The 72,089-nt window shown below is 41.5% G+C and overlaps 2 protein-coding genes across 6 annotated transcripts in view; one reads left to right on the forward strand and one right to left on the reverse strand.

The window, feature by feature from the left end:
* Nucleotides 1-19,302: 19,302 nt before the first annotated feature.
* DCBLD1 (discoidin, CUB and LCCL domain containing 1) lies at nucleotides 19,303-49,106 on the forward strand. Of its 4 annotated transcripts, none has more exons than XM_033143672.1 (15): nucleotides 19,303-19,412; nucleotides 29,949-30,161; nucleotides 32,641-32,775; nucleotides 33,845-33,896; nucleotides 34,672-34,744; nucleotides 36,009-36,142; nucleotides 37,260-37,300; nucleotides 37,769-37,984; nucleotides 40,210-40,334; nucleotides 42,891-43,038; nucleotides 43,148-43,264; nucleotides 44,151-44,241; nucleotides 45,314-45,363; nucleotides 46,291-46,425; nucleotides 48,374-49,106. In XM_033143672.1, exons 1-15 carry the CDS (start codon nucleotides 19,307-19,309, stop codon nucleotides 48,886-48,888), a joined length of 2,151 nt encoding a protein of 716 aa, XP_032999563.1. In that variant the 5' UTR covers nucleotides 19,303-19,306; the 3' UTR covers nucleotides 48,889-49,106. The 4 variants fall into 4 exon arrangements, with proteins under 4 accessions (XP_032999563.1, XP_032999565.1, XP_032999564.1 ...); XM_033143674.1 differs by having other exon boundaries at nucleotides 46,306-46,425; XM_033143673.1 differs by having other exon boundaries at nucleotides 34,675-34,744.
* Nucleotides 49,107-59,073: 9,967 nt separating this feature from the next.
* The window catches only part of GOPC (golgi associated PDZ and coiled-coil motif containing), an 18,987-nt gene continuing 5,971 nt past the window's right edge, over nucleotides 59,074-72,089 (reverse strand). The window contains exons 2-9 of one of the 2 annotated variants that reach the window (XM_033143679.1): nucleotides 69,358-69,522; nucleotides 66,803-66,826; nucleotides 65,080-65,255; nucleotides 63,977-64,142; nucleotides 62,369-62,464; nucleotides 61,826-61,990; nucleotides 60,647-60,827; nucleotides 59,074-59,861 (exon numbers count right to left, since the gene is read on the reverse strand). In XM_033143679.1, coding sequence (XP_032999570.1) covers nucleotides 59,749-59,861; nucleotides 60,647-60,827; nucleotides 61,826-61,990; nucleotides 62,369-62,464; nucleotides 63,977-64,142; nucleotides 65,080-65,255; nucleotides 66,803-66,826; nucleotides 69,358-69,522 — 1,086 coding nt within the window. In that variant the 3' untranslated portion in view covers nucleotides 59,074-59,748. The remainder of the gene's footprint in view (nucleotides 59,862-60,646; nucleotides 60,828-61,825; nucleotides 61,991-62,368; nucleotides 62,465-63,976; nucleotides 64,143-65,079; nucleotides 65,256-66,802; nucleotides 66,827-69,357; nucleotides 69,523-72,089) is intronic. The other variant, XM_033143680.1, reaches the window with a different exon arrangement.

Raw genomic sequence — 72,089 nt, forward strand, 5'->3', positions numbered from 1 at the left:
TCAAATCATAATACTACAGGACCTATGCAGAAGTGGTCATACACTTTCTACCCTGAGAAATATGAATGACCCCTTCTACACACACACACCATTTGGGGAATAAACACCTGGTTTTATTGATTGCTGTTGCTATTAATAACTATTGTTTATGTTTTAACTCTTGCTGTTCGATGTTAAAGGGAGTGCAAGGAGTTTTTAATTGGATGATTAATATTTAATGTATTATCTTTGTTTATTTAATGAAATTTTGCACATGACCTTGAAGGGGCAAGTCTGTCCTAAAAGGAAGTATATAGCTCAGATAATAAATATAAATACAGCTGCTTTTTGGACTCACTTTTTGCAGTAGCTGTAGGCTCCAGCCTTTTTTATTGTTACTGGGTGACAATCATTGGTGTCCATCCACTTTCGGAATGGAAATCCTATTGCTGCCCCGGTGCCCTCCATTACAGAGGGCAGTATTCTGTTTGAAGGGCAGTCTAGCCCAAGTAGTTTAAAATATGAAGAACCCTAAGTAAGGAGACCACAGCTGCCCATCACCTTGGCAGCAGACTGAGCAGGCACGTAGGTCACCTCGCCACAGTCTGGTGAGATGTATTTTATCCCTTATTTAAGCTGCAGTAATTACTTCTAAAATTTGCATCTAGATATATATATAAATTAGCATGTGCAAATTGTATGCAAATCCATGCCCCCTTTTGTCTTCTTCTCTTTTTTATGATGCATTTCCTCTTTGTCCTCCAATCTCCCACATGACCCAAAATCTGTTCTGTCCCCTCACCTGGGCTACCAGGAGCAATGATCAGATTTAGCTCCCCCTCCAGTATGCCCTTGAGTGTTTTCTCCCATATAATTCTTGTTTAAAATTGTTTTTACTGATAATTCCTTCATCTGTCCTTCTGTAGACCGCTTTGTGGCTTTTTCTTTTTACAATCAAGCAGCACATACATTTCATGGACTAAATAAATCATTATATATATATATATATATATATATATATATATATATATATATATATAAAATTTGTTACTCTTGCCATTTCTATGCTATGCCTCCAAAGTGCTCTAATGTGCAATTAAAATCTAAACACCACAGATGTAAATTAATAACACCTGCTCACCTCTCTGAGGATCATTTTGGTGGCAGCTAGAGCTGGCACTGGATGGACATTAGGGGGGCTGGCCTTGAAGAGGACCCCAGGGTGGGTGTACTGTGTGCTCCCTCAAGGGAGCCTTTAATATACTGTATAGGCCCCTTTGGACCATACCTGATATAAAGATGGGCACTTTGCTGGTGTGAAATGTATGTACAAATAATGTGCCGTCTCTTCTATGGGGATCAGTAATGAACTTCCCTAAGCATTCCCCTTCCACACACAAAAATCAAAATGCAATCTGCCTATTTTCCTTTGCTCACGTGTACCCACCTTCACGAATTCCCACCGACTTAAGGTATTTTATGTCTGACAGCTTCATGTCAGTTCTTCACTCCCCTTATGCTATAAGCCTACCGCAAACTCCAAAACACTTCTTAGTGGAAGGAGTTTGGCCTTTGAACTCCTTTCCTCTTCTTGATTGCTTGTTTTGTAAAATGACTACAAGAAAGCTGAAATGCAGCGGAGGTGTGATTAATTACTGCCACTGTCCAGTGCAGGTTCAAGATAATATAGTAGGAGAGAAGAATCCCAAGAATCCAAGTATTCCATTAATGACAGAGAAAAGTAGCAATAAGCTGTTTACTTTACTGACGGAATCCTGCGCACAGGTGCTGAGTGTTCCATGGCTGAGATAAAAGATGGTTCAAGAGTCAAAAGAGCTCATTCAGACCTTTGAATCTTAATCCGGTGTTATTGATATCACATCCTGACCCCACAGGTTACAATGGCTTGGATCCTCAGAGAAGCTAACTTAAGGAAGTTCTTCAAAGGAAAGGTTCTGAGCCCCCTGAACCCCTGATAAGGCTTCAAACAATGTGGGTGGGGTGATGAGGGCTGTTGGGGTGTGGCGGAGACTTTCCTTAAGAAGGTCTTCCTTCAGTAAGTTAATCTTAGGATCCAATCCGGTAGATGTATAGGAATTCCTCTGCTCCTGTGAGGACACGGCACAGAAGTCCCCCTCTGGGAGTGAAATTTGTAAGACACAGGGCGTGGTCAAACAGACATTATTTAGGATATGGAGTCAGCAATGAAGATAGATGCTTTGGTGGAATAAAACATTTCAAACAGCTCTGTATCTCTTAACGATTTATCTTTCTTTGCCAGTCCTCGCACACATACACCCCAACACTTTTAAGTCCCTTATAGTTTAAATGAAAAGTGTTGCTTGTGGCGTCTGCAAGCCTAACACATCAACTATGGTAGTGTTTCCCAAACTTGGGTCTCCAGCTGTTTTTGGACTACAACTCCCATCACCCTAGCTAGCAAGACCAGTGGTCAGGGATGATGGGAATTGTAGTCCAAAAACAGCTGGCAACCCAAGTTTGGGAAACACTGAACTAGACAGTAAGTTCTGCTAAATTTGGGAGGACTGACTTTTAAATGTACTTTGGATCACACTGCACAGTCTGCATTGAAATCAATGGCACATAGGCCAATTTGTGCCTGCAGTTTTCTAATCACCTTAATCCCATGCAAATTTAGCAACAACCGTGCTGTTATAATATACTAGCTGTACTGTTGCCATGTTTTCAATGGATTGCAGCACAGTATCTATGAAAGTTGTAAGGGTGCAAATTTCTAGACAGCTGACTTCAAAGTGTGAATTATTGGGGGGGGGGGTATTTTGGATTGAATAAAATGAAATTTCTCATTTTTTCCAGTCCCATGATTCTTGGCAGAACTGTTGTAACTCATGTAGTCCTGATCCTAAAGAGGTTTTACCCTTCATTTTAAAGTCAAAGCTCTTGGTTTCTCAGCACACATAAAAAATCTGTCCTTTATTGAAGTGCCAAACTGAAAGCTGAACTCCTGAAAACCTAACCCTCTGTGTCTGTGAAAGATGACTCATCTTTTCCAGGCATCGGGCCCAATCCTAGGAGATGGTGGACACTCACACCTTTTTGTTAATTTCAAAGGGTACTATACATTCAAGTTGTCCTCAGAGAGGATCATATATCTTACTTACATGCTTCGCAGAGTAAGAGGTTTCAGCTAATCCAATGCACAAGGAACTGGCAGTCCATAACAGAGCTAGCTGCTTGCCTTCATTCAGAGATACAGTCAACCCATCACGTGTTTCCTATTGCCCATGGAAATAATGGACCTGAAAAGCGCTTACTTGTGGCTTGATCCTGCCATTAATAAAATAGCAAAACAATAAATCATTAAAGCACCATCCACAATGGTCTTTAATTGGCTTGAGTTATGGTACTCATTCCTGAAGAGGACACACGAAATGGAGACACATTGCCTAGTGAAGTGTGTGTTATTTACAGCTTCTTCCATACATCATCTCAGTTTCGTGGGCTACCCTTTAAGTCTCCAGTTGCATACACAACCTCCGCTCAGTGCCATTCCACATCTGTGAAACTGACTGGCTATAGAACATGGTGATCATAGTATTATGGCAGGGTAGGAGATCACACATCTTTAGCATGGTGTATGAAAAAAGAGGCCAGCACATTCTAAATGCATCCTTTCTGCTCCTTTTAATTTACCCCCCCCCCCCCGCAGCCAAGATTTCAAAGCCTGTTATTTTTGCAAAAGCAATGCACTTTTGTTGTTTGATCCACTGGGGGCGGGTTAGATTTCCAAAGTTGAAGAGCACTTGAGTGCAACTCACTTAACTGGCTGTGAGAAGAGGCATGGCATGACCTTGGCAAGAAAAGCCATGCCAATTCAGCTTGCAAGCTTCTCATAGTTTTTAGCTGGCTGACAAGTATATTGCTGTTCCTTTTCTGCATTGGTTTCATTTTGAAGTCCCACAATAAATTATGAGCAACTTACACAGTCCCCAAGGAAACAGACTGAAGTGGACAAGAGGAGAAAAGTTGATCAGTGCCGGCCCAGCCATGAGGCAAGATGAGGCAACCACCTACAGAGGGGCAGCAAATCCCTATGTAGATTATTCCACTCCCTCTTTCCCTCCCTGATGTAGATCATCAGCCACCCCTTCTTCCCTGACAGGGAGGGCAATGCCATTTTGGTGGTTTGCCTTGGGATCAAAATGTATTGGGCCAGCCCTGACATAGGTTGCAGATTTGCCTCTCAAGAACAGAAGTGCACATGGGTGAGTTCCTTAGAAGGGACATCAGGATTCTGCACCTTTAATCATGATCCCTCCCAGTCTCTCTGACTGCTATTGCTAAATGGTGGAGCATCTGCTTTGCATGCATAAGGTTCTAGGTTCATTCTCCTCCATCTCCAGGTAAGGCTGGGGTGAAGACAACCTGGCCTGAAACCCTGGAGAGCCATTGCCAGTGAATGTAAGCAATACTGAGCTAGATCGACTCAGTGTGACTCAGATCGACTCAGTATGACTCAGTGTGAAGCTGCTTCCTGTGTTCCCATAATTTTACACTCAGCACTTTCATTAGCAGTAACACTGGTTTGTCTATTTTTATGAGGATGAACCAAATGTCTGGAATATTCCAGTGTTAAGCTACAGTAGCTGTTGACATAGGATAACTGCTGCCACCTGCGTTGCTTTTGCCGCCTTGGCAGCACCGAAGTGACCATCAGGTTGTGTACCCATAGCAGCGACCAGAGGAGGAATGACTGCTGGGAGTGAAGAAATGCCATGGTGCATCTGGACTTCTTCACCTGCCTCAGCTGCAATAAAACATGTCTCTCCCATATCGGTCTCTACAGCCACAGCAGGTGCTGTAACTCTCCAAAAGCAATCGCTTGATTTCACCCACCCACCCAAAGGTGCACTTCTCCATTGTCTCCAGAGACAGACAGATGCCAACAAATTAGGATAGTGTGATTGCAAACGTTTTAAATGCAAGTTGCACACAAAATACAGTAATGGGCTCATTTATGGCACTTCAGTTAATCCAGAATCACTATTGTAGGCCAATTTATTGTCAATACACTCCATAAGAATGTGCCAAGAAATTTGCTACTGTGGAAAACGGGTCGCTGCCTTATACCAAGTCATGCTATTGGTCCATAGCTCAACACTGACTGGCCACTCAGTGATACTAAGTAAGCCCACTGTAAAGGGGAGTAACCCTGGACCCTCTCTAACTAAAAGTTAACTGAGCCCCTGTTGGGTGGCAGGTATGAAGGCTCGAGACAGAATTTGGGTACAAAGAAGCAACAACGACAATAATCTGCCAGGCGTCCCCAAAAGAAAATGTCTTGAGCATTCTAGCCCCATGCCCACATTACCCACTTGCCTACCATGGCAGTTTCTGATGCCTCAGATAAAAGGAGAGGAGGTGAAATCTCTTACAAAAGGAGCCATGTTTGCTTAAGGCAGCCTTTCTCAACCTTGGGTCCCCAGATGTTTTTGGCCTACAACTCCCATCATCCCTAGGTAGCAGGACCCGTGGTCAGGGATGATGGGAGTTGTAGGCCAAAAACATCTGGGGGCCCAAGGTTGAGAAAGGCTGACTTAAGGCATCCAGACTTCGAGAAAAGAGAGGCTTTGCAGAATCTCACATTAACAGCAGCAGCAGCAAAATATTCAGCTTCTCAGCTTTATCATAGGCAGGTCAATACTTTCATATATTCACAGGACTTGTGCTGGGAGCTTACGGCACCAGGAAAGTATGCCTGGATGAAAGCTTATACATCATCAAGTATGCTTAACCATGCCACTGCTGTCAGTCCTTCACATTTCACAAGCGTACTGCTTTGGTAGCAGAGCTGGTGTTCCATTGCCCTTCCAATCCAAATACTAGTATAACAGAAATGCTTTAACACTGCCTCACCTCCCTGAATATTGGAAGCATTGGAATACATGAGCAGGCATTTCCTTTTCTTTTCTTAAAGTGCACTGGGCCTCATTCATTCCCATCCTAAACGCTGAGCTGTAATCAAAGTTTCAGAAAAAAATACATAGTCCACCGCAGGGAGTTTGTCTTTCATGATGTTCTCCTGTAGAAACATTCCCACACTGTAAATATATGAGGCAACATAAAGCAAGTCCCATAATACATTGTGTTAAGGGCAGCGTAGGCTGGGTGAGTGGAATATACAAGCTCTGAAGTTTCACAGAACTTCATTAGTTAATCTGAAGATGGTAAAAATATAGGACAACCCGGATGGTAAATGGTCTGAAAACTATGACTGCAAGCATACCATATATTTAAAGTACGTAACTTCCCCCCAATAATCCTGGAAACTGTAGTTTGTTAAGGGTGCTGGGAATTGTAGCTCTGCTCCCAGGATTCTTTGAGGGAAGCCACAAACTTTAAATGTATGCAGCCACAGTTTGAAAAAACTATGTATGTTTAGCTTGGAGAAGAGGTGATTAAGGAGAGACATGAAGGCTGTCTTCAAATATCATTATTATTAGTAGTAGTAGTAGTAGTATTTATTTCAATTTAATATCAGAAGGCTGTCGTGCATAAAACAGCACAGACTTGCTCTTTGCTGTCTCAATGGGTGGAAATTTCAGTGAAGCATATTTGGGCTAAATATTGAGAGAAACTTCCTAATGACAACAGCATTGGGCATGTTTTGGGCAGGGTAGGTTCTCCTTCACTGGAGGTGTTTGAGCTGGGTGGTCATCTGAAACGGATGCTATAGTTGCATCTTGTGTTGTAGATCCTGCACTGAGCACAGGGTTGGCCTAGATCTGGGATGGGGGACCTTTGGCCCTCCAGATGTCTTAGAGTTCGACTCCCATCAGCCCTAGCCAGCATGGCCAAGGGCCAGGGATGATGGGCATTGTAGTCCAACAACTTCTGGAGGACCACAGGTTCCCCATCTCAGGACTAGATGACTTCCAACATTCCTTGGTTCAAGGTTCTATAACTCTAGTGTTTCACCTATTTTTTATATTTGTAGCCTGATAATCTACCTACTAGACAGCAACATTTTTTCTAGCTGCTATTTCCCTAAAATTTTACCATATTGGAGCAGGAAGGGATGATGTAAGAACGCTTGCTTATAGTTCTTGAGTCTTTGAAACGGGAGCAAGGCAGTGTGACTTTATTCAAGCTATATGCCCTTGATCGATATTGTTGTGGTCGTACTTTTCTCTAAGGCAACCTTCTCTGGTGCTCCACAGATGTTTGAACTGCAACTCCTATCATCCCTGACTATTGACTCTGCTATTTGGGGCTGATGGAAGATGGAATCTGAAGGTCATCAGGCTGGGGAAGGTACCGGTAGATGTAAACAGTAGGAATTTAAACAAATTTTCCTATTCTGGGACAATAAGGCTTTCAGAATCTGTTGTAACAAGAGTTGGTTAGGCATTTTGGGGTGTTGACTGATGGCTATGGAACTGCACTGACCATGTGTTTGCTTATATACCTCCAATAACACTTCCTCAATCTGTACATATGGAAATTAATATGCTACTGAGGGAAATGGAAGCTCTGGCAAAATGCTCTGTGTTGCCCAGAAACTTGCACAATCTAACACCAACCTAATGTGTGCCAATAGAAGATATTGTTGTGCCTAGTCTGGGGACAATACAGCAGTCAACATTTAGTCAACGTTCTTAAATGTGTCGTTTTCTTCTGCTAAAACAGTGTGCTATCCACAGTTAATTTAACGAATCATTAGCATTATTTATTTGAATTCCCCTTTTCCAGAATAATTCACCACTATGTAGGACACAAAAAGCAGTCATAATTAAGGTTTAAAGCACTCTGGAATTCATGCTTTTGAATGTTCTGGTGAAACTCTGATTCTATTGGATTTTGAAGACTCCATTTGCCAAATACAGGTTTATATTTCCTTCTGCGCTGTGCCATCTTCTTCACTATACAAACAGGAAGCAGCAGTATCAGTTCCCAACCAGATTCCCAAACCCTACTGTAATATTATAGATTTCTTCTTTCCAAAAATAAGGGTGATCAAATGTGTTGACCAATGGTATAGAAACAATAATATATTAGTATCTCCTAGAAAGCTAGTGACATTTAAAAAATGGATGTTTTCATTACTATTATAGCTAGGATTTGTATACATTCTCTTCATTATGCAAGAAGGTCCCGTCTCTATCATTTTTAGCATTAAATTTTAAGCAGAATTTCTCACTGTCTCACAACGACTAGCTTTCCTAGGAAAATATTTTTTAGTCTTCTGTGGATGAGCTGGTGTCAGCCACCTACTTAAGCTATCTATGGAATGAGGGTGACACACTGTGGTCAGAAGAAAGCATGACTTCACTTTCGTTCTGAAGGCAAATCTTTAAAAATGTTGTATAAACACTGGCCTGTGAGTGCTCAAATTGGAAAACAGACTTTACCAAAGGTGTCACAGATGCTCAAACTCAGGACGAAAGGGAGAAACATGCTAAGAGGAAGGCATGCTTGGCAAACCCTCACCATGATTAACTCCAGCCTGGAAACCTATTTCCCCACTGTGGAAGAACGTGTGGATCCAGAATTGGCCTTCACAGTCACAGTCTCACTGTTAAGACCGTGTTCATGGAAGACAATCTTACTCGGCTGCGAGTGATCACCAAAGAAGGTGGTTTTGTTCATATTCCATCCCTACGGATGGCTAACATAAGTCAATGTGAGTTTTTGAACTGAATTCAGTGGCCTCAAATAGGTTGTCCTAAATTGATACAAATGGGCAGAATCCACCAGGAACCTCTACCACGCATGCGCCACAGTATGGATAGCAGGAATGAGCACAAATGGTGAATGATGTATGTTAGTGACTAATTTCTAAAATGCATTGACAATTGCCTAAACCAGAATTTTCCTCTATGCAGTGCCTAGCTGAATGAGGGATTTGTTGAGGAGAAAGTTTGGTTTTGCAGCTGAAAGGCTGTGAGCTCCCTTCCCCCAATGCAACCTGCTACCCAGGGATGAGAAAATCTGTGGCCCTCCAGATGTGGTTGGACGACAGCTTTAATCTCCCCCAACCATTGTCCATACTGACTGGGGCTGATGGGAGTTGTCCAACAACATTTGAAGGGCCATAGACTCCCCAACCAACAGCCTATTACCTTCCTCCTTTCACCTAAACCTCTTGCTTTTTAAGGGTATCTCTCCTGCCCATGTGAGCAAAATGGTTCATGAGGCAAAGGTAGAAAGACGGACATACAGACTTGCAGTGGTGTGGGACATTATTATAGAAAATTTTGTCTGCAGTGCCATCTCATTGCCACGTTCTTGGTTTTATTGCCTTGAGTCTTGTCAGGGAAAAAGGCGAGGAATGAATGAATGAATGAAACAACTAGACCCATCAGAGACTTTCAGTTTATGGGAATTTTTTTTTCCTTACAAAGATATCTGCCAGACCCTTAAGTAACAATACAGTAGTACAAATTAACTAGCTCAAAGGTTTTCCAAAACTTTGCTACAGACACCCTTGCTGCTGTCACAAGGTGAGAAAGGAGTTCCTTACTTTTACGGTCTTTATCAGCTTCAGAGGATCAATTTTCTCCCCTTGTCCTCTGCTCAACTAATGTTCCTCAACCCTCTCTGGAGCCACTTCCCCCCACTCCCCTTGCAACATGCTCCTGCACCTGCAGGCTGTCAACCTCCACTTCTGAGCAATCCCTTGGTGACACATTAAGGCAGAGAGGAAAAATGTGTAGTATTCATACTCAGGGGTCACCAAGTAATTTAACACCCTTCCTTCCACGGGTCACAAAAATAGACAGACAGATTTTTTCCATAATATGACACATATTAATCTCTCTGAGGATGATGTACAGCCAGTAGTCTGCAATGAAACCCTACATCATAAGATGCGACATAAATTTAGCCTCTTGAAATGCTCTTGGGACTTATTATGGCATCTCCCATGGCAGTGCTCCTCAGCAAAGACCTTAACCACATTGCATGCTCTGCAATAAACCACTCACCTCACAATAACCAAGGGTGCTTCCAGACATGGGCGATTTAGCAGCACCAAATTGTGGCTTTTCTTCTTGAAGCTGGAAGTGGAACTCAGCTTCCAGATTTCTGGAATGGAAATAGTATTCTCCAGCCAAACGGGCAGTCCCCTTTTCCTCAGCTCCAATTGCTGAACAGGGGCAATTTCTATTGGGAATCAATGAATATGTGAATATCCATTCACTGCTTTGTTTGATTCCTCCACTGTAGTTTTAGGAGGTAGGAAAGGAAAGAAGTAGAAATAAAGGGAAGGGTTAAAGTTAAAGAGTTGATTGCTAATGCTAGAAGGCAGACATGGACCACAAAGAAGGCAATGTCTAGAGCAACCTATATATGGCATAACTGGCCAAATCACTTACAAAGCTTGATGGGCTACCTGAGGAAATTGGATCCTTTCTCTGGTCCTCTTCATCTTAAGAATTCTCATTTTTAAAGTCTGTGCTTTAAGTGCATTTTTATGTTTCATAAAATTTTGATTGTTTGATTGTTCCATGCTGTATTTTAATGGTTGTATTTATTTTATACTATTTATACTGTATTTTAATGGGTCTAACAGATAAATTGGCTTATACCAAGTCAGACCATTGGTTCATACTTTGCATTGCAAGAAATGGCTGACTAGGGATCAGCTGTGTTGTCTGCACGGCTGGTGGGAATGCCTGAGATGGGTTTGTATGTGGCAGATTGCTAAAGATATATTTGGGAGAGATTGCCATATGGGAACCGCTTCTATCTTGGTTATTTTGTTTAGTTGCTAATGGTGCCGTTTTGTATTTGGTTTTATGTTTAACAGAATATTTTACTTTTTTCATGTTGCCTTAAATGTGTATTTTGTATTTGACCCCTTCATCTGTCATGTTTTATTTCGTGTTGTTCTGGTAGGTTGTGATCCACTCTGAGATTTTAAGATTTTTGGAGTCTTACCTATTTCCACCTGGACATTCCAGGAACTGAAAATGGGTTCTGTGTTGTACTACTGACCTATCTTCCTGACTTAATAAATAAAAGTGAACCCTCACACTTCTATCCCACCTGGCCCTGGCTTCATAGCATCATACTATGACCTGCTGAGTTAGCCAGCTCCACTAGCTCCATCCTCCATCAATATCTGTGAGGTTCAAAACCACACCTCTGTAATCATGAAACTTGCTGTGGTTGACATCCTGAGGCCTACATACTTAACTTACACCAGGCAACTAAAAAATCTGCAGTCGGAAACATCTGAAATTGGATAAGACATAGATGATAAAGCATTTTCCTTTTTTTAAAAAAGTGCTATACAAACATAATCAATAATTCTAACAGCAGCCTCAGTGGGCTGTATGGATCCATCTTTTTCTTATAGGTCCTGCAATTTTATTGATTTATTTTAGGGTCCTTGTACAAGACCACCCAGCTCACAGAGGGTCAAGATAAAAGTTTCAGCTGTCTTTTGTAACAAGGAGCTGTTAGGTAATTATTAACCTTTGAGTGACTATCAGCCCAAATGTTACTTTGGGGGTGATTATTTTTTCTTTGTTGTTTCATATGGGACTACCTGGCTTCATTGCTACAGACACACCTCTTGGTACTAGGTACCCTTTCAAGCTGTCTCGTGCAGTCTTAGCTAAAGATGCAGCACTAACCCCATTTACCTGGGAGTAAGCCCCACTGAAATTCAGGAGGACTTATTTCTGAGCAGACATGGTTAGGACTTCAGCCTTAATCACGGGGAGTCAGCAATCTCTACCTTGGGAGCATAATATATTTCTTTATACATATGAGCCCTTCTTTTTTTCCAGTGGACAGACTGAATTGTGGCATGCCCTTTCTTACCTACTTGTCTTATTCCCATCTTCTTCAAATCAACAAACTCTCTGGGGGTGAGCATGAGACAAACACACAGTCACTCAGCAGTCTCTCATACACCGTATGTGGGGGGCTAAACTCAGCAAGCTTCATGCTCATGTTTGAGATACGCAGTTCAGCCATACACACTAAATGAAAATGATGGTGCTGACTTTTACACAAAACATTCTGACAGCCAGTCCAAGATTCTGTCTTTTGCACAATACATGAAATCTGGCAACGGGGCCCAAAGGTTGTTTGTTTGTTTGTTTATTTAAAAAACTTGTTCTGATAGGCTAGCAACCTGCTTTCCACTTTTCATCACGCTCTCCACTAGGTGGCGCTGTGATATGCTGCATGTTAAATTTTGGGAATTGTAAACATTGTACAAATGCTGGATACTTTTTGGTCCTTTCTTTTATTGAAGGCCAGGCATGCATAAAGAAAACATTCCCTGGACTCAGTGAAGTAAAAAGGGTAGCCATAAATCAACTTTGTGCCAGGTACTAGTGGGAGTGTGCAGCCACTTATTGCTTAATCTAGGTCTGCATTCATGAATTTCTGAACTCCTCACCTGGGCTGATACATATTGGAATGTTTCTATTTAAATACAAATTATATGATGCAGCAGAACCCTGAACCATTTTTCCTGCAAGTGTGCAAATATAACGATTGAACTCCCTCTCAGACAGGTGAAGAACATTAAAATAATAGAACTGGAGAGCTGAAAGGGTCATCTTAGTCCAATTGCCTGCAATGCAGGAATCTGACCTGCTACCTGGCTGCTTTGTCATATGCTGCTGAGTACATTCTAGGCTTGGGACTGTCTGGCTCTTGTCTTTGTGAAACCCAAAGAGGTCCAGAGAATAACATGGATTTCCTCTGGGCTCAGGATTGGGGAGACTACAAGGATGGCAGCAGTAGAGCACATATTACGCAGAAGGTCATGGTGTGTGTGTGCTGAGTCAGCATGGTTTGTCTGAATGCAGGTGCAGTGCCAGCTATAATAAGAGCTTGCTGCGCCACCTTTGTTTTGGCTCAACTAGCATGCCATTACAGTGGTACCTCGGGTTACATACGCTGCAGGTTACATACTCTGCTAACCCACAAATAACGCTTCAGGTTAAGAATTTTGCTTCAGGATAAGAACAGAAATTGTGCTCTGGCGGCGCGGCGGCAGCAGGAGGTCCCATTAGCTAAAGTGGTGCTTCAGGTTAAGAACAGTTTCAGGTTAAGAACAGACCTCCGGAACTAATTAAGTTATTAACCCGAGGTACCACTGTACTGTACAAACCACTGCTATGGACAAATGAAATGAAATGAAACACCTACAGAAACAACTAAACACAGAAACACCTACACACAGAAACACCTACACACATTTCTAAACTGTTAAGTACCAGGTCAGCATGCCTCTGAATATCAGGTGCTAGGAAACAGCCCACTTATCGTGTCCTTACTGTAGGTGTTTCATTTCACTGCACTCAGGTCCTGCTTGTCGGTGTCCCGTAGGCATTGCTCTGAGAAGAGGATACTGGACTAGACGGACCCCTGGACCGAACCAGCAGGGCTCTCCTTGTGTTATTATGTCTGTTTGTTTTCAGTGGGTTGCAGATGCTCAGTGGTATATTGTTCTATTACGCACCCCAGGGTTGAGAAGACATTAGATCCTGTTGTAAAGGAACAACAAAATCATTTCCTTGCAACCTTCCCTGTGAAATGTGAGGCAAGATATTAAAAGAAGAAGCACCTCTTAAAAGCACTAAAGTGGGTGTAGTTATGTTTTAAATAAGTACTCAATATTATATAATTGCCTTTTCAAAGAAAGATTTTGCTGAAATGGATTGAGAAAAAACCTAACCAAACCACAGGACCTTTAACCACATTTTATATATCCATGTAAACTGTGGTGTTTTTTTTAATCACTCTTCACAATTCGCTTCTAAAGCTGGATAATTGTTTTTAACACACCACCTGAATATGTGAGTAGCATTTTTGTTTACAAAACAAATCCCCCGAAACTTGCATTTATACCTGAGCCATTAAGTGTTTACATCAGTCCAAGAAAGAATACCTAGAAAATGTAGCCTGACATTTGGTGATGGCAGACTTTGCTCTCTATACAACTGTCTAGAAAGGCTCAGCAGGCCAACTCACTGTTAGAATTTGTGGGCAGAGTGGTTTGTTTTGCTTTCCCAGGCATTTTAAAACTTAAACTGATGCTGATGCCTCCTGCAGTTTAGGAGTGATTGGATGTTGTTGTTTTAGTGTTTAGGGGTTTTGTTTGTTTGCTTAGCTCTGATGAATTGGATGTCACCTTGGGAGCTTTTTAAGGTAGAATGGATGATTCATAAATTTTATAAACAAATATTTGCTGTCCAAGTCATTGTGGGATGCCTTCTGCTGGCTAGGCTGGGAAAACCTTTAGGCTTGCTGACACAGCTACTTTGACCCAGTTGGACTTGGCAGTGGACAGACGTAAGGCTGTGGGAACCTGTCAGGATTTGCACACCCCTTGTTCCCTATTAAGAAACTTTGGAGAATGATAGCCTCCATTCATGAGGGTGCCTGTTACTGAATGTTGAACATGCCCCTAGCAAACTGCTTGCAGTTTGAGACACTGGAGGTTCCCTGCCCCAGGCTTGATGTCCTTTGCTCACTTAGCCCTGCCTGGTTAAGGTCGCTTTAGGACTGGATCTCTTCATGGCAAGCAACATTTTAAATGAACCCATTTCAGAGCAAAGTTGACAGACAGCACATGGGATTGCTTTGGAAATGAATAGCAACCCCCCCACACACACACAAAACCACAATCGGGGGGGGGGGGTGTTGAAAGCTTTGCCAGTGTTTCCTAAGGATCATGCAACTCACTGCAGCAATGCTTCAGTTCCAAAAGTTCACACTGCAATAAATCACATCCTACTGTGCCACAGACTATTGTTGTTGTTGTCTTTGCTTAAAAAGATCAAGGAGGCTACTCCTTTGGAATCATTAACGTAGACTGATTTAATGGCCCAGTTTACCTGTAACATTAAATCAAAACATGACTTACTTAGCATGAAGAAGCAAACATATAAGCTCCTGGAGAGATCACGGCTGTTTTGCTCTTTTTGTTGCTGTGCTGCACTGAGCTAAACCAGGGTTTGGTTTAGCATGTTGTTCATACCTGGGTTTGTGATTTAGGTCTCTCCAGACAGACAATGAACAGAAACCATAGGTTTTGGCAATGGTTCACAGCTAATGGTTATCTGAAAGGGCTAAACCAAGCAAAGTCAAATCATGGCTTAGCTCAGCACAGCACAACAGGAAAATGGCTGTGGAGGAGCAAAGTGGCCATTGACCACAACCTCCTTCCCATGTTTGCTCATTCACATGAAGCCATGGTTTGAGTTAGTGTTACATGGCAATGAGGGGAGTGATATACATGCAGACCAACTGTATTTTTCCTGTCGTGCATTGTGACTGGATTGGAATGAGAGAGAGAGAGAGAATCCACAGAAATTTTTGTGACTGCTAGAGAAAGCACTGTTATGAACACAGGGATGGCTACAGGCTTTCTTCTTGTTCACACTGAGATTTCACTATGTGATCTTCTATGGCAGAAGATGAGTTGGCTTGGCAAACTGACCCTTAAATACTTAGAGAATTCATGTGAAGAAAGTAAACAAAATCCCTTGTGACTGCAAATCTCAAACTTAGTCTCTCTCTCTCACCCCCCACCCCATGCCCCATGCCCCACGCCCCGCCCCACCCCTCTGTCTTGCTTTGGTCTTGATAGACTCTTCCCGTTTGCAGGAACCATTCATTTAACATTGTTTTGTGTATACAGGGAGAAAAATGAACACAAAAACCCCCAACAATTTTGGCTCAAGACTGATACGTACCTCTGCAGATTACAGAAGTGCTTGTGAAAACAAGGCTGTTAAAGCTGGAACAGACTGGAAAGACAGTCACGCATGAGATACTAAACTGGTCATGAGACAGGGATTTGTTCTCACTGATGTAGAATAATAACCAAATAAAATGGTGTGTTAAGTGATGGCCAGCCATTTATTTCAGCACAGGGAAGTTCACACTGGAAACAATTGACAATGGTATGAACACTTTATACTACCAAGGGAATAATGAACATTTTGTTTATTTATTTACAACTAGTAGACTCAAAGCTGTCATTGCTCAGGAATTCTATGAAACAACAACAAAAACAACTAGTGCACATTTGGAAATCAGTGGTTAAAATCAGTGCAGTTATGAAAATTTCAGTCCATCATCTTGACTCAAAATGGCTTCCAACCGTATTCAAACATCAGTGAAAACCTACTCCTTGATTTCAGGAAACATCATGCATTATTAGGTTACAAAATCTTAAGAGGCGTCCAAACACATAGTGAACAAACAACTTTGCAAAATATAAAGCAGATACTTAACATCCTGCTTTATAGTCCTGAGATGCTCTCAAAGAAGCTTCCAAAAGATTCTCAAGATCACATTCAAACCTGGTACAGGAACCAAAACCACACGGTGTACATTAGGGACCAGGATTATTCAGGCAGCATTTCCTGCCCTCTTCCTTGTCCTTCCCTGATGTCAGTCCAGGCAGCAGTTCCCACCAAAATCCTGAGTCAAGGGAGTATTCTTGAGCAGCTGCATCTTGCTCTGCTCATGATGGAATGGAAACATACTTCCCTACTCGTTAGTAAGCAGCAGATCCTCTGAAGCGCAGGGGTGGGGAACCAATGGCCCTCCAGATGTTGTTGGACTCCATCTTTCATCAGCCTCAACTATCATGGCTGATGGTCAGGGATAACAGGGGCTGTAGTCCAGCAACATCTGGAAGGCCACAGGTTCCCCACCCGCTCCTGCTCTGAGGCAAGGAAGGGGGGCTGAGCAGCTGGATCTCATTCAGCACATGGTGGAACAATGTGGCTCATGAAACAAACTGATGTGCTGTTGCCCTGTATTACAACAGCAAGCAACCAAAAAATTAAACCCTGCATCCAAATCAAATATGGATAAATCTTTTCAATTTGTATATATGGCTTCAAAAACTCCTCAGTTCAAGCAGTTGGAGCTTCGAAGGACAGTTGCTACAGGTTTGGTCCAGAGTACTGATGATTTACAGATGAATCCTAAGTGTGTATGTGTGTGAGATCTCTGACACAGCCACTGCTAAACCATGGTAACGCGTAAGTGGAAACATGACAGACAGAATTTATTGGTTCCCAACAGAACTTTGTAATTTTTTAATCCTGCTCTCCCCAACACACACACACACACACATTGGGCTTTGGATACAAGGCTGCTTCTTACCTGCTGCTGAATGCTCCGTTTTGGGTCTGCCACCAGCACAAACATTGCAGGTGGTAGATCTAAGCCCAGCTCTGTGCACATCCCACGGCACATCCACATCACAGTGGATGCATGCCACTGTGGAGCACCTTTTTGCAAGCAGAGGGGCACTTCTACCTCCTCCAGCCAGTGGATCTGCAGGTCAGGACTGCACACTTATGACATTTTAGTACGTAATCCATTTCTTTACAAATATACTAGATAAGCAAGAAAGAACCTGGACATGGAACTGCTAGTTTGCAAAGCAAATAAATTCCTCAAAAAGCAAATCTGCACTCACACTTGGAAACTCCCAACGCTGTTTCTTGTTAGCCAGCTGCACAAACTCTGGCCTGATGTGCAGAAACAGCAGGGGAGGTGGCAAATTAATTATCATGGCATTTGGATGCTGCCCTGTAGCATAGAAGTTTTCTGGAAAGTTTGTGTTAAATAAGAAAGCAACTGGAACACAAAGAAGACACACAACCCAAAGCAACATAAATACAACCAAACAAAACCTCACCACATGCACAGATTTAAAAACTGAGCGGTCCACACTACTTCCAGTTGTTTAAAAGGCCTGGATGAAGAGAAAATATCACAAAGACGGTGTCAGGTGAACCTTCCTTGGAAGGAAGGTTGCCATTGCTGAAAGTGGCCACTGCTGAAAAGGCCTTATCCCTGGTGTTTACCCACCTCACTTCATTCCTTAAAGGTCTCCAAAGAGCATCTTAAGGTTGGACTAGGTACATAGGATAGAAGGCAGTATTTCAGATGACCTGGTCACAAGCTATTCAGGGCATTAAGAACATAAGAAGAGCCCTGCTGGATCAGGTCAGTGACCCATCTAGTCCCACATCCTATTCTCAGTGGCCTACCAGATACCTGTGGGGTGCCCAGAAGCACTTTCTCCAGCTTTAAGGCACTTTAAGTTGGACCCAGAAAAGCACTGGGTGCCACTGCAGTTGTCTAAGCACAGGGATAATCTGGTCAAACTGCCTTGTTCTCAATTGACAGCAGTTTCCATGCCATTTTAAAAAATATGTAGCACATTGCAGTAATCGAAACAAGCGCATGGGTAATGAAGATTGACTGCAAGTTGCCTGGAGGCTGCCCCAGTTTAAGCGACTTACCAATTATAAATTACTGTTAATAACAACGATGGTGGACAAGCGATATTCCTCCAAGTTAATGTATACACAATATGTGACTTCAAGGTCATATGACCAACCCACATGAAAACACTCCCTGCATTTAGAAATGAAGAGTGGATATCACAGAGTTCTAGCAGGCTCCCCTGCTAGTTTTCTGGGTGCTGCAATTTATTTTTTGAGGGCGAGTGTGTGTTCAGTGATGCCATCAGGGCAAGGCTTTGGGACAGAAATTAGGCAAAACGAGAAGGAGAGTCCCCAAACCCAGGAGTCCTGGCATAGTGCAATAAAGTGAAGAAATACACTTTAGAAAAGGAGGAAGAACAAGAAGAGTTTGGATTTGATATCCCGCTTTATCACTATCCGAAGGAGTCTCAAAGCGGCTAATATTCTCGTTTCCCTTCCTACCCCAAAACAAACACTCTGTAAGTGGGGCTGAGAGACTTGGAAGAAGTGTGACTAGCCCAAGGTGGAGGAGCAGAGAGGTGAACCCGGTTCACCAGATTAGGAGTCTACTGCTCTTAACCACTACACCACACTGGCTTTATGCACACTAGAAGACAGGAGTTGCACCTGGGTACAGACAGAGTGCCATTCCCTCATGTCCAGTTGAGGGAAGAGGAGGGCTTCGGCGGGGTAAATCCCTGCAGGCTTTCAGGCAAGCTCGAACCGAACACCTCCAGGCGAGCCATCGCTGGAAAAGGAGCCGCCTTCTTCGGCGCACGAGGGGAGGGCCGGGCCTGTTGGGGGCCGCCCCTCCGCCGCGCCGTCCAATGGGAAGAGCCGCGCTCGCCTTCCTCGCTTCCTTTCTCCCGCGGGAGGCGGCCGGGCGCTGGGCTGACGGGGAGCCTCTTCTCCGGCGGCGCCGCAGTCGTCGAGGGGGCGTCCCGAGGAGCAGGCAGGCAGGCGAACAGGAGAGGGCCGCTCTTGCCCGCCGCCACTGGGCACGGACGCCGCGGGCGTTTCAAAGCGGCGGGAAAAGGGCGAAGAGCAGCGGCGGCTGGGCAGGCAGCCGCGGGGCCATGGGTCGCTGCAGGCGGCGGCTTCTGCTGCCGGGAGCTCCGGCGCTCGCCCTCTTCCTCCTGCTGCTGCCCGTTTGGCTGCTCGGGAGCTCCGCGGAGAATCTCGGTGAGTCGGGGCCGCCGGGGCCATTTTTGGACGTTTCCTCTGAACTGGGAAAGTTAAGTGCCTAGCGCGGAAGGATTGTGTGTCAGAGTGACTCTGTGTGTGTGTGTGTGTGTGTGTGTGTGAGTGAGTGAGAGAGAGAGAGAGAGAGAGAGAGAGATTCTCTGTGTATAGAATGACTGAATGCGACAGCGCTGGAAAAACTCGTGGTTAGCGCTCTGGAAAAGATACCAGATGTTCTTTGCCTCCAAGGGATCAGATTCCTGGAGATTTAAAACAGCCTTTGAGGTTTCCTCCTTCATCATCTTTTAATAATAATAATAATAATAATAATAATAATAATAATAGTTCATATTGTGGGGGAGCGGGTGTTTTTCTCGCCTTTCCAATAAGTAGTTAGTGGCTGAAGTCAACTTGTGTTTATTAAATGGTTGAAAATGCAGGACTTAAAGGCTAGAAGGTATTTGGGATGAATTGGCACATAACAGGACCAAGGTATGATTTGCGGTGCTACTCTTGTCAGGGCCGCCAGCAGATGTTGTTGAAGTCCAGACTCCATCACCTGTGACCATTGGCCAAACTGGCTGGGGGCTCATGGAGTTGCAGTCCCAAGAACATCTGGCACACCAGCTAACCTTGTGCTAGATATATATTCTACTTTACCCCAATGTCCATGTGGAAGAGCCGTAGCTTAGCAGCAGAGCACATTCATTGCATACAAAAGGTCCCAGGTTCAGTCCCAGGAATCTCTAGGTGGGGGGGGGGAGGAGAAACTGCCTTGAAACCTAGGAGAACTGCTGCCAGTCAGTGTAGACATTACAGATCTGGATGGATCAATGGCCTGACTTGGCTTCCCAGTGTTGTTTGTCGCAACAAAGCTTTGAAGGAGATGGAGTTTATTCGCAGATGGAGAACTGGGGTTGATGGTCAGCACTTGTCCTGCAGTGCTCAAATCAAATGTCAAGACTGCCCCATTCACTTCCATGAATAGATTCCTCCTTTGTACACATATGGCTGCCTTCTTTTTTGAAGGGAATGAAGAAGCCTGACACATGGTGTGTGTGCAGAGATGTAGATCGCGGGAGGCAGTAAAAGGCTGACGGGAAATTACTGGTAATAAGGCCAGAGAATGCACACTTAATGGGACAGAAATGCAACGTTACTCACATTTAATATAAGATAATTTTCCACATTTTGACAGTTGGCTAATTCACTTGCTGCTAAATAGCTTGGCATCTTGCTGGGAAGCTGAGCTTCATCAAAAGCTTTCTGAAAATCCTATCTTGAGCATTAAATAGTGTGATGAGAAGTGTGAAATTGAATGTTTGCTTTTTAAATATAATACGTTACTTTGATTTTTGTGCTTTCCATTTCATCGCTGCAGTTCTGCCTGTAAAACCTGTTTAGTTTGGCTATGCATTCCACAGGGGCAAAACTATGCTTTCTTTCAAATACTCAGTTTGGCACCCCCCCCCCCACAAACATATTTGTGTACATACACACAGGCTGGGAGCCTCAATGGCACCTCTCTGGAGGCTTCATCCAGGGCAAAAAGCCTGGCTCGCCCTGCCCCCCCCCCCCATAGCTAAAGCTCTGCATTCTCTAAGGAATCTGAAGTAGACAACCTTTAAATCATGCAATGGAAGATCACATATACAATGTTCTCTGTTCTTAGATGCTTTGTTTGTGGGTTTGTGGTTTCAAAACTAGTTTTCCTTCGCTGGAATCCTATGCACGTTTAATTGGAATTAAGTCATGCAGTGTGTTCATAGAGGTTTACTCCCAGGGTTCACCCCTGGTTTGTTATCCTTTTATGTTTGGTATTCCATGCAATCTTATTTCAATAGCTATGTGTGTGCACTTCTTAGGTGAACTTTGCTTTCTGTGACTCTTTGTTCATGTAGGTATTTCCACTGCTGAAACCTAGGGCTGTCAATAATAACTTGGGAAAAGGCGATGGATGAATGTAGGCTGCCAGGCGCAAGAGTTTTATCTAAGGGATGCTGTGGAGGTGCATTGATTTTTCTGGCTGAAACAGCTGAGGTAGAAAGGAATCTCCATTGCGTGCTGTGGAACTGTGACATCTGGCAGTTCTAGAGGAAGGACGGTCTAAATATTCTAATTAAAAAGAGATGTTTTAACTACACACAAGGGCTTTCCTTAAGGGTATAGAATTGCCAAATAATTTTTGTTATGCCAGTTAAAAATAGAGGGGTTTTTCCTCTCCTTTTGGTCTTTGATCTCTCTCCCCCCTCCCCCAACCTTTGTTTTGTCTGTGCCAGTAGAACAATGAATTATGCTGTCTTAGCTGATTTTAGTGCTTTATATAGTTTGACCCGGTTAATCCATGCCTAGTTTAGCCATGTGTCTAAGTAGCAGCAAGATTATAACAGTAACCCATATTTTAAAGTCGATGCATGTGGATTGGTTTTTTGAAAAAAAATCTTTTGATTTTTAATTTAGAATAGAAACACAAATTATGAAGTGCAGCTTTACTACAAAGCATAGTTGCTGCTATGTAGTGCAATGGCTAAGAACCAGTGCCAGAAGTCCCCCGTTTAAACCTCAGTTCTGCCATGAACATGCTAGTTGGTCTTAGGCCAGCTCTTACCCCTCTTTGTGGCAGCCCCAACAGCAGCAGCAGCATGCAAGTAGGAGAGGACTCAGCTGGTAGAGCATGAGACCCTTGATCTCAGGGTCATGGGTTCCAGCCCCCACGTTGGGCAAAAGATTCCTGCATTGCAGGGGGTTGACTCTCAGGGATCCCTCCAACTTTACAGTCCTAAGCCCTAAGCAAAGAAACTGATGGTGGTAGATAATAATATTGGCCTGCCTTAAAAGATTGTAAAATGAGAGAATGTGAAATCCTTCAAACAGTCAAAGTACTATATAAATATTATGACATTAATCTTCTGCAAAAGTTTTTCTAATGCCTGGCTTGGTCTTGGGTATGTCAGAGGATAGCCATGGCCAGCAAAAGATTTAGTGTTAACCTTTGTAGGTATTGATATTATCTGCTGTGATGTCACTTGAACAACAGTGAATAATGAGAGTTGCGGTTATTCATTAGCTTGTTAAACAGGCCATAGCTGAATGAAATCGATACCCAGGGATCTCCATAAGATTTTAACAATTGGAATGCGTATCGGTTTAACTCATTGCTAACATAAACTTTTACTGTAAAATCTTGTTTATGTACCTAACGCATCTGCTTCCAAAACAATTGAAACATAGGAAGCTACCTTATGGGACCATTGCTCCACCTCTGCTGACAGGCAGTGACTCTCCAGGGTTTCAGGCAAGGTTTTTTCTCAGTCCTGCCTGGAGATGCTGAGTGTTGAAGATGGTTGTGGGCTTACTGTACAAGCTTAAACTGTGGTAATTACCATTTCTAGTGCGTGCAAAAGTTACATTCCTGGCAACCTCTGTGCTGCTCCTGTGAGAGAGGTTGATTTCCCCCCAACAGCGTGCTAAACCTGTCTCTAACCTGTTCGGTGGAAAGTTGTTTGCCTTCTCTTTGCCCTCGCTTTCTCTCTTCATGAAGAGACAAGCAGTAGGGTTGGTGCTCTTCTGTGTTCCACTAGCTGAGAGATAAAATGGAGAGGGAGGCACCAACCAAAGGAACAAAAGAAACGAGACACATCCAAGTTGCACAGGAAACAATGCAGTTTATTGAGGCCCCACTGCTGCCTGACGCACGGTGGGGGGGGGGAGTGCAGTTACACACACACACACACACACACACACACAATCTGGAGCTGCTTCCTGAAAATAACTGCTTGGAGACCATTGCACACTTCTCTGAAATAACTTGTAAGGCATCCTAGAGGGAGTTGTTATGCCCCTGGGCTTAAAAGCTGCAGGGCATTCCAACCATGGCAAACTGCTCCATTGGGCCGAGGGAAACAAAAGCAACAGGGAGTTGCTCTTGCATGAGTGCACACTTGTCTCCTGGCAGAGACATACTTTTTGTCAGCTTCTGGGACTGCTGCTGCTGCTAGTAGTATTCCAGTGGCGTTGGTATCTCCCATTTGAAACAGCTTCACATGACCAAGCTCCATGCCTGCAGAAGTAACAAGCTTTAGCATCAAAACTTATTGCTAAACGAAGTTGTCCTGCACAAAATGATGCTCTGTGGGATTTAACTTAGACACATCCACAATCATTTCCTGAAAGAGTAGTGCATTTCCAATGACATAGCGTTGACTGTATTATCTAAGTCCCAATGCAATCTGTGACACGTGTTTTGGGGGAGTTGTGTGAACTGAGGGTGGCAGATACTTCCATATACAGAAAATATAGTGTCAGCAAGGAAAGCTCCTGTAGTAGATTAGTCAGTATGTCTGTGCTTGCATGTTGTATTTCCCAAAGTCCCGTCACAGCAGCAGCATAAAAATGTCTATGGGGTTGTAGAGCCCAAAGAGAAAGGGCAATGGAACAAAGAGTGAGAAGGTGGTGTTGTATGATATTTGCTTGTTTTCTTATTAAAAGAGCAGTGCAGGTGCATAGTACCTCAGTACACTGCACTGCAATTCTGCTTGTTGGCTCCACAAAAGCAAAGGCTTTGGCAAGTTCTTCTTCCCCATCCTCAATCCTAGGTAGAGTTGCTCTAGTTAGTTTGCTGTATCAGACTGGCTATAAATGATCAAAAATGTGTTGGATCCTGGAGCGCTGTAGCAATATTTTAATGCCATATATGGATGGTTCACATACACCCAAAATGTTAGCAAAGAACATGTAACTCCCACGACTGATTGACACCAGTCAATCAGTAATCCTGCTGAATAAGCGTGCTTTCGGGATTCACATGCAAAAGCTTGTTTTACAGCCCTGACCACAATTGCATGTGAACTTTGACTTACATATTGGAGCCGGTTTCTTGCTTGCTGGGGCAGTCCTGGTTTTGCCTGGGTGTGGACAAATATGCAGTGTAGTCAACCACGTATGCAACTGATGCTGGCGACTGCTCACTCCCTTCTGTTGCTAGATAGGGAAGTTCTAGCCATTCAGCTCTGCAGCTGATGGATTTTCATATTAAGCTTGGCTGTGCTAGTGTGCACCTGGCTGGGACAGGACATGTGAAATGGACTAAGGACGTGCAGAGCAGCATTTGTGACTGTTGCTGTCAGGGAGGAAGCCAGCTCCCAACCCAGATGTTTTGGCTTTGTGAAGTATATGTTTCACAGCCCAATCCTGTTTGTGTGTCTACTCAGAAATACGTCCCACTGAATTCAGGTTGTTCTACATAGATTGCAGCCTTGCAGCCTTTGATGTTTAATCACTGCGCTTGTGACTTCTCTCTCCCCCCCCCAAAGCCCATTGAGCCAGATAACAAAGCTTGTGAAATTTATTTCAAAAAAGGAAAGTTCTCCAATGCTTCCATTTATTTACGAACGACTAAATTGTGAAATGTTACAGGTAGGTAGCAGTGTTGGTCTGCCATAGTCAAAACAAAATAAAAAAATAAAAAAAATCATTCCAGTAGCTCCTTGGAGAGTAGCTCATACCAAGAACAAACTTAGTTGGTCTCTAAGGTGCTACTGGAAGGAATTTTTTTTTTCTTTTAAATTGTGAAATGTGAGTTTTTAAGCAGGGGTTTATATGTATCAGTTGCGAAACTTATTAAGTTATTACGGAGACTTTTCGGTCAACCCCAACACTTTGTTGTTCAATGAATTCTGTGGAATTCAGTGCCCCCCCCCAACTCATCTTGCATACATGCAGTACACAAGTTTTTCAGTTTCTCGGGCTTCATGCTTTCAGGGAGCAGCTTCCTCACTGAGTCGTCTCCCGAGAACTTGGGCAAATTGTAAATTCTGAGAGTGTTTGGATGTTTTCTTGCTGTTTTTGTCTTGTTATTCACTGTTTTAATTTGTGCTGCTTTGTTCCCCACTTCATGAGGATTTCCTCATATCCAAAAAAAAGCAGGATATAAATCTATTTTTTTATTATTTAGAAAATGCTTCAAAGTTCACAGTCTGTTTATGCAGAATACTGGCCAGGCCTTTTGCCTTCCTGAGTGAACCAGTGGGCATACTGTCTTTCAGAAAAGTTTATCTTCTGAAGGGAGTTCCCTGTTCTGGACCCAGATCCCTGATCTGGACCCCCCCCCCCCGAGTTCCTGGAATGCAGTTTGAAAACCACTCGCAACTGTATGAGATTTGGGTTATAAACACTGATGTTGGGTGAGCAGGAAGTCACTACAGTAGTTCTGTTGAATTGGAATATCATTGTTGAGTAACAAATGTAACTTTCTATATGGGGAAAAAGAATAAAATATTATTATAAAAAAGCACTAAAGTAGTATTTTGTTTTTAGAATATCTTCTTGAAATATAAACACAGATTCATTGTAGCGAAGGTTCTTCTTTAAAATAAAAATTGAGCATCTTGGTATTTGTGTGTTTATCAATATGTTCCAAGTTTTGTGCCCAGTATTTTATACCAAGTTAAGTGGGATGAAGCCAGTAGCAGTATATATACAATGGGGCAGTTCAAGAAAACTGTGATGGTGAAGAAATGCTCCACTTTTTAATGTTTTCCCCTGAGAATCTGCTAGGGCCACTGCTGGAATTGTGCCCAGCCAGTGCTGCCAACCAGAGCAGTGTCTCCCACCAGAAGAGAGAGAGAAAGAAGAAAGAAAGACAAATGTGTCATTTTCATTCCCTTTGAGTTTGTTTGTGATGTCCCAAGCGCAGTGTGATGCTGGAAGGAATCAATTAAATGAAGAAAGGGAGGACATAGGTCTCCTTGATACACAGGTCTTTCTAAAACTAAGACCTACCCTGCCTTAAAGAATTTTAAGGGGTAGTCAATAAGTAGAGCAGAGAAGTAAGTATCAGGTTTCTTTGTTTAATTCATGGTGCATTTTAATAGTTCACTTCTTCTTTTTCTTGTAATGGCACCTGGTTTCCTCCCTGAAAATTCTTGAGTACTGACACATCCTTGGCTTGGACCGGGGTAAACATTTTGGCTCCCTCTTCCCCCAACCCCAAAGCATCTTGTTTCTCTAACAAACCTTAGTAAATATTTAGCCACCCAGGATTGTCAAACCAGAAAAACTTGTGTGAGCTGTCCCAGACAAAGCTCTTCATAACCTTAAAAGTCCATATTGGGCAATGTAAACAGACACCTATGGGGAGGAGGGATTCCCAACATGCATCCCCTTTGCATCCACCCTCGGATATCCCTGAAGCCTCCTCTGTTCGGAGCAAGAGGCTTTGGGACAGATTGAGCCGCTTGGTGTTTCCCAACTAAATAATCACTAATGTATTTTGAATACGAATCACAACCCCAGTTATATTATCCTGGTTTTATATGTTCAGGTATGTGTGTCTAGAACAGCCTTCTCTAAACTGGTGTCTGCTAGCCATTTTAGAGTAGACTACAGCTTGCACTTTTACAAATGCCGCTCATTTTTCCATTCTGCTTTTGTGGTAAGTTGTGCCTCTATCTAGTGTGGCAATGCCTATGCTATGGGACATGGGCGGCACAGTGGTCTAAACCACTGAGCCTAGGGCTTGCCTATTGGAAGGTTGGCGGTTTGAATCCCCACGATGGGGTGAGCTTCCGTTGCTCAGTCCCAGCTCCTGCCAACCTAGCAGTTCGAAAGCACATCAAAGTGCAAGTAGATAAATAGGTACCTCTCCGGTGGGAAGGTAAACGGTGTTTCTGTGCGCTGCTCTGGTTTCTCCAGAAGCGGCTTAGTCATGCTGGCCACATGACCCGGAAAAACTGTCTGCGGACAAACGTTAGCTCCCTTGTCCAGTAAAGCGAGATGAGCACCGCAACCCCGGAGTCGTTCGCGACTGGACTTAACTGTCAGGATTCCCTTTACCTTTACCTTTACAGCTTGCACTTTTACAAATGCTGCTCATTTTTCCATTCTGCTTTTATGGTAAGTTGTGCCTCTATCTAGTGTGGTAATGCCTATGTTATGGAACTCCTTGCCTGTTGACAAGCCCCTTCACTATACTGTGTTAGATGCCTGTTGAAAATTTTCCTGTTTCAGCAAGCCTGTCCAATCACGTTACCGTATTTAAAATCATAGAGTTGTAGAGTTAGAAGAGACCACGAGGGTCGTCTAGTCCAGCCTCCTGCAATGCAGGAATATTTTGCCCAACGTGGGGCTTTAACCCATGGCCCTGAGATTAAGAGTCTACCAACTGTTCTACACCAGTTTAGTTACATTTGTTTTAAATGTTTCTTATTTTATCATCTTAGGTTTTTTGAAATTGAATTTGTGGTGTTTTAACCATGCTTTATATATAGTTGTGCACCGCTTGAATGTATATATATTTTAGCAAGTGGTCTACAACAGGGTGGATAAAAATCAATGATTTTTTAAAATAAATAAATTTTAAAAATCATTTTTTTACTTAAATCAGATTTTTTAAAATTTAAATTGGATTTTAAAGGAAAAATCTTTCTAAAGATAGTTTTCTGTTTAAGTTTCATCAGGAAATAAAGATTTGTTTTAAGTTTTTGATGTATGCTAAAACTCAGTCTAAGGTTTTTTTTAAAAAGAAAAGAAAAAAGAAAAAACACCATTTAATCACATCAGTTAACAAACATGGATACATATGCTATAATATTGTTTTAGTTAAATAAATGATTTAAATTGCTATTAAGGAAATGATTATTTTTCTCCTTCCAATAAAGTACAACAGAAAAGTTGTCCAAATATAAACAGTTAACTTATTAAACCTCACAATAATTTCATAATTATTTGTCTATGTATTTCTAGTAGTATAACCAAATCAGTAATATTTTTTATATAACTGTAAAAATTGCTCTGAAAATTTATTCTTCCAAAAAATGAAACCTTCATCTGATTGTAAATATTACCGTAAGATTATACCTGCAAGAATGAGGCTTTCTGTAAAAAAATGATTTATGGTAAATCAAGTCTTACTGACTAGTGATTTAAAATCAAATCCACCCTGGTCTACAATGTTAATAAATAAATACAGCTCATACTACCCATCAGCCTCAGCCAGCATGACCAATGGGCACTAGGTTTGCGAAGGCTGTTCAAGAATACTGTATACTAGTCTTCACACAGATACTGTTCTATAGAACTACGAAAGGTGTTCCGCAGCAGATCACTCTGGAACTAAGGAGGCAATTTTCAGAAAGTCTTGCGCCTATTTACTCAGAATATTTTTACTCCGAAGTACGCCGAAGGCTGCAGTTCTGTACACTTACCTGGGAGTAAGCCACATTGAACTCGTTTGAACTTACTTTTGATTAGATGTGTATAGGATTGTGCTTTTATGTTGGCTCCTAAGGAAACTCTTCCTAGATCTATGAGACTGGTGGACCTTTAACTTAGTTGTTGTATTTGTAAAGGGATGAGTGAAGAGGGGGAGGAGAAGCTTGATAAATAAAGCTACCCTCCCCCAGAAATCATTCTCTTACTTCTGAATGCAATTGCTTTTTCGGATGTGCTGTGCAGAAATATCAGGGGACTGTGCAGGCAGTATGACAATTCACCGTCATCCTGTTTCAGAATACAAAAGGGAACATCTGCCAGTAATGAAGCCCATGGCTACATGTAGGTGGAGGAAAGAGGTTCCCAGCTTAGGTCATTCACTGCTAATGTCAGGATCATTTCCTCCTAAACCATTTTCTTCTAGGCAGAAAAAAATCCCATGGGTCAGAATGTTAGCACTGTACTGTATAGCGCTCATGCAAAAACATGCCTTGTGTAAACCGGACAGAGGTGATCCCACTTTCTTGTGTTTTCTGATTTCTGTGTCACGCTAGTGCAGAGGCCCAAGTACGTAATTCCTTCATGAGCAACCTCATAGGGTCACATGCCGGTGGTAGGTGGTTGGTTCTACATGAAAAAAGTGGGTGGAGCAACAGAAGTGGTTGTGAGGAAAGGGGTGTGACCTGCACAGAGTCTCGAAGGCTGGATAGTGTGGCCTGGCCGGGGGGGGGGGCGGTTGCATTTGGCCACTGGATCTTAGGTTCCCTACCCCTCTTCTAATGGAATGGAATTTTTGTGTGGGGAGGAAGAAGACAAGATCCCCTACTTTTCTCTCCAAGGAGCATAATGTTTTGTAGAGTCTGTGTTAAGACATTGTGTCTACTAGAGTGAGAGCAGTCACTTGGTGCAGATGAACATTTTACCACACCTTCTGCTGCTCACCTGCATTTAACCCTTCAACAAGATGAGGTGAACCCTCCTTTCCCTTTATCCTGATGATACAGAAGATCATGTTATCTTGTGGTGAGAGAGCTCACCCAAAAGATAGTTGAGTGACCTGGTTGAGCAAGAAGGTCTGTATTCCTGAAGTGTGAGTCACACAGAAATTTGACAATTTCTGAATTGGGGGCCCATGTACCGCCCCCCGTTCAGTCTGACCTGTTTCCGATAGTTTATTGAGAACCTGCTTTAAATTTTAAAATGAAAAAAAGGAGGACTTAGATTTTGAAAGAGTGTAGTGATTTGAAGTACCAGTAGGTATGTGCCTGTTGATGACAGCTTTGATGGTTTCTTAATCTCTCCCTTTCCTTTCTCTGTCCTCCACAGGAGATGGATGTGGGCCTATGATAATCTATCAAGACAGTGGAACACTGGCGTCTAAGAACTATCCGGGGACCTACCCCAACTACACTACCTGTGAGAGGAGAATTCAGGTGCCTCAGGGGAAACGTCTGATCTTGAAAATTGGAGACTTGGATATTGAATCCCAGCAATGTGAATCTAACTATCTTAGCATCCACAGTTCTACAACAGTGCATGGTATGTAATGATGTACCAGTAAGACTGGATTCATAAAAATACTTAGAGCTCTGATTAACTCTTTGTTGAGCAAAGTAAGAAAAGGTACCCTGAAACCAGTCCTATTTAAAATTTGTTCTTGAGCATTGGATGCTCAAGACTGGAAGGACACTTTCCCCACTCAACTAATGTGATTTGGTATGGTCATGCACGGGTGTTTAACATGTACACATCCAGATGATGTGGGATTCCAGGTCTAACCATTTGCCATGTTGGATGGGGCTGTTGGAATTTGGAGAGCTACAGGTTAACCAGTCCTGTTTTAAGGTAATGTTGTTCAAGGTAATGTTTAAGGTACTGTTGTTGTTGTTGTTATATTGTTAAAAACTAATTTACGGATTGCCTTTCACTTAAGTTGCAATGTGTTTTATAGTACTATAATGAAAACAACCAAAAATAGATTTAATAAGATTTATTATTTATGGCATTGCTATACCTATTCCTGTGTTTTGTACTTAATTGTTTAGAAGCTGGTTACTTTTTCTGTTATGTCTGTATTCTGTAGAGCAGGAATGGGGGGGAAGGTAGATGAAGATCTACTGTTTGATCTCTGAGTGATACATAGTAGATAAACATGTGTTTATGACTCCAAATTGTTTAACAATAACGACAAAATGACTCTTCCCTCCACCCTAAGTTATATGGGTGAAATGAAGAAGGCCAGGGGAGGGGAGCATATTTTTGCGTAGAACAACTGAGTTCAATCCTAGTACAGTACTCATAGTTCTTTGATTGGTGGATCTTGGAATTCTTTTAAAATGCAAGAGTAGATCTTACAGGCCTGGTGTCTGCCCTCCCCTGCTGTAAAGCACCAAACAATATTTCCTGTTCCATCTCACTTGTTGTCATTTTCTCTCAGGAGTCTACACCCCCCCACACACACTTTTTTAAAGGCCTTGAGACTTTCTGCTGACCTGTCTCTCTCTCATGCATGCATCTAGACTTTTAGCATAGGTTCTCATCGTCATTTGGGTAGGTATGCTGCTTTGAAAGCCCCAGACCAGTCAGCCATAGATTGAGTCAGCAGTCTTAATTGCATCTGAGCAATAGACAGGTCATTGAGAAACGTACGCAAGAGACAGCAGAAATATATCTGTGGGAAAATATGTCGAGGCAAATCTTGTGTGAAAATGTGGCAGTGGGTGGGAAGGTTGGGTGCAATGATCTCCAAATTATAAAACAGTATCCCCCCCCCCCAGCTCATGTGGCACATGGCATGACATATTTAAGTGTTAACAGAAGTGATCTATCCTTGCTTAGCTAACAAATAATTTTTCCTCCCTATTATATTTGAAATCATTTGGTTAAGAAGCCCTATGTGAGGAGATGGATCTGATGGTTGAGGGTCAGTAAGGGGTTTCTGCACACTCTTATGTACCCCTCTCTATCTCCATTCAAGCAAGAAAAAGAAATTACCAGAGTTCAGTGTGGTGCTGATATATTTAAATGATAGCAAGAGCCCATCTGTGTTGGCTTTGTCTGTTTGACAGGGCTTCCATTGCCAAACTACTCACCTGGTGGCAAGGATGGTCTGGCTGTCGTGCATCAGAGCTGGACTCAGCAGTACTTGTGACATTTTATTTTCCCTGTGATGTATGACAAATGGTAACTGATGGAATGTATATAGCATAGTGCAGTCAAGAGCTAAGCATCAGTCTCCATGTAATGTTTCCTCTCTTTTGTAAAATTGTATGGGGAACATCTTAAAGGGGGGAAGCCACTGTATTTCTAAGGGTTGTAATATAGAGAGCATCAGCTTAATTAAAAATCAATTAATGAAATGATTTCAAATGTAATGCCCTTTTTGGCTGATTGGTTCTAAAGGTTAAATGTAAAGGTGCTTTATAGCTAATAATTCATGTGAAAAAGTAGGACTGGTTCCAGGTTGACTTCTAATAGATTGTTTCCCTAAATTTTGATGGGTAGATTGGAATCTTAAGAAAACAATATTATATCTTTTTTAAAAAATTAAGAATAAACAGTTAAGTATTCAAATATAGAATTATTTTTATATGCCTTTATTACAATGTGCCATCTCAAGAAAAAATGTGTTTGTTTTTTCCCTTTGTTGTGATTGCATTTAAAACTTGTACCTGGTGATGCTATCTTGCTGAGTATATGCAGTATTCAGTTGCCTTTGATTGTTGTACTCTTTCTGTAATGGATTGCTGCACTTTAAGAATGCTTTGCTTCAAAGGCTAGGGAGCCCCAGCCGTCTATGAAGCTAAAACAATTTGAAATGTTAATGCCAGCTTTTCTCTTCTACTGAGCACAGAATTGCAAGAATTTGGTGGTCTGAGTAACTTCAAAGATTACAAACAAAAATCAATTAATTATGCACATGGATAGATGAATGCACCATAGATGATGAATACATTTGTATGCTTTATTGTTTCTGGTCCACAAACATGATTTCTAATACTATATGTTCCGCATTTAGGACCCTACTGTGGAAATGTGCCTGTCCCAGAAGAAATCATCTTAGATTCTAATGAAGCAACCATTCACTTTGAGAGCAGGTCCCATGTGTCTGGAAGAGGCTTCCTGTTGTCCTTTGCTAGTAGCGACCATCCAGGTAAAGTTCAATTCTGCACATGGACTAATGATTTTGGGTTGGTGCCAGAGGGGCTCAGCCTGGCTACGTTCTATCCAGCCTCCCTCCCTCTCTCCCTGCCCCACTCTTCTGCCCTTTTTGGAGCAGATTTGTCAAGGATGAGTTGCAATTATTCTCTCACCCCACCATCTTACCTGGTAGCCTCTTTGCCTTGTCTGCCGTGGAAGTGGAAGGTAATAAATACCCTGCCTGGTATTACCAGCAAATGTTTTAGAAAAGCACCTGGCCTAGATGAATGTGCTTAAGTTTTCTAAGTAGTTCAAACTGGTTTTATGGCTTTGGCCCCTTAGCCAACTGCTTGACCCGCTTGTTTTCCCTCTAATAGAAATCAAGGTCTGGGTGCAATTTTTAATAATGTGATAATTCATCTGATAGATGGCACTGATGAAAGATGGCTCTTTCATTTACCTGAATATCTAAGTGCATTGGCCGCCATATAGAATTGGAAATCCTAATTTTGATCCCATTGGCTCACTTCTCATTGGTTAGACCTTATTATCCCTGATCGTCTTCTCCAGGTATTTGAGCACTAACTGATATAAACCAAGACTTCTCTTCAGACAAAGTTTTGATTCAGTTCCATAAAGAGAACTCTTCTCCCCCCCCCTTCCTGGTAGTTGAGACACATCGCTCGGACTGAAATCTTTTTGCTTCAGGCCTCTTGCCTTGGAACAAAATCCTCACTGTACAAAAATATTCCAAAAATGTCTGTTGGAATTCTTTCTACCACCCTCACTTGGCCATTGCTTCAGGATGTAGTAGGATGTGACTGATCTCCCAGTGAAGTTGTTCTGAGGGTACATTATGGAACAATTGCTCCTGTGCAGAAGAAAATGTGTATCCAGATGAACAAATTGGGCAGGTGGGGGTTGTGGGAGCCAGGAGAAGAAGGTCTCTGGCAGAAGGAAACACTGAAGAGGTGCTGTGGCTGCTGAGGGAGGTTTGAGAAAACAACAGTTTAGCTGGAATTGACTAGCCACATCTTCCCTGTGTGATTCCCAAATAGCGTTTTTTTTAAAACCTTTCACAGATCTAATCACATGTCTGGAGAGAGCAAACCACCACGTGGAGAATGAATTCAGGTAAATATAGGTTTTCGGTGGCAATACACTCTGGTTGTCATGTTGCATCTTGCATTTAACTTACTTACAGCTGTAGCCGGATACAGTCCACGACCGTTTGTGCTGCGTTTGGAACCCTGTTGCCAACCACAGGAATGTGTTTTTCTTAAGATATTCGGAGGTATCTAAATCTGTGATTATCTACTTACATGGGAGAGGCAATGAAGTCTTCCTTGGAGAGAGACTTTGCATTCCAGAGTAATTAAGGAATGCGGCTTCAGACCACCGAACAGCCGTTATCTGTAGCATAACCAGTAATGCCAAGGGAAATTAGGGCAGTGCTTTGGGTACTGAATATTCCTGTCTCGGGGGTGTTTGGGTTTTAAAGCTCTTAGCATCTTGCAGGATCAGGCTGGAGGATTGAAAGCCGATCCATGTCAGTTTAAATTGTTTCTTGGTTCTCTTGAATAAATATCCTTTGCAGTAAGTAATGGCATGTAAGCCGGTTGCTCAAGGTGCAAACAGCTTTGTGCAAAATGTAGTTGTGCTGTGTTATCTTTCCTTTAATTACTATTGTTCCCTGAACATGTAAAATGATAGAAGGAATTCATTTCCATTGCTGTTTATGTGGCTACCTGTGCCATTTAGAGCACATGAATATGCTAGAATTTAGAAAAAGAAAAACCTTTATCTTTACACTGTTTGCTTTACAAAGTTTGTGTGTGTGTGTGCGAGCATTGTACGTTACACCAGTCACAACTTCTTCAAACAAGATTCTGTCTTTTCTCCATGGCAGCAGGTACTGTCCAGCTGGTTGCAGAGACATAGCAGGTGATATTTCTGGGAATATAGTGGAAGGATACAGAGATGTAAGTACATGGGATAAAGGAAAGGTCTAGCGCAGCCTTCCCAAACCTCCTGCCCTCCAGTTGTTTTGAACTGCAACTCCCATCAACCCTGACTACGGGCCAGTCTAGCTGGGGCCGATGAGAGTTCTTGTCCAAAACATTTGGTGGGCACCAGGCTAGCGAATGCTGGTCTACAGAAAGGTAGAGATATGACAGCATTGCTTTCTGAAGAATTTTTTATTGCAGATAAGCACAACCTAAAAGTTTAATGCTGGGCTCAAAGACCAGTAGAACAACCAGTTGTGTACAGTGAAGGTTAGTGCATTTTGCTGAAGACTTGAGAACTGGAAGAACTGGTGAATTATTCTTAGGTTACCTCAGTTCTTTGAAGATGTTGGCTGGAAAATCATTCATTCTACCACTGTGCAATCATAATTAACTACAAAGTATGGAATCAGAAAAGAATTGTGCATAATTGATCTGCCCAACAAGTATTATGGTGGTCAGCTGTTCTGTTAGTACTAACAGTGTTACAGATTACATGTGCATATGCATTTTATATGTGCACATTTCATGTGGGCTTGTAAACTCAGCCAGTTATTTTTGTTCAGGTCTCAGTATAATAGCTATACTGTATATTCTGGCGTATAAGACTACTTTTTAATCCAGGAAAATCTTCTCAAAAGTCGGGGGTCGTCTTATACGCCGGGTAGAGAATCTGCGGTCGAGTATATCTCAAACTCTATATTTTAACTGGGAAAGTTGGGGTCTTCTTATTCGCCCAGTCGTCTTATACGCCGGAAAATATGGTAGTTCTTTAGGTACAACTTCTTATTGTTGTTCAGTTTGCAAAATGGGCTTAGCTGATCTGCTTTTAATACTAATAACCAAATTTAGGAACATTTTCCTCAGCCTTGCCCTGCATATAATATAATATCTTCAGCAAAACTACGAAAGCATGTTGTTTTATTCTTCTGCACATATGATGTGGAATGACACTCAGTTAATTATTTTCTGAGGAAGCATGTGTGCAGGAGGAGTACTACATTGTAAAATATTAACCTTAGAATATATTTGTACAACAAGTAGATTTGTCTTAAGTCACTTCAGCATGTTTTCACATTTAACTTAGGTAATTTGGCATACAGTAAATTGCTACTTCCTCTTGCATTTTTGACTTGAATTTTTTAGGGCGTCGTATTTATTCTTTTTTTATCATGTTGACTCTGAATTTGTTTGAATACTAAAATCTTGCCTTACTTTTCACTTGATTTCTGCACTTAAGACTTCCTTATTGTGTAAATCTGCCATACACGCTGGAGTAATTGCAGACGAATTGGGTGGTCAGATTAGTGTGATTAAACTGAAAGGAACAAGTCGGTATCAAGGAATCCTAGCCAATGGCATCCTTTCTCAGGAGTAAGTATTGGTTGTGTTCATGCATAATGATGGCGTCTTTGCTTATTCAGCCATGATACGCAACCCTTTTTCCTCCACACAGAGCCCCTGCACTCCTTCCTTTGTGTGAGTGGAAAACTCTCTTGTTAACCATTGTTTTGTCCGAACTACGTACTGAAATGGCCATGTTTGGAGCATCCTATTTTCACTTAATCAGCCAAGATGTGAACAGGCATTGTGCATGCAGCTGCTTTCACCCTCCCTTCACATGAGTAGGCAAACAGACCAGGAACTCTTCCATTATCCATATTCCCTTTGGATCAAATTAGAAAAACAATGGGTGGTATCCAGTTAAAGTGATCCATCTGCACAATGATACTTGCATGATCCATCCACTTGCACAATGATACTTCATTCTGCCTTCTCCCTTTGTGTACCCCATAAATCTGTTCTAGGAGCTAACCCAACCCTCCGGAGCAGATTTGGGGAAGATGTAGGCAAGGGGAGGCAGGAGAGGTGAAGGAGCTCAATTGCACAATTGATTTCATTTTAGGTACTGTTAATAGTGACAGGCACTATCTATTCTCTTTGGGTGTTTTGAGTTAATAAACTAAGAGCTGTTTAGATTTAAAGTGCACTGAGTTATGCAGGCTTATGATAAAATTCCAACAGTATCCTTGGTTCTCTTTCCCCGCCCCCTTGATATTCATATGGCTTTCCAAAGTTCAGATATTGTACTGAAAAGCTCCAAAAACATGCAAGTTGCATGTCCCCTTCCCACAGAAAATTATGGGACACATTCAAGCCAGAGTTCAATGCGTTGAAGCCTCGTTGATTTCAAGTGGGGAGTTAAGCACAAGTCAACTTCTTCTTGTTATACTGTACTTACATCCTGCTCTGTTCTGAGAAACCTCAGAGCACCTTAGATGGGTCTCCCTAATGGTCTGGTCATTGTTCCCCAGAGTTAGATGATCCATGACCAATCCCTGTACTGTATAGTACTTTGAAGTATTTATTTTGATGCATCAAGTTGTAGGATCGAAAGGCAGGGTAAGAATAAAGCAGAACTATTTCAGCTTAAAAATTCTTGTACATGAGTAGCTAATCAAAATGAAAATGTCATCCCCTTTTCTTACAGTGGCTCTCTGTCAGATAAGCGGATTATTTTTAACTCAAATGGTAAGGCTTTTTTTTTTTTCATTTTCGACATTATTAATGCATAATCCAGGAACAGCCAAAGCACTCTGCAATTAAAATAAATACAATTTGGGGCCGAATACAATGAACTACTTTATTTTGTTTGCTTGTTAATGGAGAATGTATATACCACTTACTTTACAGGAGATCTCCAAGTAGTTTACAAAAAAAACCCATCTAAAACACTCATTTTTAAAAATAATGATAAAAGCAAATATTAAAAGCAAGTTGTTATAACGTATTTAAATATCAAATATCAAATTATTTTGTTTACAGGAGTTAGGCTAGGGCTCATGGGTGGGTACAGAAACAAAGCATTTACAGAAACTCTTAATGATATTTGGAAAAGAATTAATCAAGTCTTCTAGGTTGATGATTATAGTCATAGTTAATACCATTATCTGAAAATACAAATAGACTCCCCCCCCTTATTTTTCTTCACTTTGGAAGGTTGCAATCAATCACTGAACCTAGAAGGAGGAAATGCCTCTGATGGTCAGATCACTGCCTCATCGTTCTGGGACGAAACCAATGACATTGGGGAGGTGGTCCCGTGGTCTCCTGTTAGGGCCTGGTTCAAAGTCCAAGGGCCTTCCTGGGCAGCAAACCAGAGCAACCCTCGGCAGTGGCTTGAAATTGACCTGGGAGAAAGGAGAAGAATAACAGGTCAGTTGTCTGCCAAAGCAAGAGTACGTCTCTTAAGTTAGATTTGAGTTTAGTGTCGTTCAGTTATCGGTTGTGACCCTATGCAGCTTGCTTACTGTTCCTGTACTCCGAGGAAGGGCTGTTTACAAACGTAATGTATATATGTCTCGTAACACTGCAATAATTACTTTCTGCCAAACAACAACAACAAAAGGGTTCTATCCACTGTTAATCCTACTCAGAGTAGACCTATTGAAATTAATGGACGTTGCTTACTTAGGACCATGAATTGTAATGAGTCTACTCTGAGTAAAATGTCGGTACTTGCAACATTGAGCAGTTAAAACTAGCAAAGACCAATTGAAATACCAAAAAAAAAGGCATTTAGGCCAAATTTTACCACCCTCACAGCCGCAATTCAGGGGCAATATGCCTTTCCAGGAACAAAATGGGAATTTATTTATGGTTCAATAAATTGCGGAAGGCCCAATGGGGCTGGGGTCCTCTTCTTATCAGCAGCTACTAAGCCTTTATCAATGAAAAGCAGAAAGGAATTCCTCATACTTTCATCTTCTATCATCTTTTCGGAATCTTGTGGTTGGTTATAATTTTGTTCTTCTAAAGCTTTTAGACAAACAAAACTAAATACATCTGAATCCTTTGTGGCTTCTGGGTTGTTAATGAGGCTCCATTCTTCTCATATAGCCCACAACTTGATTTTATCAGGAGCACCTTAGATGTCTTCCCTTCCGCCTGCCATACTATGCTGGAAGTCTAGGACTTGCTGTTCTTGTAAATAATAGCTTAAGGCTGGGGGCAGGGGAGGAGGGCACCAGTTGCTACACCCAGATAACAGGTTGCACAACACTGGGTGAGAATTTATTTGCAGGGCCCTGATAAAGGACACTTAGTCCCATCCTGAAAAAGGTTCTGGAAACGCTTTGAAACAGTACTTTTGCCACTGTTCACACAAAGAGCTGTGCTTACACAAATGCAACCACATCTGCCCATCCCCTGCCTTACACACTCTCACATGTGCCCAACCCCCTCCCGTTGTTCTGCGTTTCAAATCTTCTGCCGATACCCAACAACTGGGGACAACATTCACCGTTACCATGATTGGTGATGAGAGTGTAGTTCTATTCCGGATTCGATCAAACTATGCATTGTGTTTTTAATACACAAGCTGCAGGCTGCAGCTGTGCATGTGCTCTTTTCTTCTATGCATTGGGGGTGATGTGGATTAGGGTTAGGTTTAATCCTTTCCTCCCCAACTGTGACGCTCCTCAAGACTCCCTCCCCCTTTCACACGCACCTCCTAATAACACCAATAGGGATCTTAAAGTTTCTTTTTTTATTAGTAGCTGCTGAAAAGGGTCTGAACCTTTTGGGGCGAGGGTGGCATGCCTCTTTGTGCACTGCAGTCCTGTTTTGGATCGGGTTCCCTATGCTTGATTTTGAGTAAGAAAAACCGCACACACAATTGCAGGCTAAGTGTAATTATAATTGGTACCCCAATTTCAGATGAGCCATTGCACACTTGGACCCTTTCCACATTACAGAAACTCCTGTGTAATTAGCTGGAGCCCTGTTTTTTGTTTTTGTTTTTTGCTGAGATCCCACTCAGCAGCTTACTTGAAACTGATTCACCCGTCACATGGTAGTTATTCAGTGGTCAAAGAGGGGTGGGATGTGCCCTCACTTCCACTCTGGCAGACCTGTAACCACCCCACTTCTTCTGTGGACATAACTGAGTCTGACCTAACAACCCCGTTTCCTTTTAGTCCCATTTTTGCAACCGTTTCTTGAGTCCATGTTGGCTGGTGTGCTTTTACAGTTTTGCTGGACAAAATGCCAATGCCAAGGAGGGGAGGGCATGTCTGTTCAAATATTAATTAGTTTTCATTATCGGTTTTGTAGATTGTGGTGTGCTCACTAGAAACACTTGCCTGTAAAAATGATTCCTGCGATCCTGAGCCTGTGCAAGTGTGATGCTCCAGATGAGCTTCACAAGTGCAGGAGTGCCTTTCCCCTATGGCTATTGACAGTGGGAGAGCCCTAGCATGTACATCTGAGGATGCCTTTACAAACAATGTAGTAGAAAGCGAAAGGTTTTTCAAGTGGTGACGTTTCTTAATTTTGCTGCAGATATAAATGAGTGACTATTGTTTGAAGGAAATGTATACTTATTATTAACCAACAAACCAAAACAGATCCATTTTGTTTACCTTTTCTTTCATTACAAGGAATTAGAACCACAGGGTCCACAATGCTCAATTTTAACTATTACGTCAAGACGTTTATTGTCAACTATAAAAATAACAACTCAAAATGGAGGACTTACAAAGGAATCCTAAGCAATCAAGAAAAGGTAACCGGGGAAGTGGGGAGATAAAGGGCAAGGGGGAAATGGTGGTTGCCCGGAGGTGTTCCCCTCCAGCCCATCTTCCATCCTTTTCAGACAGCTGGAGCTATTGAATTGTTATACTCAAATCTCGTTTACTCCAGTGGGTTTTCAGCACCCTCATTGCACACAGGGGCGCTGTCTACGTTTAGTTGTGGCTTGGGTAATTTGCCCTGTCCCTTACATCAGGAAAGCACTATTTTGTATAAGGTTTCACAGAAGGCCTAATATTAATTACAATCATATGTTGATAGCCCATACTTCTTTTCAAATATGTGGAATACAGTGCTTTTGAAGTATCTGTGCAGCAGATGGATTTTCCATGTTGTGCAACGCAGCTAACTTAGTAATTAAAAAAAAAATCCCAAACAATTATATGATGCTGGGAGATAATAACTTCTCCAGATTTGATCTCTAACTTGCCCTTTGTATTTAGGAACAAATAAGTAAGTTTCTCTCACTAAGCTGCAAGCAAACTCTCTGATAATGTCTCAATCTCCTACTGATAAAGGCTGAGCTTCTCCAATTCGTATTGTAGGTCAAATGAGCAGGAGTCCATGCCTCTTCTAGACTGATTCATGGAGCTGAAAAAGGGCATAGGAATGTAGATGTGCACTTGAAAACACACCCCACATTTAAAGTGTATCTCCCCTGTAAAGAATCATGGGAACTGTAGTTTAACCTTGACAGAGCTACAATTCCCAGCACCCTTAAACTACAGTTCCCGGGATTATTTGTGAGGGCAGATGTGTTTTAAATGTTTGTCGTGCACACCATCACAGAGCAAACCTTGGAAGTAATTCCCACTGCTTTCAATGGCCCTTAGTTTCTTGTAAGGTATGCTCAGGATTGCAGCCTGAATATTCAGTACATACCCCTGCCACACCTTATCAGATCCTTGTGCAATTACAGCCTTGTGACAGAAACCAGAAAAGTCCTGCTTTCAAGACAAGGGGAGAAGGGGAAATAAAATGGAAGATTTCTAACACTTAAAAGTTATAAAATTGAAAAAAATGAAAAAAGCTGCTCCACCACAAGCAGTAGTTTCACAGAAAATAGTTCTCATATAATGTTAGAGTATATGCAAAATCAGCTCACAATACAAGCAGCCCTTCCCCGCCCTCAACCTGTAGGTTGTGAGTGAAGATTTTAAAAATACAAATTGTTATCTACTGGAGGGCAAATAACAGTCTAAGATTTGAGGGGCAAGAAGCTGTTGCATCACATACAGGTCTCCCTGAAAATAATCCGATCTGCTTCCCCCACAGTGAAATTTGAAGCAGGAAGAAGGCTCTGTCCGTGGGGTGGGTGGGGGTATGTATATGCAAAAGCATATTTTACTGTACCTATAAAGAAACAAAATGGCAAAGAGGGCACTTTAGTACACTGTCCTGCTTCTTCTCATAGGCCAAATAATATTTTTTATGCCAAACTGCTCATCCAGCTTCCTCTAGTGAAGAGGAATCTCTAGCTTCCTTACAAATGTTTTCAAATGAAATCATTACTCCCCATCGCTCTGGCTTCTTTGGCAATTTCTCCTTCCCTTGCAGATCCCACCCCCACACAGCTCCAAAATTTCCCCTAACCCCCAGAAGTTGATCTTAGGGGAATGGGGAGACTGCAGGGGTGAGGATGCATTTGCCAAAGATCACCTTGATCATTGTTCTGCCAACAGAAGGCTCTGCTGGATCAAAGGGTCTTCTGTCCATGGGGTATTACCAGCTGGATACCATTCTTTGGTGGTGGCTACTTTCTAAATCTAAAATGTGAAATGTGTTGCTCTTCCAACCCCAGAACACTGAAGTTTCCAATACTTAATTCCCTTTACTAGCAAATTGGATGGGCCCATGCTAACCAGCTAGGCTGTGAAGCAGGACAACCCACAACAGACAGGGCATGGGGTTCCCTGCACACATGAAGGGACACTGTGCAGGGGAGAAGGGTATTATTTTGCACTTGCCTATTCCACTGTTTCATGGGGGGGGGGGGAGTACATGTTGCAGGAATACAATTTTAGAAACAGTAAAAGAGTGGCATTGATTAATGCTGTGTTGAGGAGAGGAAACAGGCACCAGTAAGTGGGGCAAGGAGATAATTCTGCTAGATAGCAAGATGGGAGTACAGGGCTAAAGCTGTTCAGGTTGAGACTGGCTGAATTAGAGTGGTATAGTGCTGACTCTGCAGCTTGTTGTGCATCCAGCCTCAAACTCTGCCACAGTCTGAAGAAGGGGGAAGAGTCAACTACTCCTTGCTGGCCTTGGACCGCTTGGAGTTGAGCCTGGTTGCGCAACTAGCTGCTCAGCTGGTCACAAACCCTCTATTTACTGCTGTACTGCTCCGGTTTAGGACTGCCTACATATTGGAGGAAGTGCTTTAAACTCTGGAGGGTTGAAGTCTTTCCCCACCATCCCCCAGTGAATCAGCACAGGCTGCTGTTGATTTTTATCCCCTGTGATTTTAAGGGGAGGAGTTGTTCATTGGCTTTAAACCAAATAAGTGGTTCATTTTCCTTTCAAACCGCAGGTATTCAAAGCCAACTCTAATCATGGAGACATAGTCCGGAATAATTTCATTCCCCCCATAGTAGCCCGCTACGTGAGAATTATTCCACAGAGCTGGAACAAAAGAATAGCTCTGAAGGTGGAACTTATTGGTTGTCGCATAAACCAAGGTAAGCCGTTTTACCATTCAGGGGGGCAAAGAGAGGTTTGATTGGCAGCAGGATCTGAATGCCCTTCAAATTTGTTGAGGTTCACTTAGTTCCACCTTTTGTCTTGCAGTTAACAGCTCCCTTACGCATCCGCTCTGGCAGAGACCGAGTCAAAGCACAGGTGTCTCGGTTAGAAAAGAAGACAGAACCATCACAGAGCCCATACCCTCAGAAGAAGGTGGCTTAGGTAGGAAACACCTTTCCTAACCTTAATGGAGGGCAAAAGTCTTAGCGCAACTCCTACCACAGACTGTGACAACTTTTCAGAAGTGATAATGCAAACCCATTTCTAAGCTACCTTTTTGAATCCCAGTTTTCAAATGCCTGGGAACAAAATGTGATTCATTGGGGATGAGGTTGGCAGAGCACATCCCTGTCTTTGCTACATGGTTTTCACTTTATGAGGGCCAAGTGACCAGAAACAGTGTCTTGTGTTCTGGATGTATACAAGGCTTGATCTTACAGTATAACTGGAGGTGTATCCAATGCTTAATACCAATCTAAAGTGGGTGCAGGTCTGAGCACAGAGAGTGGTATTCAACACAGTGGAACACATAATCAAAATCGTAAGTTAAGGCTGGATATGGGCAAGCCTTCTGCACCCAAATGCAACCACATTCCTCTTGCTGCACTCATTCCCTTGTGCAAATGGGGAAAGAAGCCAAGAAGGCGGCCTCAGTTAACCATGGCTTCCTGCTACATGCAAGCTAGAAACTGTGGTTGATGACTTTCAATACTTGGCTTGTTTGGAATCCATTGTGCATCATTCCTGGCTTGTACGTAACAAGAAGCCATGGTTAACAGCAAATTCCTCCCCCCCCCCCCGCCCTGCACAGACCATATGAAGGGAGGAGTGAAATGGGAGCAAAGGGTGCAAGGAGGTCATGCATATCCTTGCTTGTTAAGCCAGGATTCGATAATGTGAATTAAGTCCCACTGTTCCCTGGGTTCTACAAAGGATATACTCCCCCCCCTATATACCAGTACTATGTGATATGTAGTTCAGCCCTCAAGTTAGTTTTTCAGCTGGGTTTTCAGTGTATTGTAACTTTTTATCTTCATTTATTTTTAAGGACTGCAGCTTACTACCATAATCGTTCCAGTAGTAGTGGTGTTTTTGCTGTTCCTGATATCTGGAATTGGTATCTGTGCTGCTGTACGAAAGTATGTAACTCTCATTTTTCCCTCTTCAGAGTTGAAAAGCATAAAAATTCTTGTAGTGGTTTTTGGACACATAACAGCCTTTTCCTTAGCCGTTTAGTAGGTTAAAGAGTAACTGGCAGATTTACCAGCTAACAGGAATACACCTGATGATTCCCTTCAGTGGTTTTACAGCAGAAGAGGGAAAATGCTATGACCAAAACCTATAACTGTACAGTGGTGCCTCGCAAGATGAAATTAATTCGTTCCGCAAGACTTTTCGTCTTGCGAGGCACCGTTTCCCATAGGAACGCATTAAAATTTAATTAATGCGTTCCTATGGGGAAAAAAGTCTGGGCTGTTCGCTCGCTGCAGCCTTAAAATGCGGCGCGGCTCTGGTGCCGTGCCGGTCGGAAGGGGCGCCGCCCGATCGCGCCCGCCCACCCAAGAGTTACGAAAATTTCGACCTACGAGGGCGCCTTCGGAACGCATTAACGTCGTAAGTCAAGGTACCACTGTAATTAGAAAGATTTGGAGCACAAGCCCATGAAACAAGTATGCCTACGCTAATGCATATTTACATTATACAAATTTAGTCTGATTTTCAAAGGGAAAGGAATTTACTCTGGCTCTTGCCATCATTCTATTTTATGTGGGTTGGTCTCTCTGCCCTACCTAGCAGGAATTTATACTTAAGTATATATGGAAACTGAAAGAAGCCTTGTCCGGTATCATATGTGCCTGTCTACCTGTCTGTCTGCCTCCCCCCGCCCCGCTTTCTTTCACACACACCTCCTTGCCCAACTCATTCAGCAAACCAGGATGTTGAGTGGGTGGGTATCACCAGTTTTCTGCTTTGCATTGTGCCTGGCTACCCTGTAAGCATTTTCTTAAGTTTTCAAAAGAGGCAGTAGATTCTGGGTTCAGCATAAAGACCCAGGTCTCTGTCTCCACGGGACACCCAGTGCCTCTAGTAGCAAAGTTGGAGAAGATCAGTGCCTGAAAATCTATCCGAGACAGTCAATAGGAGCTGACAGTAACTGGCTCAATGGACCTGACTCAAGCCAAGTGCTATTGTTGCTGTTCTTCATTGTAGGAGAGGAAGGAAAGGAGGTGCTTATGGCTCATATGACACCGGAAAACCAGGTGGGTGGTAAAAATCATGGTTTTGGTCATCATCTGACAATAATGAGAGAGGGAAATGTTTATATAGTTGTAACAATATCTTTGTGTGCAGTGGGACTAATTCCCCTTAAAGCTCTTATACGCAAATAGCGCAAGAACTTTAAATATATGTAATGGATGGGTGGAACTGGAGCAGTTATTGACAGCAGCCAGCGCCAGTTTCCTGTGCTTAGTACTTCCTGATCCTTGGAATCACTGTGGCTTAATCTGGATGGCTTGGTTCACACATCCATTATCCATGTCAGTCTCTACCAGGGGATAACTTAATAGGAAAAGGGTTTTGTGGAACCATTTTCATTAAAAGTTTTGGATCAGTGTTTTTTGATATCACACTCTTGTTCCCTTCTCCCTTGCAGGCCTGCTTCCATGAAATGCTCAGCAAGTCCAAATTTAGCTTTGCTTTGAAATTCAGCAGTGCACTGCTGTTGAGATGGGTTGTTGGGGGGGGGGAGATCCAAAAATGATCAGCAAAGCAGCTGATTTAAGTTTGTCCATGACTCCAAGAGAACATCCAGATGATAAATTGCTGGGATCAGAGAGTCCCTTGTGTGACCATACTAGATGAGCTTCTGCTGATTTTTTTACACACACGCACACACACTGCAGCTCTCACCCCCAATATCTCCCTTCATTCCAACTCTCAAGGGTGACTTGTGAGGAACACAAGCAGCTGCAGGATGGAAGGGAAGATAGTTGTCAGGATTCAGCCCTATGTGGTCTGCATTGATAGACTGATCTCTGCTAATGCAAGCTTCTTCTAACCCTAAGTCTATTACATGTCACCCTTTCCAACACACACTCTGAATCAGTTAGAATCTGACAGTTTTAATTTTTTGTGCATGCACTGTTTTATATTGGGTCACATTTGAGATTTTTTAACATTATTAGGACTTGAACTTCTAGGTTTCTGGAAACAAATCAAGCAACCCTTTGTCAGACACCATTCTACTGAATTCACCATCAGTTATAATAATGAAAAGGATACGCCACAAAAGCTAGATCTCGTCACAAGAGAGATGGCAGGTAACTTCACTGTCTTCTGAAAACAATCCCTATGTAGCACATAAGAAACGTAAAGAACAGGCTTAGTTTGCCCATCCGTAAGGAGAACTTGGCTGTTCTTTGATTGGCAGAATATAACTTGTACCATTTTTATTTATTTATCATATTTCTATTGCCCTGCTGGTGTGTTCACATAAAACTGTTGGCATGCTTCTTCCAGATACCTGTAGAGTAATGGCTTTGGCATTCCAACATTGTTCCTCATCAGGTTACCAATGTGCGATATCAAAAGCGTTAAGAAGTGATTGCTCCAGCCCAGCATCCCATTCTCACTGGAGCCAATCAGATGCCTTTGCAAAACCTGCAAGCTGGACATGAGGACTTTGCCTGACTATCTATGATTCCTAGCAATGGCTATCCAGAGGCATACAGTGGTACCCCGCTAGACGAAAATAATTCGTCCCGCGAAAATTTTCGTCTAGCGGGGTTTTCGTCTTGCGGAGCGGCAATGGGAGCCGCGCTCCGCAAAACGAAAAAAAAAAAAAAGACGAAATTTTTTCGTCTTGCGAGGCAGCCCCATAGACTTTTTCGTCTAGCGGGGCTGCCTCCCGCTAGACGAATGCTTTCGTCTAGCGAGTTTTTTGTCTAGCGAGGCATTCGTCTAGCGGGGTACCACTGTACAGTGGTACCTCAGATTACAGACACTTCAGGTTACATACGCTTCAGGTTACATACTCCGCTAACCCAGAAATAGCACTTCAGGTTAAGAACAGAAATTGTGCTCTGGCGGCGCAGCGACAGCGGGAGGCCCCATTAGCTAAAGTGGTGCTTCAGGTTAAAAACAGTTTCAGGTTAAGAACGAACCTCCAGAACGAATTAAGTTCTTAACCCAAGGTACCACTGTACTGCCTCTAACAGTGGGGACAGAACATAACTATCCTGACTAGTAGCTTTTCAGAGTTTAGCTGTAACTTGTGGTACTATCCTTTTAGATAGGATGGTGGATAAATTTGACAATTGTGTGCATGTTTTCTTGCTTAGTAACTCGTAACATTATAGTGCACATTTTTTTTCTTTCTGTTGCACATGGCTCATGTAGCTTCTACAGTGGTGCCCTGCTAGACGAAAATAATTCGTTCTGTGAAAATTTTCGTCTAGCGGGTTTTTTGTCTAGCGAAGCGGCAATGACAGCCACGCTTTCGCTAGACGAAAAAAAAAAGACGAAAAATTTTCGTCTTGCGAGGCAGCCCCATAGACTTTTTCGTCTAGCGGGGCAGCCTCCCGCTAGACGAATGCCTTCGTCTAGCGAGTTTTTTGTCTAGCGAGGCATTCGTCTAGCGGGGCACCACTGTATAATCAATAGCTGTTGCTCTACTAAGGATCTAATGTAGGAATCTGTTTTTCACCTTTGATAGACTGAAGGCTGGGTTTGTCAGTAGTGTGAGAAGGATGGTTTGATCTTGTGGCGGGAAGGCAGGAGGAAACCAAATGGTCTCTAATAAGATTTGCGCATGGGGGCAGGAGTACTCCAGGGAAAATCTTAGGATCCTTATAAATATTTATTGCTCGTAGCCATAGGCCATTGCAAATAATGAATTAAAAATGCCCGTTGGCACAAACATAAAACATGAGCCATTTGTTCTTGTCTTTAAGTTAAAATACATATTTGAAGCATCCTGGAAATGTACTTAATTTTAGCTTATTCAAGTTAATTAATTGCCTTGACATTTCACCCACATTTGATTCAAAGTACTTGCTTGAATTTTCTTTGCTGCAGTTGGGAAATAATGTGACTTGGTCAGATGACTCAGGGATAACAGAAAAAAATAACTGTCTCCTGTAGGCACAATAACAATTTCTTTTTGTGAGAAGGCAGATAATATACCAGATTGCTCAGCACAAATTAAGGTGGCATCCACTATTTGGTGTGATCTTAGATTCTGATGTGCTTTTTCTGTTTCCCATCTAGATTATCAACAGCCTCTCATGATAGGAACTGGGACAGTAACCCGAAAGGGATCCACTTTCAGACCCATGGACACAGAGAATGAGAAAAAAGGTAGCACCGAGACTGGGAACCATTACCACTGCCCACAGAGAGCAAATCGGCATGATTATGCACTGCCTTTGACCAACCACGAGCCTGAATACGCCACTCCTATTATAGAGCGACATGTAGGAAGAGAAAACACTTTTCCTTCAGAGAGCTGCTATAACATTCCTACTGCTTCTGCTGTGCATAAATGTTCCCTTTCCACGGGCACTTTCACTGCCTTGTGCCAGACTGAAACGGGGAGTGAAGATTATCAAATACCACAAAGTCAGAAGGAGTATGATAAGCCAAAAATGAAAGCCTTGCCCACACTTGACTACAATACTGGCTATCAGAAGCCCCAAACCAGTTTATTGACAGATGAGGGCTATTCAACACCCAGATACTGCCTAAAACCAGTAAATCAGACTGCAATGACAGCTCTCCTGTAACCTTAAGGACCAGCGGAAACTCACTGCCCTAATGTTTAAAGCACTGGATTAGATTTAGAGCAAAACAAAATTTGCTCTTGGCTGAGGAGTGAAAGCTGTCTTTGCAGTAAAGTCTTCAGACAGTCGATTCTCTGCAGCTGTGATATTGGTGCTCCACTCTTAACATTGTGCAATGTGTACATACATTTTTTATTTAATAAAAATAACTTAAACTTTAATCCGTTTTGTCCTGTGTGGGCTGGGGGCTGTCAGTGAGAAGAACTGGTCGCTGCACTGACTTCTAGACAAGGTGGGACAGTGTCCTAACAAAACAAAGCACGGCATCTGGGGTTGTTTTCCTGTTGGTAGTTATGCTAACTAGTTCTGACATGTTACACAGAAGTGGGAGCTAATTAAATTTAAGAGCTAATTTCCTCGGGTCATATCCTATGCTGCAGAACCCCCTGCTTTCAGCAGTTTTAACTGTGTGGATAAATCTGTACTTGTTCTGGGCAAAATAATTTTTGAAAAAATGAGGGATGGTGCGTGGTATTGTGATGAGAAGTGATGCTAGTCAATTGCCACTGAGAAATAGCGGGCTCTTCTGTTTCATGGATTTAACTGTGCCTGTAAATGGTCCTTTCTTTAGCCCTAGATTAGGACAAGGGAAAATACCAGGACTAGAACACAGAGCTGAGTCTCTGCCACAGCCCTAAATATGCACCTCTTCTCCACCATAAATTGCTAATACAAAAACAGCATAGTTGAGATCAGGCAGCCAGTAGGTTTCTAGAAGTAATTTTTCAAACTCACCTCTAGTTTCTTAATAGCATCTTCTGAAGAAATTCTAGGCTATCAGTACAAATACTGCCCACTCTGCAGTAAGCCCCATCACATACTGTGGATATTATAGTAGCACAACCTAAGCCTATCAGTAGTAGTTTGCTTCGGGTCTGCCATCTCATTAAAAATGGGCTCTGCAAGTTGCATTTGGAAATATTCTTTGCTAGTTTACTCACAGATGCTTAGATATTTCAAATGCATTGTTCACAGGCTCCTTGTGGCAGCTTTGTGTTAAAAAGGTTTTTTGTGACTTTGTCTTAAGGGTTTCTTAAAAAAAAAGGCAGGAAAGCTGTAAGGATCTCTGCTTGTTGTACTGACTTCCCCAATTGGTTCTCAGGACTTTCCCCAGGCCACCACCCACTCCCCAAGTCACATACCTTGCTCTGTGCCCTTTTCCCATGCTTTCACCTGGCTGGAATGAGTCCTTGAGCTCTGATGATGCTTCATTCTTGCTTAGATGGGGGATGGAGAGATGTGTGTAGCCAACTGGACAAAATTAAGAGTTCTGTCTGCTGCCTTGCCCCCTCTTTCCTCTGGCCCTGCCCACTACTGGTATGCGACCCATTGAAGGTTGCTTAGGACATCAGGTAGCCCTCAGGTTCCCCCATCTCTGACCTGACCCCTTCCTGTCTTTCCTAGCTTTGTTGTCCACGATTCTCTAGGGACCGGTTCATGCGTATCTTTCCTACAAAGATGCACCCTGCCAAGTGTGCAGCTGATGAAACAGACCCTTGCCTAATTTTCACACATTATGGTATTCCTATCCCTTTTGCATATTTTTCTTCCCCTACAGCAGTACACTTCTCTGCTAGGAGAAATACTCTGCTAGGGTGAAGCAGCCCCCTAACTGGATAGGTCAAGGATTGAATCTAGAACCTTGCACATGGAAAGCATTTGCTTTTTCATATACATTGTGGCTCCTGACTTCCTTCCTGTGCAGTCTAGGAACCGTGTGTTTTCTGGGAGCCAGGCTTTCAAATAAAATGTAATGCCAAGGCTTTCAGCTCTCTTGATAAGACCACTCCTTCTACTGAGTGCAAATCCTGGTATTGCAATAGCAGGGTTTCTGGTACAGCTGGCCTTGGCAGTGTCCTAGTCAAAGCAAAGCCAGGGAGGAAGATAAGAGAAGAATGCAGCCAAAAAAACCTTGGCTGAGAGCAGGCATTAGAGGTTGTGGTGAGACTCCTAACCATGTGTGGAGTTATTCGTATTAGTATCCGTATTTATTTATTCATCTATCCATCCCCTGCCTTCTTCCCTGACAGAGACTCAGGAATGTTATCATTATCAAAACCCAGGAGTTTGTAAAAAGCTTCGATTTTAAACACCACCACCAAATGCTTCTAAGTATTTCTAAATCTTTGCTCATTTAATGCATTGCTCCATTGTTTTCGCAAATAGGGAACGACAGCAGTTTCCTTTCCTCTTAAACGAATTCCGTATGTCTCTGGTTTCCACCAGAGGGCGCAGTGCCCATTCACTCAAATGGACCTGCCGCCACCACCAAACAGGCCTCTCAGTTGAAAACCAATGATAGCTACCCACAGCTCCTGAAGGCTCTACAAGGCCAATTTATGCGCATTTGCTTGCAAGCTCTGCAAGGACAAGAAAAGAAATCAGATAAGTTTATGAGTTGTGATTGGGTGGGGTGGAGATGCCAAAGTTCTGGATGCGTAGTAATCTAGTATAATATATGCAATACATTGGCGGCGCACAATAATCTCCAAGTCAATTATACATTCTAAATCATATATTAGTCATCAAAGTTCTGAGAAAAATATATAAAGTCTTATACAAAAGCCACTAGGACTTATAACCTGACAAATTTGAAAACAGACTGTTGATATCTAATTACAATGTGTTTCCCCCCCCCCAAAAAAAGTTTGTATGAGCAGCACAGGTACATTTTTTCAGTATTCAAAGTTCTGGATGCAGCCATGTCATCTATTGTTTTATAGCATAGAATAGTTTAGACACCATTCATTTTCTTACCCTGCTAAAGCTTGTGTTTTCTAACTTGAAACAAGATCTGCAGGACAACACCACATACAGAAGCTGCTGGCTGTTTCACAGAGGAATTGTATATTCATATCTCTCAACTGCTCATTAATTGCAGAATGCACGGCATCTTTATAAAAGCATTTGCTCTCTAGCACCTTATCTGTGCTCGCAAGCAACGTAGGAGACAACAGGATCATATCGGGTCTGGGTGACCTTATGATTACAGTCCTGCTGACTAGTGTGCTCTCTTTGCCAACAGTTTACCAGATTGGTTTCCTCTCAGTTTGGGAACTGAGCCTTCCCAAGAACCAAGATTCATAAGCCTGCAGCAGCTTCCAGAAGTGACAACCCTCTGTCTTCAGAGAAATGGTGTGTGCTTGAAAGACATGAAATGTTCAAGCTCCTTGTTATTTTTTTAAAATGGGAAATAAGGTATCGTGTGGGTGGGCAGCAACATCACACCACATCAGCCAAACTTTCAGATAAACCATCCCAGAATTTTAAAACTCCATGCAAAACCTTACAGTGACAAAACTACCGGTACCTACACCCTAAACCCTGTCAACCCACAAACAGGATTGCATCAAAGACCAGCTAGCGGAGATACTAGTGCAGTCCAGGAACATTTCAAGAAACTCAGAAATGATTTCTGAATTATGATTCTGTAGACAGTGAGAGTCTCATTTTTCAGATGGCACAATAAGTGATAGCAGTGTAGAATCGGGCAACATATTAAAGAGATTGTGTATATCTCCTTGTTTTAGAATGCTGTTGGTTTTATTGGTCTTTTTTGATAAATATTGTGCACCATTTTATGTAAACTGATTAGGGATTGTCATTTTCCATTAAGTGGTCTATACATTTTGTTAGATGAAATCAATCGATAGTTTGCACACACAATTACTATGAGACGTGTGTAGGTTACGAACAAATGTTCGGGCTCTCCATTCCTGCTGACAGCAGAAATGTAAGAAAGAAGACACCAGCATCATTAACATCTTTAAGACAGCTTTTCTCATTTATGTTTAAGCTGTTTATCCTTAAGTGAAACCATCTGTTCCCATTGTCAGTTTTGTGAAGTGTGAATTGGCCAACAAGAAATACTGTAAACTCAGTGTAGTGCACATGTAAACGCCATACTGAGCTGAAAAACATAGGAAGTACAGAAATGAAAACTTGATAATTTTCATTTTATTGTAGACAATTATTCTGCTTAATACTCAGGTCTCCTATCTGGTCATTCAAAAATATATGGAGATTTATGCACAGTAGTGCTAAATCCATCACATTGCAAAGAACATTGAAAGTTTTATAACTCTGTCACTATTACATTATTGTAGTATGGCAAAGAATAGTAAATAACTATTTCAACCTAAAGTTACAACCTAGTTAGACTGAATAATTTTGAATTATGGCAGTGCAGCTCTTACTTCAGTGGGACAAACAATCAGCCACGAAGCTGTGGTATTTATTGTATTCAAAACCCTTCCTCCACACCAAAGCCCAGCAAGCAACAACAACAAAAACTCTCTTCAATCAGCATTACAGTGGTTATTGAACCACTTGCCTTCCATAGCTTATTTTGAAGCCCAAATGAGGTCACAGGGAAGCAGATAGGATTGTCTCATGTCTGTTTTGATATATCCCAGATCCAGACACAGCTACGCACGCTTCCAAAGCAATCTCTAGCCTTGGATAACAAAGGAAGTAGATGCAGCAGCCAATGTTTTTACTACATACCCCACTTCCAGACAATACAGCAGGATGTATACAGCATCAAAACACAATGCTACTGTAATCAGTTAAAGGTATAAGAACATAACAAGAAAAACTTGGTGGCAACAAAGTGCACATTTCAATGACCTGTCTGACTAGTAAGGTTTTTAAAAGAGGTCTGAAAGAATTCTAGGAGCTGTGTTTCCCCGCTCAAAGAACTACTGTTTCCAGCACCTGTAACAAACTACATCTCCCAAGGATGTGTCTGTGGGGAGCCATATACTTTAAATGTATGGTATGTACGCAGCCAGAGTCTCGTGTGTGTGTGCGCGCCGCACTTCAAGTACTTCCACCGGCAAAATGAGACTTCTAATGCTCACCTCTGGCTGTTGGACCCTCAGGTTTATTTATTTATTTAGTTGCATCAGTGCCTCTCCGAAAGTCTGCTTTTCAAGGCTATCTTTTTTTCACTGCCCGTATATTAAAATCTGACTGGGAAGCCCTGCTTGGCATCCTGTTGCCAAGTGGGATCTATTCTGTGGTGACTTCATAGACGGTGTTCTCTGGACTGGCCCCCTCCTTATGGAATGCTCTCCCCTCTGAGCTCTGATTGGAACCTTCTCTTTTTTTCTTTCAGGGCCAGCTGAAAACATGGTGCTCCCCACCCCACCCCCCCACTCAGGCTTTTGTAGGATGCTAGCTGTCGTTACCAGGTAATTTTAACAGGTTGCTATAGTTATGTGCCTTATCTGTTCTTTTTTTATATTATGATGGATGTTCTATTCAAATTGCATTAGCATACCATGCCCTGGATCGCTTGTGATGAAAGGCAGCTTGAAAATATATTACATAAGCACTGTGAGAAGCTAAGACTGAGAAGTACTTTGGATCCCACTCAAGGATTTAACACACTTTTTCATAGTGTTTTCCGAGAAGGAAATCTGAAGCATTTGCTGCCACCTTCTGACATTTTTAAAAAATAGATACAGGCTTTGAATTTCCTGGAATTCAAAGCTACATGAGAAATGGGGAAAGGTTCAAAACCAAAACCAGCATGCTGGAGATATTTTGCTCTTCCTTCAAACAAGTTTTGTTTGCTGCTTAATGTCTGTGGCTTAATTAGATCAATCAGCTGAATTAGATTCAGGGCTTCATAAAGCTGAAGATACGCTCTATTATATTAAAGTCCCCTTTTTACTACAAGCAACTCAAGGGCTCTCCATTTCCCCGGGTTATCCTAAGCAACAATGATTGGCCCCAGGTCTCACCACGAGTTTTATGGCAAATTTAATCCTGGGGCAGGAGTCACCTCACCAGCTGTGTCAGCAAAGCCCAGCACAAGGATTTCCATTTGCATAAGGCTTCCCCACTCTGCCCCAAATTTGGCACTGTGGGTCTAGCAACCCCCCCAGAACATGGGGAATCTTTCCCTCTGGAAAACTGGAATGTTTGCACAGATGGACAAATGGAAGAGTGTTGCACTGAATCCCATCCTTTGTCTCCCAGGCCTTGGGTCACTTAATGCCCCTCCACCAAATTCCACATTCTGGGGTGGGGGGAGATGTAGAAGTCGTGGAACGGGAATTATTATTTCCCATGGGGCTGCAAATGTATGGGGGTCCCTTGTTAGCACCTTTAAAACTAACCAACGTAGGCGGCAGTCCTGTACATACTTACCAGAGAGCATTTCCCACGGAAAAATCAGCACAACCTGTTGTAGTCCCTGGCTTGCCATTGTCCACTTTCTTTCAACTAGAGGCAGACAGCCTGTTCCATAGATTTGGTGCTGAATAGGATTTTGTAAAACAATTCTTTTGCAACTCTGGACATTTGGGGGGGGGGGAAATTACAAGCCAAGTTCCTTTAAATTGCAATAGTTTACTATTAAAACACGTTTCACTGCATTTGTTTAAATAAATGTGTGTTTACTTGTTGAAAATGAAGGTTAAAAATGCTCCTTCACAGGATTTTTAAAGTGCCTTTTGGAGTTCATTTTCCCCAGTGAAAATTCATTTTAAAAAGGAATTCACCCCAAAGGATGAAGTTCTTATTCCTCAAGACTATATGGCCCAGAAAAATAAGAGGCCCAGAGCTCAATTATTAAGGGAAGGTGGGGGGGGGGGAAGAATTCCAGAGTTGCCCAGCAGTCACACGGAATATATTCTAATATGCCTTTATCACACAGATGCATTGCATAGACAAGAGGAGAGTGCTCTTGTGTTCATGTTCTGCTTGCTGGCTTCCCACACACATTTGGTTGGCCACTGTAAGAACAGGATGCTGGACTGGATGGAACATTGGCCTGATCCTGCAGGCTCTTCATATGTTCTTTATTAAAATTAGGTAAGGTCAATCAGTCAGTGCTCATTCTCAACACATCACTTTGGGCAATTAAGTTTTCAGTTGCAACTAACTACACTAATGTGCAACTTGCTCTTGAACTATCATTGAGCAAAAAGAAATTCTGAAATGTAAAATTAAGTGTTCCAACCACAATAATGCAAACAACTTTATTTACAGGCTAATCAAATTAATCAAACTCAGCTTTGTTGTTGTTTAGTCGTGTCCGACTCTTCGTGACCCCATGGACCAGAGCACGCCAGGCACGTCTATCTTTCACTGCCTCCTGCAGTTTGGCCAAACTCAGCTTAAATAAGTAGAATTAAGTTTCAAAGGTCTGGCATAAAATGGAAGGGGAATTAGCAGACTATATAACCACAAAAATGTGGACATTGCATGTTGCCCAATATTCTGACAAACTTGTACATGTGTGGTATGCCGGCTCAAGGGAAACTGAGATTCTGTTCAGCAAAATGCCAGCTCTGGGTTCAGTCTGACATTTCACCAAGATTCAGTTGTTGGTTTCAAACATTAGAAATCTAGTGTTCCAGGGATCTTACTTCTCCTGTAGCTTCTGCCATCTTTAAAAACTGCAAGAAATAACAGTTTAGATGGCTAATGGAATACACATACAATTAGAATGTAAAATACAGTTTTCTGACAAACTCTATACTCTCTATAAGAATACTGACTTTCCCCAAAAGGCCTTCAAGCCTAATTCATTCAGCCCTTGGAAACAACAGAATAACTAGCTATTGACAAAGCTGGAGGGAAACCACATACAGTATTACATACCACGTCTGAAAATTCCAACATGTTACAGTTGCCGGTGCAGCAGTCTACATGATTGGTCAAATAGCAGTGCAATCACAGTAATTCACAATAGCATCAGAGCAAAATTTCAGAGGTCTGGGCTTTCCCAAAGTGTGCCTAGACAAAACAATGGTGGGAAGTGTCTGAGGGAGTTTCTGTGCAGTTATTTATCAGTGCCGTTTACAACCAATGACTTGTGTGTAGTGATACCGTCACAAGGAGAACAAAGCAGTACCAGCAAACAGTGTTCAACAATAGCCTGATTTTAATAAATAGTGAAGTTGTGCAAATGCAACAGAGAAAGGTCTTCTGCATTTTTGTCACTTCAGACAGAACAAAAGTATATCAAGCGGAGAACATGCTTCTTCGCTTGAGAGTGGGAAGTAACATTCTCTCACAGATAATCCCTGGATTACTGTTAACAAGGGATATAGGAAAGATCTTTCAACAGACTAAGATTCAACATGCTCAGAAATAGTGCAAAATGGAGCAAACATTGAAGAGAGTGCATTCTAAAAAAGGGGGATACCAGGTAATTTCTTTCGCACATGTCCTACTGACACAAACAGGTTTGTGTAGGAACACTGTGCTCCTATGTCAACCCTCCATTTTGCTCCCCTTTAGATTCCCTAACGAAAAGCAATACACAGGGAATGTTTTTGTGATATACACCAGAAAACATCATGTGCTGCTTAACAGCCTCATATGGCAGGGCAAAGGCACATCCATGAACAGCAGAAAATGCAGCCTTTCCAATTTCATGGCTTGCTTAAAATACTAGGCTTGCAATGGAGGCAGTATCATGGTTAAGATTACTTTAATATACAGTATTAAAGGAGCAGCTATAAAATTTTACTGCAAATCAAATACAGTTCCATGAGCAAAATGACACACAAAAATTATTTTATGAGCAACAGTTAAAGAATTTATAAATAGCAAAATCTTTGCATAAAGTATTTACATTTTAAAGATTTCTCTATAAACATATGTATATATATAGTGCACCTAGGAGAGACAAGTTTAACTGTGTTCTACAACACAATGGTTTTTTAACATTAAACATTAGGTTAACTGACATTACACTAAATGCCTTTCACTCGCTCTCAATTTATGTACATTCTATAAAAACACTTACAAAGCTGTCATTTTACATTATTTGCACTCTCAAAATACATCTTTACATGTTACATTTTAATGGCCCGCAGAACAATGAATGGAAAGCAGGCGTTTCATGCTTTATCCTATTATAATAAAAGCTATTACATGGTTTTTAACTGTTTGCATATGGAGAGTGTGCGCTCTAATAAGATATAGATACATACATACATATACACACATACACATAACTGAACAGCAACCTAGCCAAGACAACCCCCAAGGTATTCTAAAAATGCCTTTGGCATTCAGATGTAAAACTATTTTGCACATTTGGGGTTTAAAAAAATATAGTTCTATAAAATACTAGGACTATTATACTGTAACAAATTTGGTACCTGATCCTGCACAGTCTTAAGTATCACCTGGCAAGATACAGGATGCACTCAATTCCCACTTGCTAAGGGCCAGTTGATCAGAACCTCTCAATGTAGCACAGCGTGGGTAACCAATGACATGGCAAGCACTGCATTTATGGATGGAAACAACGATTGCTATGACACGGTCATAACTGGAGAACACCTTCCACAAGGGATCTAATCACATGGAGTTCTGGTGGCCTACAGACTTTTAAACACACGACAGGCAACTGGGCAATTGCTTTCATGTTGCCTTACAACACTGCAATACATCTTAAAAAAACAGATGCAAAAATGGTAAGATGAGGCATTCTCTGGACACAGCCTGAAGCAATCAGATGACTATTTAGCCACAGATTAAATGCTTTATTATGTATCCAACACCATCTTAAGAGTGTCAAGTGAATCAGTTCCTCTAGCAAAGGATTTAAATCAAAAATTTGAATTGCCCCTCTTAGCAACTCTCGTATAAAACCATGCCTACAGAGAATGTTTTGTAAACTTTTGGACTGCATTAGAGGCGCATTTCCATTCCAATGCAAAGCAACCTTTACAAGTTATCCATGTGGACGGGATATATGTGAAAATAGCTTGTTAAAGGATCTAAGGCATGATGTACTCCTGTGCTCCCATTCTGTGGATGAGCCACATTGTCAAAAATGTAACAGTACTGTTAGCCTGTAGAGCTCCTTTAGACAGCCCAGGGTCACATAGATGGCACTGTGGGCAACTGTAAAACATACTATGCAGTGGAAAGAAGGGTCATCTAACTCCATCCTAATTCAGTTCACATAGAATGGTAGCCACCCAATGATACAATTTTGTAAATTGAGCATGCTACACTTAAGGGCAGACATAATTCCAAGAGGCCAATTTTACACTTATTTTGCATTTTAAAATTAACAGTATTCTGTTTAATACCTTTGGAGAATACTTCACATTCAGCACTGATTGGCAAGAGTTTAAAGGAACGTATTTATATATGCTGCATTAAATAATGCTGAAAAATATCTCAGGAACAGATCACTAGAATCTAATTCAGAGATTTAACATCACAATAAATATTTAGCAGCTAAAATGTTTTGTATGTGTATGTTTTAAACCAAACTTATTTTTGTATATTGTGAAAATCTGAAATGAATTGACTTTGCTGTTTACTTTTTACAATACACATTTTAAAAGCAACTAGATAAGTCATGGATTTTACCTCTGAGAAATCATGTCTCCCTTATATATGGTCATTAAAATCTATTTCTCTAGCAAATGAATGCCAATTTTCTGCTTCTGCTATTAGTCAGAGGATTCAAGTGTCAAAGGTCTTTTGCTTTAGTCTATCCCTTTTATCATAAACAAGATCCAAAGTTAAATTGAAGAAAAGCCTTTGGAAACAACATGCTTTGGTGCTTATAATTCAAAGGAAATTAATCTGACATGCAACTTCTTAGAAAAATGGGAAATTTTACACATTTAGATACGCTCATAATGAAGCCCTGAGGTAACCAACAGAACAGCTTTTTTCCAGGCAACAGCAACACAGCTCCTCTTTATCCCTTTAATAGTCCTTTATAATTTTATGTGGAATTTTGAATGCAGAACAGTCTACACAACCTGTCTTGGGGAAGGGACCAGTCCCACTGATGAGTTAGTGGTGGTTTTAGGCTAAGCTTTCAGCAGATTGGTCTAGTTTAGATATAGTCTCCTCTGTTTCAACTGAATTTCCTAGGTCTCCATTTTCATGGCCATCAATACTTGCTTTCTTATCAAACACTGCAAAAGAGAGAAAAGAATGTTTGTAACATTTTATAGTACAGCATCCTAAAGTTTACAAACTGACCCACCCACCAATTTTTGCTGATAAGGAGAAAACATGCACCAATGCTGCACAGGAAGGCAGAAATTCCAAGACTTCTAGAAATGGACTGTGTATAAAACAAGTTAAGAAGAATAGGAACTACTGCAGGCCAAAACCTCTTTTCCCCATCTACTTGTGCTCTTGCAGAGGGCTAGGAATTAATATGGTTCTCCACCTCCCCTCTAAGAAGACCTTCCAACTAGCACAGAAACACCACACAAAACAGAAGTACGTACACAATGCAGAGGCGCCCCCCCCCCAAGTTATGGGTAGGGATTTGGCAAATCCAGATTTTGAAAATTGTGCTACATTAATATTTTGACCAAATGAATTTCATCAATATGAAATCTTTAAATCACATCACATCACAAAAATAGTCACCAAGAAAGAGGAAAGGAAGAATATACCTCCAATTTCAAATCAAGGGTCTGCTTTATGGGAATATAGGAAAATATGGCAATATTCTGACAAAAATAGCAAAAGAAAACGATGAGCTGCCATCCTGCCCAACCATTATATTTGTCAAGAACATAAATGGTTTAACCTTGCATTTTGTGACACAACTGCATAACTGTCATCCCTATCTAAGGACAGATCATCCTAAGCATACCCAAACAATTGAATCTAAATTTACAAAATCAAGTTTGAATTGTTGTACCTAAGTTAGTTATTAAAAACAAACAAGCCCCAGAACATTTACCTTGCAATTGTTTGACATCTCCACATCCAGATTTTCTATTGGAAGCAGAGTTTCCACCTTCCTCCAATTCGTCAAGATACAAACGATAACGATGTCCACTCTCATCCTCATATTCTACATTTTCATCATCTGAGTCCACTTCTGGAGCAACGTACACAACTTCAAACTCAATTTCCCCTCTCTAGAATAGAGAAATGAAGATTATGTTGCTCTAAGAATGGGCAGTCCATTCATAACACTTAAAATATGAAAACTCAGAACTATACAAAATGTAGAATAGCTATACAACAGAACAGTAAAAAAAAATATTCCTGATATAAAAGAAAAGCCAGATCAAGTCCTGCAATACATGCCTGCAGAGTATATTCATCCAGATAATCTTTCTGAAAGAAGAACATTTGGGAGGACTTTCTGGACACTCTGAAGCAAGGCCCAAAATGCATGGACTATTGCTCAACTTTAGTTTAATTCTGGATGTGACTTATATGTATGGAAACTGGGTTTGTTTGTTTTTTTGAAAACTGCAATACAGACACTTTTAAGAGCCTCCAAAACATTCATCTAGTGAAACTTGCACTTTCAGTAATTGAAGAAGAAAGCCTCACACAGAATGTTTTCCCTACCAATGGTGGACCTCAGGTCTCAAATTTAAGTGGTGCCCTGTGTGATGCCAAAATTTGGTGCCCCCTATGCCCCTTCTCATGTTCCATTCTAAATCTTAGTTGTGGCATCCCCTACAGTGCCCAGTGCGACCAAACCGGTCGTGCTCCCCTAAATCTGCCCCTGGCCCTATCTTAAGAAACATAGGAAGCTGCCTTACACCAAGTCAAAACACTGGTCCATCTAACTCAGCCTTGTCTACACTGAATGGCAGGAGCTCTCCAGGGTTTCAGAGAAGGAATCTTTCCAAACCCTGTCTGGAGATGCCAAGGACTGAACCTAGGACCTTCTGCCCTTTGCATGCAAAGCATGTAGCTCCACTACTGAGCGCCTGTATGCTGCCCAGTAATTAATAAACCCTTCTTCTTAGTGCTTGTGTTCAGACACACACAATCCTTGGTCATAGAGCTGAAATGGAGAAACATCAGGAGGCCCTGCCCCAAATTATTGGCAAAACCCCACCAAAAGTATATATATTCATATTAACAGTTCAGTATTCATGATATAAAAATAAAATACCTGCTGCGAAAGAATAGTTACAGCTTCTTTATGTTTGGCATCTCTCAAATTAACACCATTTACTGCCAAAATGGCATCTCCAACATGCAGACCTCCACATCGATCAGCAGGCTGACCTGGGTGAATTTCAGAGATGAGGATGGGAACACCATGCTCCTTTCCACCCTATCACAATGACATAACACAAGTCAGGAGATTGCCACAATTCCAAAATGATTTATAGCCTAACACTGTGTATGTTCTTCACTGTAGGTTTCAAAAGTGTTGAATTCATGCTGCTCTTCCAACAAATATGGCTATAAGTATTTGCTGCTCTGCATATTTGATGTGTAGCACAGTTTATAATGCATTTGTAGCAAAGATTTCACAAAAGCATAATGAAAAAATTGAGTTCTTTCAGTGGCATTTATAAGAGTTACAAAAGCAAGCATTTGATATAGGTAACATGGGCCAGTGTGACACACAGGAAATATAAAATAAAATGTTAAGTATCTTATTAGTAAACAATGAATCCTAGAAAATGAAAATAAATTCAAATATTACGGTAATTGAAATGCCCAGTCCTTCGTGATCTTCTTTCACCAACAGAACTTTCCTTATGGGACCAACACCTTGACTCTTCTTTAAGGAATCTGGATCCTAGTTTTTTTAAAAAAATAAACATCTATGAAAATGCTTTTTCGAAGTTTTCCAGAGATTCACAGGACACTACTATCACTAGAGACAAAATAATCTCTAAATTCAGAATGCTATAGACATTGCTGCTATAAGAAGATTACTTTAGAAAGGAGAACACATGCACCACAGTCCTATCCAAGATCCTGGTGGATGTGGCACAAGCAAAGGTTTTTCCTACACTGGCTTCAAGATAAGCAGACATAAACAAATTTTGGGCACTAAAATGCAATTAGAGAATACCCTTGTTACAGTTCAAGAAGTCACAGTGATGTTCCAGAAGCTGAAGGATACAGACTTCCATTTTGATGGGGTGTAAGAGGCTGGAAGAAGTCCCACCACCCTCCTTCCCCTTTCCACAGTACCAGAGCAACAGGCTTTATAACCTCCAGCACACAAGTGTTTTTAAACGAAAAGTTTTTTAGGTTGTTTTGGGGGTGCAATTTAGGGCCTGAAAGGTTGTAAATAAACCAAACAAAAAAGCAATGCATTTCTTTGTGCCAGCACTATAAACCCCATGTGTTTCACCACCTCTGAGCAACAGGTTGTATGTTCAAGAGCTTGGGAGACTCAGTATGCAGTGCAGAGGATAGGCTGGGACAGGAAGGACCAAAGTTCAAATCACCACTCAGTCATGAAGCTCACATGCTTATTATATTCCAGACACTAATCTCAGCCCAGCCTACTTACAGTGTTATTGCAAAGATCAAATGGACTATCCTGAGCTCCAGAATCTTAAAGCAGAATGCCTAATAAGATTCTCACATCTATAAATTAAGGGTGATGTGGATGTAAATGCTGTGAACGCTTTCAATATTGGATACCTTTTTTTATTTACAGCACAATCTTAACTGTGTTTACTCAGAGGTAAGTCCTATTGACTTCAAGAAGGATTACTCCCAGGTAAGTAAAATAATGACTGCAGCCTATGTCACTAACTAGGATTCACTTATTCCAAATCCTAATACAGAATATCATAATTATTCCTTAAGTTTCATATACAGTTGTACCTTGGAAGTCAAACGGGATCTATTCCAGAAATCTGTTCGATTTCCAAAATATTCAAAAACCAAATTGCAGCTTCTGAAGCCCCAATGGACATTCGGGTTCCAAAAGAACGTTTGCAAACTGGAACAATCACTTCCGAGTTTGTGGAGTTCGGGAGCCAAAACATCTTGCGTTCCAGGGCGTTCGACAACCAAGGTATGACTGTACCGTATGTATAATTTCTTCCCCTTGACTATTGAGGTGAGTTAGTAAAAAAAGGAAAAATGCAGTCTTTATACGCACTGTGATAAAATAGTATTGTAATTTAATCTACAAAAAAATGAAATTCCTTTTTTTCTGCCCCACTGATCTGAGCCATAATAAGAATTTCAGTTTTGAATGGCAACAGATATATTAATATATCCAATGTCGACATACATTTAAAGGTACAAACATTATGTTGACAAATGTTGAAAACAAGCAGCTTACATGTCCTGGGGGTACTTGCATGGGTCGCTTTAGATCATTACGACCGCGACATGCCCTGATCACAGTTTTATGCCGGTGCAGATGGATTTCAGCTTCCAGCTGGTTCCAGAGTTTATCATGAGCAGGTCCTTTCATATCTCTGCCTAGTAACTGAATTTGCTGAACCCTACATAATGAGAAAAGAACATATGTATGAAGTGAGAGGTTCAAACTACTCTTTGATTTGCTCTCTCAGTGCCATGTTCTCAACTCCAATAAAGAGGTAATCAAATGGCTTACAGTCTCTGCAATAATAGGGAAAGAAAGTGGGGAGGGTGCCATACCATACTCTTCCATAGCCAAGCTTAAGGCTGCTTCCACATTTGGCATTTACTGTGGAATAGACATGCTTTGTTCACTCACTTTTTAAGGAGTATTTGCATAATGTCTTGAGTAAAACATCCCCCTCACATTTTACCTGTTCAGCTGCAGACTTTTTCCAGAGATAAAAAAATCCCTCTGTGGTTGAGCTGTGCAATTTCCTCAGGTATAGATGGCCTAACTGCCACTCTGGCCAGTTAAACTGCTCTTCCTTCTATATGATCCATTTTTCTTCTCCAGGAATGAAGTCAATCACTTAAAATCTGGGTCCAAATAGCACTGTCTCTGTATCTGTTTCTTCCCCCTTCCCCCTGTATTCATGATCAGGAGTGCAGTGAGGAGGGAGTATTTAAATCACACACATAGGTCCCAATGAAAATAACCCCCTTCCAATGTTTCAAGCTCAGGAAAGGGGAATTGTCCACTTTACTACATAAAGTTAGAATCTGGGAAGCATAATTGATATTCCACTTCCAGCTTGAAGCAGAACTAGAATGATTGCAGAATGTTAAATCGCCCATGTTTGAAAGCATCCCAAATCCAACCTTGTGAATCCAGGTCCTTATCTTCTCCCACTACAGATAGTTTTTATAGCAGTTCAGCACTATCCTGATAAGCTCTTATATTCTATTCTTCCACATCCCCCATATGGTCCACACAAATACCCTGAGATCAGGCATATCAACTCCTAATCAACAATTCTGTCCCAAATGTACATCGCAAGCTACTGAATTTTTACACACCTTCCAGCTAGTTCTTTATCTAAATATTTGGCTGCGAGTCTTGCCCCATATACTTCAGCCTGGAGCACAGCTATGTGTCGACGAAGTGCCTCATTTTCCTTCCGAAGTAGCTTCACTTCAGCTTCGAGTTGAGCTTCTTTCACCTTTTCTTTCTTGTTGGCTTCAAGTTCTCTCTCCTGGCAAAGTAAAGACCCTGATTATTTTAGCCACAAACTAAACAGTCCTAGTATGTGGATATAAAAACTGCAAGCATCTTTAGTTTAACCTTTAATTTCACAGAAAAAAACCATGACACACAACGTTTAGATACAATCTGCGTGTACACATTTACAAAGGTTTTGCAAGTGAGTAGAAAAATGTGCATGTCACAAAGCATTTTACAAATCTTAATGTTTTACATATCTAACTGCATCACAAGGCAATTTGAGGGACATGTCTGGAAAGCTACATTTGTTCTAGAAGAACTATCTACAATTGAGCTATCATAATGTGAAACTTTTGATGACACAGCAGCTAATTTAGGATAATATAGCATGGCACTGCTTATTAAAAGAATTGCAAATATGAAGAAAGGCAACTAGTTGGCTAAAATTATGTATATTTAAGACATATGGCAAGCATGTTAAATGAACTGATGAAAATAAAATAAGCTTCTTTAAAAATAGTTTTTTTAAACACACAAAAATAATACCCAGTCTTGCTGTTCCAAGGCATATTTAATTGCCAGGGAAGAACACAGAGATAAGACTTAAGGAACTGGGGCTTTTTATTTAGGAAAAAAGGTAGGGAACGGGACAAAGCACGAGAAAACTTTAATAAATATGAATAGTGTAGTAGAGAAAGTAAAGAGAGAATGTATTCCCTCTCTGTCCTCCTCATTCCTAATGGACAGAGTGGATATTACCCACTGTTTACACTACAGAAAGGTACAGGCATGGAGAAATGAAATTTTCCTGATTAAAATTGAAATACGCTAGGAAAAAACCACACTGAATCTCACCATTTCTTGTCTATATTCCAATAGGATTTATAAAGGTTTCTAAGTATCTATAAGTTTAAAAATTGCAAGTTAAGTTCATTTTTAATTTCTGCACATATATCATGGCAGCCTGGGCAAAAATATAGTGCCGTGACATTGGCTTTTGGAATGCCACCACTGAAGGGTAGGTAGGAAAAGAACACTACATAAATATACCATCATGTATCAATTTTTTTAAAAAAAACATGCTGTTTTACAGGACATATAGGTATTCTTAAAACAGTCTGGATTCTGGACAAAAAAACAGACAAACATTTTAGGTTTCATTGCACTTTGCATGACTTTTTGGTTCTTGAACAGCTGACTGCCATGCCATATCACAGCTGATTTTGTCTAAAGCCTGAGTGCATCACAGAGTTAGTAGCCTGGATCTCTGGATTGAGATCAATGTCAATCTTTAATAACCTGCTACATTTACACTCAATTCCAAGCTTTACTTCAAAATCCCCACATTAGTCATAGCAATCAACAGCAACAATACAGACATGCATGTTGAGTGGAAAAGAGCATCAAATCTAAAAGGAGTATTGAACATAAACAGGGACTTGGCTAAGAAACTGTGGAGAGAAAAGAATCTAGCAGAGATTCACTGGCACTAACTCTCCAGGCTAATATGCGCAGCTCTGCAGAAAACTACTGCACTGCTTCGAATTAAACACAAATGAAGACAGCCAGTGAACTTACCATATCCTCCACAGAAGGGGCAGACTTAGGATGAGAGAGAAAAAGTTTAGTGATTAGAAATACTGCCCCCCCCCCAAAAAAAATCAATCTTATAGAAGGCCATACATTGACAAGATTCTTAATCTAAGCAGTAATCAAGTTGTATGATCCATGGTTACAAAAAAGACAGCAACTATAAATACTTGCTCATGGAATTTCTCTCACACTGTGAAATGGGGAAATGTCTCCAAATAAATGGAAACTGTGATTTTACTAGCAAATTTCCTCCCTATAAAACAACAGTTTTAAAACACGCATAATTGAAACCTGCACTACGACAAGCATTCTTTTTTTAAAAGAGATGTGAATACTGGTGGGGCAAATTTTAAAGGAAGACTGGTCTGGAGATGATCTTTTTTCAGTTCCACTTCCTTCTTTTTCATGGGCACAGTCATCATCTGATATGGTTTGAACAAGAACTAGCAGGAACTGAAAAACAAGTACTGTATGCCTTTCCAGCTAACAATGAGCAGCAGATTTTGTACGTCATCACACCTTTTACATAAACTAAGCCTTTCCTGCAATACCCTCAAAAAGTTATTTGTTTCTTGGCAAAATGAAGATTTATACTTTTGATTGATTATCTGATTTAAAATCAAATAATCAATTACTTTGAATGTACGTGTAATGTCCTTGGATGGTTGCTCATGAGTAACCAGGCAAAACTCCAGCCATTCCTTTAGTAGTTTTATTGTGCATACTATGTACAGTGCAGAGCTTAAAAGTTCGTGTCTGTATCAACCGTCTGCAGAATCCGGGAGTGGCCCCTTCCAGTTCTGACCCCAACATAAGAGTTTTCGTATACGAAATCTCCGCCTCCCCTCTTTTTGTTTCACCCCTCTGCGTACTTGGGGTGACGGAAATAGCATGTCTCCCTCCTCGCCCGCTGAGCGAGAGGAGTGCAGGGTCTCTCCAACATCCCCAGAGCCTCAGCTCTCCAGCTCCTGAGCTGCCTGCCCCTCCCCACTGGAGACCTCGCTGCTCCCTCCGCTGGAAGAGGAGGTGCTACTGGTCAGGTGGCGCTGAGGCTCTCTGTAGCATGCCAAGAGCCTTTCCACCACCCTGCGCTGAGCCGGGGAAAGTTCCCTGACAGTATGTCTGGAATTCAGATTGCTACTCAGGTTCATTGATAAGACCTGTACTAGCCCACGCGAACTTTTGTTTTCTTTAGCCAACCACTGTGTGGGAACAGGATGCTGGACTAGATAGGCTTTTGGTCTGATTCAGCAGGGCCCTAATGTCCTTATGGTGCTTCTGAATCTCCCCTTAATTTGCCAGGCATACATGTGATCCTATAAAGGGGTGGGGACTTTGGGCTCAAAAAACGTATTTCACAGTTCTTAATTCTAAGTGTATGTGAATAAAAGGCTAAGATACAGTAGCCCAAAATTTGTTGACTCTAGCCATGAATAAAATATCATGCAGCCCCTAGCACACTGGAATTTGGCTGACTAGATAGTTCATTAAATACATGACATGCTACTATAACTGGACAAGCACTTAGAAAGCTCTTATCCAAATGTGTGCTACTTGCATGCCTCAATTCCATAATACTGAATTCAATCCACAAAAATAGGAATCTATGACAGTGGAATCCTCTACATCGAGGTGGGGAATCTTTTTGGCCCAGTGGGCCAGTTTTCTATCTCCTCCACCCCAATTGGGTGGTGAGAGCTACTCATTAGTCATCACCTGACATCATAATGACATCAGTTGATTGATACCTGTCAAAGCTCAGCACTTCCCCAATGTCTGGCTATCAGCTGGTTGCCGTGTGCTAGGGAAGCACTCAGAACAGGTCTTGGAAAAAGATTTGCACAGCACTTCCCAAATACCTGATTTTGGGGCCTTTGGGAAGTGATGCACGAAGCGCTTGTAATCCCTGTTCTCAGCACTTCTCAGGCACCTTGTGCAGTGCTTCGAAAGGATCCAACAACCAGCAGCTTGTCAGAAACTTGTATAAATGGTCACAAGGCGTACAGTCCCTGCAAAGCCCCTTTTGGTCAAGCACCACCCTTACGTGTTCCACATGTGATTTCATATGTGATGCCCAGTGTAGGGAAGATGGCTTGGCAGGTCAACTGGATAGTCTTGGCAGGCCAAATTGGGCTGATTGGGGGCAGGGGGGACTCCACTTCATTTTACATCTCTAGCTAATAGATTTAACAGTCTTTTAGGTAGCAAGCCTAACCATCGCAAGTGACACTCAGATAACTAGATAAACTGCTTCCTAGATAATACAGAAAGGCAGAAGATGAATTCTATGAGCACACATGCATACAAATAAAATACTGTATTTATTCGAATCTAATGCTCAACTTTTTTGGCCAAATTACGTTAAGAAAATTCAATTCGATGGCACATTTACACTCACCAGCAAATACTTTTTTTGGTTTAAATGTTCTGAAAACTGAGGTGTACATTAGATTTGATGGCACATTAGATTCAAGTAAATACAATAGTTTGGAGTAACAACTCTGCTGTAAAAATAGGTCCTTCCTGTTACTAGTACTCACCAACTTTGCTTTTATTGTCCCCGAGTCAACACTCTGACCAGTTTTTGCATGGAGTTGAAGCTGGATGGCATGGAGTTGTAATAGTTGATCGTGCACCTCTTTTTCTAATACTGCTTTTTCAGCCCGTGTTTCTGTCAGTTCTGATTTCATGTCCACTAGCTGTGCCTGGAACATAAGTTATTCAATAATCCACATGATTAAAAAGTCTATAGAAAAAGATACTTTGACTCTGGGTGTTTCCTGTCCTTCATATTAGTGTAAATCACCAGCCTTTAAACCAAACAAACAACACAGGTTTCTCTACATATTCACAAAACCACTTAAGAAGAAGTTTTTTCAATCTGTGCAAGTTTGCATCCTAAACACAGATTGAATCAGACTGATTGATCAATAACAGGAACAGAATATTATGGAATAAACTGAAAAAGTGAGAAGATACCACCCTTTAATAACATGCTAAAGCCCTGTCATACAGGAATAGTGGTCATGTATGTTTGCCAAGGGAAAATTTATACACAATTATATTAAGGAACAGACCTACCGAGTCATAACATATATGGAATGTTTGGCACAACCAATCAGAAATATATTACATACTGAAAGAGAAAGAGAATGTTCATGCTCAAGTTCCAAGCAAGTTTGGCAAATCAGTTAGAACGGTAAAATTCTAAGGTTAATGACAGTTAAAGATTTAGCATAACCTCTAGCTGATTAATGTGTTTCACCAATGAAAGACCTCTAGCTGGGAATTTGCTTTTGTTTTCTGCTATGTAAATTGTCTAATATCAGAGGCCTTTTGGTTTATCTAGTAAGCCTTAACATTCAACAGGGCATTAACAGCATACAAATATATGATTCAGTTAATATCCTAAGATCTTTTAACGCAGCTAATAGTCAATTGTTTCCTGCTTGTTTATTCTTACTGGTATGTCAGTCTACAACAGGCTTCCTCAAACTCAGCCCTCCAGATGTTTTGAGACTACAATTCCCATCATCCCTGACCACTGATCCTGCTAGCTAGGGATCATGGGAGTTGTAGGTCAAAAACATCTGGAGGGCCAAGTTTGAGGAAGCCTGGTCTACAAAATAGTAGTGGATTACCCTACACCTTACTGTGCTTTAGGAAAGCCTGGAGGTATGTACTAGCCTTTACCTTAACTGTTTATTGTTTTCATGGTTATTGCTGAAGGGTGTGAGTGGGTGGAAGAAGACTAACCCCCAAGTACACTAGGCATTGTTAAACTGTAGCATAACACATTTACAATTTATCACTGCAAGAAACAAGAGGCTATAGTAGTCTAAACAGTGGTGTGTTATAATTCATGATCACTATTTTCTTTTATGTCGATTACTCTTTCATAGCTGTTAAGAGCTTAGAAAAGACACTCCGCCAATTGCAAACAATAATGACTGAGCAAGTCTTGCTGATATAATTGCCATATTGCGCAAACATACAGTCTAGATGTACAATTTGCCAACAGGAAGTCAAATGTTAAAAACTAACTTGTTGCTTACAACTGTTTAGCAAGGGGGGGGGGGGAGATTGGACAGCTTTAACAAGATTTATGTGCACATTTCACTAAAGGAATCACTAAGATGGTTAAAACTGTATTATTTAAAAATATTTTTTTGTCCTACCATTCAACTTAAGGGTTTCCAAGGCAACCACATGAACTTCAGGAGACAGTAAATAATGCTTTTAGAAGTGCTAGGCTCCATATGAAAATTGGGAGATTATACTTCGCCAGTAACTGATTCCAGTGAGGGAAAGTGTATTGGGTGTATTGTAAGCTTTACTTCTCATTAATATTGATAAATTGCTGAAGGATGTTCTAAAGTACAATTTTTAAGTCAACTTCAATTCTTAGACTTCAACAAACTTTTAATTAGAACATAAGCTTACATACAAGTAGGGTTTGAGCCATCACTTTTTACCATATCTATGGATGTGTTACTGATCTGATTCAAACAAGAGGAGGAAGGTACGGTACATTTGGAAGCATCAATGCATCAAAAATAGAGTAAGAAATAAAAGACAGCATTGATGTTCTCTAATTGCCTTCAAGCTATTAATACAGTATATTTAGAACACCAGTGTCACTATTTGTCAAAATATTTTTAACTTGCTCTATTAGCAGTTGATCTCAGGTTGGGATACACCTGTAAAACAATCAATAAAACAATCCTTGAAATCCAAAAACCATAAAGCACTAGTTATATTCAACACAAAGTCTAAAATGCTTGACACCAACAAACAGCACAAGCAGGTCAAATACTGAACTACTCTCAAAATGGCCCAAATGTCAAAGAAAAAAGTAAGATATTAATTTGTGCCAATTTATAGTCAATATCAGTGTCAGGAAGGGGGGAATTACATAACTGGAGCACCACAACAGAAAAGGATCTCTCCTGCATCTCCACATAATGTTCAGCTTCCAGGGGAGGGACGCACAAGAGAGTACCTACCCCATCCAACCCCAGCAAATATTAATTCTCAGGGAGGAATATATGGAGAGAGGCACCCTTGCAAGTACTGAGGTCGCGAGCCATTTAGCGCTCTAAGTGTCATCATTAACACATTGAAAGCAGACTGGAAGCATTTGGCAGTCAATGTAATTTCTTTATGACCAGCCGTAGATGGATTCTATGAGAGACTCCCAACAGCAATCTTGCTGCTGGCTTCTGTCCCTTTTATGACATCTTCAAGAGCAGCCCCATGTAGAGCACACTGC

The sequence above is a fragment of the Lacerta agilis genome, chromosome 3, assembly GCF_009819535.1.
Source record: "Lacerta agilis isolate rLacAgi1 chromosome 3, rLacAgi1.pri, whole genome shotgun sequence".
Lineage (NCBI taxonomy): Eukaryota > Metazoa > Chordata > Lepidosauria > Squamata > Lacertidae > Lacerta > Lacerta agilis.

Coding starts and splice junctions, on each gene's coding strand:
- DCBLD1 (XM_033143672.1), top strand. CDS start 19,307: ATGGGTCGCTGCAGGCGGCGGCTTCTGCTGCCGGGAGCTCCGGCGCTC. Junction 34,745..36,008: donor TAGTGGAAGGATACAGAGAT/GTAAGTACATGG, acceptor TCTGCACTTAAG/ACTTCCTTATTGTGTAAATC. Junction 43,265..44,150: donor CTCAGAAGAAGGTGGCTTAG/GTAGGAAACACC, acceptor TTTATTTTTAAG/GACTGCAGCTTACTACCATA.